The sequence below is a fragment of the Nicotiana tabacum genome, chromosome 5, assembly GCF_000715075.1.
Source record: "Nicotiana tabacum cultivar K326 chromosome 5, ASM71507v2, whole genome shotgun sequence".
Lineage (NCBI taxonomy): Eukaryota > Viridiplantae > Streptophyta > Magnoliopsida > Solanales > Solanaceae > Nicotiana > Nicotiana tabacum.
The window spans coordinates 153,956,472-154,028,560 of record NC_134084.1 but is presented as its reverse complement, the minus strand read 5'-3'; the positions used below and the strand labels follow the sequence as shown (position 1 = coordinate 154,028,560).

Genomic DNA, 72,089 nt, shown 5'->3' with positions numbered 1-72,089 from the left:
GCAAATCTCTCAATATTTAAACACTCATCCTAATGGGGCACTATCAAGGGACACGGTGGTGAACCCAAAGGGTGGAAACAACACGGGACATACCATGGCCATTACTACAAGGAGTGGAAAATGTGGGGATGCACCCACCTTAAGACAAAGGAAACTTGTGGATGATGAGCAAGTGGTACAAGAAGATGAGATCCCGAACAATGTGGTGCAAGCAAATGATAAAGTGCGAATTGATATTAATGAAAATATGGAGGAAGCTCAAGAGGAATTGAACCCGTCTAGGGAACACATTGTTGATATATTAGAACCGGTAGTGCAAAAGGCTAAGGCACCAATACATATGACTCCTCCTCCATATCCTCAAAGGCTTTCCAAGAAAAATGGCGAGAATCTATTCAATAAGTTCATTGACATGATGAAGAGTCTATCCATAATTGTGCCATTGGTTGAACCTTTGGAGAAAATGCCCGGTGCTGCAAAGTTTATGAAGGATTTGGTGACAAAGAAACGGTCGATGAATTACGAAACTATTAAGATGACTCATCAAGTGAGTGCAATTGTGCATTCAATGGCTCCTAAATTGGAAGATCCCGGCGCTTTCACAATTCCTTGTACCATTGGAAGTGCCGAATTTGCTAAAGCTCTTTGTGATCTTGGAGAAAGTATCAATTTGATACCCTATTCGGTTTTTAAGACTTTGGGAATTGGGCAACCAAGACTCATATCTATGAGATTACAAATGACTGATCGTATCATGAAGATACCATTGGGATTGATTGATGACGTGTTGGTTCGTGTTGATAAATTCATTTTTCAGCATATTTTGTTATTCTTGATTGTGAGGTTGACTATGAGGTGCCGATTATTCTTGGGAGACCTTTCCTTGCAACGGGGAAGGCTCTAGTTGATTTTGAAGTTGGAGAACTTACCTTCTAGGTTGGTGATGAAAAAGTGGGTTTCTATGTGTAAGTCTATGAGGCAATCCAATAGCAATGAGGTGTGCTCTTTCGCGTACTTGGTGACCGATGTGATTATGGATGAAACAAGTGCTGTGATGAATGTTGATGATACATTAGACGTCGTCTTGCTCAATTGTGATGATGAAGAAATGGAGGGTTATTTGGAATGTGTGAACTCTTTGCAAGGAATGGGGTCGTACACTTATGCGCCCTGCAAATTGTCCTTGGATCTTGAAAATAGAACCACTCCTCCAAAAAAGCCTTCAATTAAGAAGCCTCTCATGTTGGAGTTGAAGCCATTGCCCTCACATCTTCGATATGAATTTCTTGGCCCTTCTTCTACTTTACCGGTTATTCTTTCCTCTTGTTTGAATAACGTGCAGGTAGATTCTACCTTGGCGGTGCTACAAAAGAGGAAGAAGGCTATTGGATGGACATTGGCGGATATTCAGGAAATAAGCCCTGCACTTTTTATGCACAAGATTAACTTGGAGGAAGGTGCCAAACCATCTATTGAACATCAAAGGCGACTCAATGAAGCCATCAAAGAGGTTTTCCAAAAAGAGATCATAAGTGGCTGGATGCCGGGGTCGTTTACCCCATATCCGATAGTTCGTGGACTTCTCTGGTTCAATGCGTCCCAAAAAGGGGGCATGACGGTGGTCACCAATGATAAGAATGAGTTGATTTATACAAGAACGGTGACCGGGTGGAAAGTATGTATGGACTACCATAAGCTCAATAAAGTCACAAGGAAGGATCATTTCCCACTTCCCTTCCTAGATCAAATGCTTGATAGATTGGCCGGTCGTGCTTTCTATTGTTTCCTTGATGAATATTCCAGCTACAATCAAATTCTTATTGCTCCGGAGGATCAAGAGAAAACTACTTTCACATGTCCTTATGATACTTTTGCCTTTTTGCGGATGTCATTTGGGTTGTGCAATATACCTGCGACTTTTCAAAGGTGTATGATGGCGATCTTCATGGACATGGGGGAGGATTACCTTGAAGTCTTCATGGATGACTTTTCGATGGTCGGGAATTCTTTTGATGATTATCTAGCAAATTTGGATAAAGTGTTGGCAAGATGTGAAGAAACAAAATTGGTGCTCAATTGGGAGAAATGTCATTTCATGGCTGAGGAAGGAATTTTCCTTGGCCACTAGATCTCAAAGAATGGCATTGAAGTCGACAAGGAAAAGATTGAGGTGATTTCTAAACTTCAACCTCCAACTTCAGTGAAAGGCGTATGGAGTTTCTTAGGCCACGTGGGATTTTACCGGCGTTTCATCAAGGATTTCTCTAAAGTGGTAAACCCGTTGTACAAGTTTTTGGAGAAAGATGCTAAATTCTATTTCAATGATGATTTCATGAGAGCCTTTGAATTGCTAAAGCTCAAGTTGACTACTCCTCCGTCATCACCGCTCCAAATTGGCATGTTCCTTTTGAGCTTATGTGTGATGCAAGTGATGTAGCGATAGGGGCTGTTTTAGGGCAACGCATCAACAAAACTTTTCATCTGGTCTATTATGCAAGTAAAACCATGAATAGTGCCCAAGTCAACTACACCATTACAGAGAAATAGCTCCTTGCCATTGTGTTTGTTATTGAGAAGTTCCGCCCGTACTTTATAGGTGCAAAAAGGATGCAAGTAATCTTGTCAAGCATTGTGAAGAATGTCAAAGGGCCGGTGGAATCTCAAAGAAAAATGAAATTCCCCTCACTGCCATTTTGGAGATTGATATTTTCGATGTGTGCACTATTGACTTCATGGTTCCTTTTGTGAGTTCTTGTGGAAACACCTACTTTTTGGTCGTAGTTGATTATATGTCCAAATGGGTTGAGGCCATTGCTTTGCCCACCCAACAAATCAAGAAGTGTGGTGGCATTTTTGAAGAAGAATATTTTTACAAGATTTGGTACTCCAAGGGCTATCATAAGTGATGGGGGTCGCATTTTTGCAACAAAGCTTTCGACATCTTACTCACCAAGTATGGTGTCACTCATAAAGTCACGACTCCCTATTGTCACACCTCATTTTTCCGCCCCCGCGAGGGGTGAAGGAGTTTTTCCAATTAAAGGACAATCGAAACGGGATTTTGTTTATTTATTTCAGAGTCGCTACTTGTGAGATTTAGGGTGTCCCAAGTCACCAATTTAATCCCGAATCGAGGAAAAGAATGACTTTGTATTATAGTCCGCGAACCAGAAATCCGGATAAGGAATTCTGTTAACCTGGGAGAAGGTGTTAGGCATTCCCGAGTTCCGTGGTTCTAGCACGGTCGCTCAACTGTCATATTTGGCTTGTTTATCTGATTTTATACAATTATGAGCTCATGTGCAAATTTTAACTCTTTACCGCTTTTATTGTATTTTTAAAGGAATGTGAACATCGTTTAAAAACATGTCTTTGGACTGCGTCACATGAAATGCACCCGCAATCCGGAACAAATTTTTATTCAATGTTTTGGGATTTATATTTGGGTTGCATGAAATGCACACCCGAGTTTAAGAAGGTAAGATTATTAAAATGCGCGCCTAAAGCGATTAGCGTATTTATTATTTTTTGAGTAAGGTCGTGGAGTTCGCTAAGCGGCCGATCCCAAGTTCTAAGTAATTAACACATACATTTTGTGGGGGCCCCACAATCTGTGAGTTTTATTTGGCGAGGCTCGTCTCATTTTTATTTAAAAGGATAAACCTATAGTGACTACATTTTTTCTATTAAGTTCGTCTCTAAAATAAAAGAAAATCTCTCAATTAATTACATGCTGTAAAAGACGTAACTTATTAGTTATTATTTTACGGCTAATGCATATGGAAAATTGCAATCGAGTTTGTACAAAAAGAGATTGCTTTCGTTCTATATTCTATTATTTAATAACACTAGAACATGAGATTGACATACAATAATATCAAAATAAATTAACTATTCTTTGATTAATTTAAACTAACATTATTAGATGAAGGAGTTATTATACACATGCAACCTCATTACTCATTAATCAATCAACTACATTTTTATACAAAGAAAGAAAAATTCTATTCAAACACAAATCTAAACAGGAGGAATTCAACAGGAGCAAAGTCTGGTCAATATTTCATTTCGCCTCAAGTCAAGAGTGTACAAATGTGTACCTGGAAATGGCAATACAAGAAGAAAAGAAGGAGGACTCAGCAGCAGTAGTAACACAGCAACGCAACAGTAACCCCACGGCAGCAATTCGAACCAGAATCAAAACCCAGGAAGATTTGAAGAAAATCAGGCAAGCTCGATAGAACAAACCCAAAAGTTGGTAAAAGACTTAAACAGCAACGAACCACATCACCACAAACATACTCAAACCCACGTGTATTAAACCCGAAACTAAACTCGTTTCTCACTTTGTTTTTGTTTTCTCTTTTTAAACTCTCTAACACTCTTGAGATTTTCAGAATGTCTTCCTAAAATCTCTCTCCAAAAATATCTCTCTAAGTAAGTCCTTCAAGTTCAAGTCCTCAAGTCTCTCTCTCAAGTCTTCTTAAAAGCTCTCTTTAAAATGTGTCAAATGACTCTATTTATAACAAGACTCTTGTCTTGAATCCCCAACCCGAAATATTCCCCCCAATTGCATGCTTTTCCCCACTACTTAATGTTTTCTTTACTTTAAACCCTTGTCCCCCATGCTTACATAAATAATTACATTATTCCCACCCCACTACATTATGTCTTGTCCCCCATTATATTAAACAATTATATCAACCCCACCCCATTACATCTTGTCCCTCATGCTTAACATAAAGAATTACATTATTCCCCCACTAACTTATGTCTTGTCCCCCATTATATTAAACAATTATTCAAATGTTCAATTCCATAAATACCCCTCCGACCTTACTGAAATTAACATTTTGCCCCCGAACGCACTACAATTTACCAAACAACCCCCATCAGCTATAACCAAATCACCTAATCGATCTCAACCAAAATATGGCAAATATGACCCATTTCTAAACAAATTCAAACAACAAATCACATGAACACAGATTGAACAACATCAAATTAATGTGAATAAGGTAACCATATTGGGAACCAATCCTGGTTAACTTAGACAAAGTGAATGAGCAAAGAGACAACAATATCAACAACAAAAATAAACTTGAAACAACATGAATCACAATGAACGAGAACGAAAATGCAAACTGAAACTCATATGATGAACAACAAAAGCAGGAAACCAAACAATACACAAAACGAAATCATTTGAACCAATACCAGAATAAACACTCATGGGAATAGCCACAGTTTAACCCAAACATTTGAAATTCCTAACTTGAAATATGCAACGATACAAAGAAGGAGAAAAATCAGAATAAACCAAACATTTAATTTTACTCGAAACGAGAATTGAACAAAAATGAACGAAAGCTAACAACAACACAAAAATTGGTCGGAATCCTACCATATTAAAGGGACTGGTTTGAATGGCAACCTCGACGCGCTGCAACTCGACGACCTCGACTGTGTATGAACTGTTTCGACAAACTCTGACCAAAGCTCGAACAAACGAGATGGTGAAGTCTCATTTTGGTTTTGGACTGAAGGCGACGAAAACAAAAGTGAAGCAGCACGATTTGGTTTTAAGTCCAGCTGCTTGACAAAGCAGCAGCATCGCAGCCCAAGAAGCTGTTGAACGGGCTAGGACAGCAACAACGTAGCAGAAATGGCTTGGTTTTGGGAGTAGCAACGATGACACAGTAAGGCGTTTGGTTACAACGAAGTGAAGCAGAAGCAGTCGAGGCAGCTGGAGGTAGCAGCAACGAGCTGGGATGGTTGTTGGCGGAGCTACTATTCGTGTGGAGGAGATGAAACAACGGCCATGAGAGCTCACACTCGAGCTCAAAGAAAATGGTGAAGGGTTCGCCATTGTAGGAGCTTGGATGAGGCAGAAGATGGAGCAGCCGTAGGGTGTGTTTGGATGTAGCAGGAGACGCAGCAACGCAGCAGCCATGGGAGCTTGACGAGCTCGTCAATGGCGGATGTTGTTCGTCGATGAAGACGAAGCTTGGGGCAGCAGCTAGTCGAAGAAGAAGATGCACAGTAATGGGGGGGTCGTTTGGTCTTTAATGGCGGACGAGGGAGGGGCTGTTTGGAGTGAGCTTAAGGGTGAGCAGCCATGGATGGGCTTGGAAGCTTGGAGAAGAAGAGGGAAAGAGAGAGGGGGGCGGATGAGTTTTTTAGGGTTTTTTCTTATTTTGTTTTTGTCAAATGTAAGATAGGGGGTGTTGGGTATTTGGGTTATGGACCAGGTCGATCCGGTTTGAAATGGACCAGGTCGACCCGGTTTGAAATGGACCGGGTCATGGGGAAGGTTGGGTATTTTTTGGGCTTGTAGCTTGAATTTGAAGAAGAGCTCAATTCCGATTTTCTTTATATTTTTGCTCTCTTTTCTTCTTTTATTTTTCTAAAACTAAATTCTAAAAATCCTTAAATTAACATATAGAAATAAATTAATTTATAAAAGCGCAAATTAACTCCCAATAACAATTAACACACAATTAAGTAATAATTTAGCATGAAATTGTACAATTTGACATTAAATGCTAAAAATGCAAAAGATGTCTATTTTTGTAATTTTTATTTTTGTAAAACAAACTTAATTACTAACAATTGTAGAATTAAATCCTAAATGCAAATGCGACATATTTTTGTATTTGTTTATTAATTTAACAAATAAACATGCACAAACAAAATACAAATAATTATCCGAAATGTCACAAAAAAAATTCTCAAAATTGCACACCAAGGAAAATCATTTTATTTTGAATTTTTGGGAGTAATTCTTTCATAGGGCAAAAATCACGTGCTTGCACCTATCATCCACAAGTAAGAGGTCAAGTGGAAGTCTCCAACCGGGAGATAAAGAGTATTTTGTTCAAAATAGTGAATGCTAACCGGACGGATTGGTCCAAGAAAATTGATGATGCTTTATGGGCTTATAGGACGGCTTACAAAACACCAATCGGAATGTCTCCATACCAGTTGGTGTTCGGAAAAGCTTGTCATCTTCCGGTGAAACTTGAGCACAAATCCATGTGGGTATTAAAGAAGTTGAATCTTGAGTGGGATATCTCCGCCAACTTAAGGGTGGCATAATTGAATGAGTTGGATGAGTTCCGGTACCATGCATACACAAGTTCGTCCTTATACAAGGAGAAGATGAAGTACCTCCATGACAAGTACATTCAGAACAAGGAGTTTAAAGAAGGTGATCTTGTGTTGTTATTCAATTCTCGGTTACGGATGTTTCCCCAAAAGTTAAAGTCTAAATTGAATGGCTTGTTTGAGGTTGTGGGTGTGACACCCTTTGGTGCATTGGACTTGAAGAAGAAAAATGATGAGGTATTTAGAGTCAATAATCACCGGGTGAAGCATTATCTAGGAAAAATTGGTGATGGCCACATTGTAGAGGTAATTCATTTCATGTAATGGTAATTTGCGTCGTGTTGTGACGTTAAATCAGGAGCTTCTTGGGTGGCAAACCATGTTTCTTTTTCTTCTTCTTTAGATAGGTTTTATTTTGTGCTAACTAGTTTTGAAGTGTGTTGCAGGAATGGGTGTGCTTTATAGGGACTGTGCTCAGAAAAATTGGCTAAGTATGAAAAAAGTGCGGACTGCACATGTATTATGCGGATCACACAATTGAGAACGCCACAGTAGAAGGGATATGCGCCCGCACAATTGGAAATCCAAAATTGTACACTCTCTGAAGTTTGCCTGTCATAGAAATGGCCAAAGTGCGGCCGCGCAAGGAAATGTGCGGTCCGCACCAAAATCTATGGTCACACACGTAATTCTGCGAATCGCAGATCATTAAAGGGTAAATGTACAAACAGGTAAAAGAGTGCGGACTGCAGAAGGAATTCTGTGGCCGCACTCATCTCTTGAACATTTGGCCATCCCGTTAAGTATAAATAGTAGGTCTCATTCTACTGTTGAAACTTTACAAACTCTGAGAACTTAAACATAAGCTAAAATCTTTCACACTTGATTCACTCATCTACCACTTAATTCAACATCTTTGATCCTTCTTCGACACCACTTCATCACTGGTATGTTCAAATCATCTTTAGAATTTTTCATTTTCTTAATTTAGATAATTTGTTTAGTTATTTTTAGACCAAGTGTCAAATTCATAACCATGTGGGCTGTAATTTGTGTTGGGTAAATTCCTAGTTGCTATATGGGGCATGGGTATTTTGTTGATAATGTTTAGTTGCTACTACCATGTTCAAATTATGCATAAGAATCGAAACCCTAGAATATTTCCTGATGAAATTTTTAATTGTACGGCCGCACAAGGAATTGTGCGATTCGCAGATGTGTAGGCCAGGGCATTTGGTGTAGTTTGATTGTGCGGACCGTACTTGAAATTGTGCGGTCTGCAAAAATTCAACCGCTGCCGCAAAAATTCAACACACGTAACTCTTGAACTACCTAATTGCTACTTGAACTATAACTGACTTCTGTTGTTGTTTATTGCAGAAAATGGTTAGGTCTCATGGTTGTGGTGATATGTTAAAGGGTAAGGGTGAACCCTCCCGATGCCGAGGTAAGAGCACCTTACCACTCACCTTACAAAGAGTTATATCCAAAAAGACAACAATTGGGAGAGCTCCAGAGCATGCTGAATCTAGTTCACATGTCCCTTCTAGGGAAGCATCGGAGGGTGACTCTCTGCAAGAGCAGCCTAATGCTCAATCACAGCCACATCAGGTTCAGGGGAGATATCAGCTCTTAGACGAGCCTTCCACCTTAGAGAGCACTTCCGAGGGTTCAAAAGGTGACAGTAAGGATTTAGGACCCTCATCTTCACATACACCCTATGCACCATTTACTAAAGTTGATGAGTATGATATTCCAGATGATGGCCGAGGGGGTGATACTAGAGTTGCCGGCCTTGAGAGGTTAAAGAAGAAAGAAGTTTGGGAAGATAGGTTCGTTATCCTGACTACATTCAATAGATTCCTAGAGTGGTGGCCGCAGAGATCGCTCACTCTTAAGTGTTAGTTTTAATTGAAAGATTTGGATAGATTCAAACCGGTGGTGTCGAGGAAATTCCAGGAAAGAAAAGGGTGGACATGGTTCACTCAAAGTGTGGTGGATGCCAAAAAGTACTTGGTATGAGAATTTTACGCCAATGTGGTGCATATAAAGAAGGGGACCAAGGTGACGAAAGTGAGGAACTTAAAAGTGAGATTCAATCAGAGCACCCTAAATACATATTTGGGGTTTGAGGATGTGGAGCCAGTGCAATACCTGGAGAAGTTCGCACTGGGTGATGCAGCTCGCCCTAGGCTAGTTGATATTCTGGCAGCTCCGGGACCACCACCACCATGTATCAAAGCAAGGGTTCCTATTCAGCAAAACACCCTCAATTTTGAAGCAAAAGGATGGTAAACATTTGTGTGCAGTTGACTAGACCCATGCCGAAATGAAACCAATCTCCCAATCCCACGGGCAGTTCTAGTTGCTTCTATCATGGCTGGATACCCAATCAATGCGAATGTCGTGATGTTAGCCAACATGTCTCTGGTTGGAAGGCAAAGTGAGAGGTCCTACCCATATCCCAACAATATCAGTGAGTACCTTACGGATGCGGGGGTGGAGTCGAAGAGTTTTGACATGAAGGTTAGGGCGAAGAAGCCCTTCACTTGGTATTCTCTGAAGGACCTGAGAAACCCAAAGAATAAGGGTCAGCTGACTACTATCGTAGGCCAGTCTGATGAGCCTTCAGTGGTAGTTGCAGATTCAGCAGACATACCTTCCATTGCAGCCGGGCCTTCCACCAGTACATCCGTTATGCCTCCACCTCCATCTTCAGGACCATCAGCATCAGTTCCCTCCACTTTTACTTTGAGGTCGGTGCCTATGCCTGCTCATCCACTTTCTTCGTTGTGAGTCTCCCAGACACTGGCGAGCCTCAACAACTGGATGCAAACAACTACTGCAAAGTTATTTGACCTTTCCAGTGCCGTTGCAGCACATATATCTACCCCGACACCCGAGATTCCTCCGATAGTGGAGGAAACTTTGAAGAATATTTTGGAGAACCAGAAGACCATCATGGACACTTTGGTGGCACATGGCGGAGTAATTGAGGAGCTTGGTAATCAGGTAAAGAAGATGAGAAAATTCCAGGCATCCAAGAAATCAGTGGATAGATTGAGGAGAGAGGTCACCAAGATAGCAGCCGTTGGAGACCTTCCATTTAATATGTTGATGGAGACAAATCCAATGGCACAAATAGACCCAGCAGCACCATCAGCATCAGTTGCACCAGCTGACCAGTTTGAGGAGCCGGACATGGCTGCCGACAGTGGTGAAGTGGTGCGATAGATGTTCGCCAACCCAGCAACTCCCAGAGCCGAGGATGATAAGATCCAGTTGGAGGAGCCTGAGGGCGGTAACGCTGCTATGGACACAGAGATGCCCAAGGCCACATAGGGAGTCCTCTTTACTCTTCCCTTACTTATTTTTATTTTGTTAAGCATTAGGGCCAATGCTTATTTTTATTCGGGAGGGGGGAGTTTATTTGATATTTGGATAAATTGACATTGGTTTGTAATAACTGATAAAATTTTCTTTTTTTATTATGTACATATTATTCTCTCTCTCTCTCTCTCTCTCTCTCTCTCTCTCTCTCTATTGATGTATATACTCTCTCCCTTCCTCTCTCATTTTGTATATTTATTTATGCTTTTGGTAGCTTGCTTTGTAGCTTCTTTGTTTTGTTTTCTTAGTAGTTAATATTTAATTTAATAGCTTCTTGTTTACTTTAATATATTCTTTTTAATCTAGTAGTTTCTTTTCATGTTTAAGTGAACAATAAGCCTTTAGTTTTCTTAATGTCATGGTTCTTTCCAAAGGTAGTTTTTGTATGAACCGGGTGACTCTTCCCAATGATGGATGGTGTGACAACCTTCTTAAGGGATTGAGTCTGTTTTTGGTGTTTAGGTAAGAATAGTAGTAATACTGAATAAAAAGACCTAATTGAGTCAGACTTGACGTGTCAAACATGCTTCACTTGGTACCAACACACTTAACTGCGTGTTTATGATTAAAAACAAGTTCTTGGAAAGAAATAGCTCTAGTTAGTGACCTTCTGACTCTTGTGTTGACTTAAGCAATCATCGATTGGTTTAGTCGAAGCATTAGTGATTTTCAATCTTGAATATGGTTGTTGTGGGCCATCGGCTCTATCCTCTTTAACAATCCAGTTGTGTGAGAGGTGAGATGTTTTTGTTGCAAGTCCAAGTACCCTTATGAATGGTGTAGAACTTGTCTCGAATGTGTTTCTAGGTGATATTTTAAGTTTGCTGGGCTTGAAAGTGATTGTAGGCTCTCCTTGACCCGCTTGAAATTTTCCATGTCCCACCAACATTGTTATTCCTAGTCAACCTATTTGAGCCTAAAACCTTTCTCATTTGATAACCATGTTAAAATCCTTTACCCATTTTGTAGTGACCCTTTCTTGGCACCCGAGCTTTCCTTAACACTCTTGAGAAATAATTGGCTAAAACATAAGTTTGGGGGAGAGACAAATAGTTTGAAAAAGGTATCAAGGCACAAAAAGAGAAAAGAAATAAAGAAAAGGACAGGCAAGAAAAAGAAAGAAAGAACAAAAAGAAAAATGCAAAAAAAAAAGTAAATAAGTTGAAGAGTTGAAGGGATAAAAAAAATAACGATGCAAAGCATGGAGAAAACAAAAAAGAAGAAAATGAATATAATGACCAAGAAAGAGTGATGTTAAGTCTCTCTAGTTCCCCTAAGAAAAAAGAAAATGCTTCAAAGAGTCGGCAAAACATGAGCCAAAAAGCGCAGTGGAGTGCTTATGGAAAGATGAACCCATTCTATTCCAACATATCCAACCTTTGTCCAAAAGCCTTCATTACATTCTGAAAAAGCCCTACGTGATTTCAAGTCGAGTGAACTTACATTAGTGGTGATTTACATGAGGGGCGCGAACTTGTGACATTCTTTTGAGAGAGATGCGCGAACTTTTCACAAATCTTTGAATTGAGTACTACATCTTATGTGAGATATGCTAACGGAGAGTAGAGGAGGAGGAGTTTGGGATCCACAATGACCTACATGAAAGAATGAGCTTCCTTGATGAATAAAGTCAACGCTTGATGTTCAAGTGTCACATTAGAACTATTTGTGCTTAAAAATTCAAATCATTGCCTTGTTAATAATTCATAAATATTGTGGGTAATTATTGGTCCCAATTGATGTGTGATTGATGCATCTTATAATAGCTGGAATAACTCTTAACTTGTGGTGGTGGAAATTACCTTATTTGCTTGAAGACTAGCAAAAACTTAAGTTTGGGGGAGTTGATAAGTGGGGATTTTGACTACTTATTAGCGCCTTTTAGCTTTTGTTTTAGTTCAAAAGTGTTTAATTGTGTTCCCAAAAACTGATAAAATATGCTTAATTGCAGGAGTATTGAAAAATGAGCCACTAAGATGAAATTCAACTCAAGGAGTGATCTGAACTCAAGAACAAAAACAGGCACAGAAGCTCAAAGTGCAGACCGCAGAATATCATCTGCGGCCGCAGATTGTGAAGACAACCTCATCAGAGACTAGTGCAAAGTGCAATCCACACATGAAATGTGCGGCCGCAGAAGCTATGCAAGAGTAGAAGTTCAGAGAGTTCTCATTTCAAGCTCAAAGGAAGTGAGGACCGCACAATTATTGTGCGGCCACAGAAGTCAGATACGCGGCCACACTCAAATTTGTGCGGTCCACAGAAAACCCCTATATGGCTGTACCCAGAAATGTGCGGATTGTAGAAAATGAGAGATGCGGTCGCGGTTCAGAATTGTGTAGCTGCAAAGATGTAAAGCCTGTGAAGCTGAAGCAAAGTACGGTCCGCACATGGAATTGTGCGGGCGCAAAACCTCCGAAAGGGAATTTTTGTCCTAAAATTTTAGCTTTGAATAAATAGAATAGTATCACTTTTTAGGTCAATTTTTGAATATTCAAAGTGCTTTAGTCGTCTCTCTTTTCTCCTTTAGGCAACTTTAGCTTATTTTGGTGATTTTACATAGGATATATATATTTTAATCTTTCAATATGAGTTTTATCATCTTTTCTTCTTTATTTTCTGCTACACCCACTATGAGTAGCTAGATTTTTACTAGGGTTGTACCCAACCCTAGTGTGTAAACCTTACGGGTGATTAATTTTATGCTTGTTTATGAATGAGTATTTGTTATTTAGCTAGGTTCATGCTTTAATTGTGGAATTAATGGTTGCAAACATTGATTCATGCCTATTTGACTTAGTTTCTTCTTGATAAAGAGAGACCTAGTATATATTAACTTAGCTAACAAGGAATTGGGTCAATTGAGAGATTGACTAATCCGATTAAAGGGTTCAACCTAGAGATAGTAATAACCCGACTTGAGCTCTTATCAACCGTTTTGGTAGATACCCATTTGGACTTGAGAAAACCAAATTGGGCAAAACCACCCTCTGACCGAGAGGTATTGAGTGGGAAATGTAGTGTTGTGAGCTATAATACACCTCAATCAAAAAAATATAATAAAAGTCTTTATCCCATTAGGCAAACACTTAGGTCATGGTCACAACCCTAGACCTTTTTTATATCTTTGAAAAACACTCAAAAACAATTATCCCTAGTTTTATTCCTTTAGATTTGCAATCCTTAGTTAAATTTAGAAGTAAAAATAATACCTTATTTGTGGAAGTTCAATCTAGATACTTTACGTACTCACTCCAAATATATACTACTAACTCCCATCTCAGCTCCCTATGGATTCAATCCTGACTCCTTGTTAGGTTTTATTCTTGCAAACGACTGTGTCATACCTCGTTAGAAGCGTGCATTTGGACATGATCACCAGCAAAGGGTAGATAGGGAACAGGGTAGGGGCCAACATAAGAGGGCGAGATTCACAGGGTATTATGGTGACTTCAGAGGTAGTATCATGCCCCAATCTTTGAGGAGTTCGGTGCCACATTTAACTAGTGTTCCTCTACATTTTCAAAGGCCTCAGTATGATTGATCTATCTATTCTAGTCCAGGTCATAGTTCGTGAGGATCAAGCTTGCAATATCATAGAGATACTAGTCAGACGAGACTCCCAATACCCTGTTGTGATCAGTGCAGCAAGGACCACTTTGGAATGTGCTGTCAAGGTTCTGATGCGTGTTATTCTTGTAGACAGACTGGCCATATGATGTGGGATTGTCCTAATAGAGAAGGAGGTGGTATGGCTCAGCCGACTGGATCTATGTCTGGTTCTTCCTCATCAGTTTGACCTCTAGCATGGGGTTTTCAACAGTCCATAGGTAATGGTTGATGTAGAGGTTCAGTGTCGAGTTTGAGCGGTACTCAAAATCGAACCTATGCTCTAGTAGGTCGATAGGATCTCAAGTCAACTCCGGATATTGTTATAGGTATATTGTCTATGTTTTCTTATGATGTATATGTGCTTGTTGATCCAGGGTCTAGATTATCATATGTTATACCCTTTGTGGCTAATAAGTTTGGTGTTAAACCTAAATTGATAAGTAAACCATTTGCGGTATCCACTATGATAGGAGATTTTGTGATTGCTAGAAGGGTATATAGAGGTTGCATTGTGATAATTTGTAGTTGTCAAACCTCGATGAACCTATTTGAGTTAGAAATGGTTGATTTCGATGTGATAGTGAGAAAGGAATGGTTGACATCATGTGATACAAACGTTGATTTTCACACGAAGATGGTTAGGTTTCAGTTTCTCGGTGAACCCATTATTGAATGGAAGGGGAACATTGCCATGCTGAAAGGTAGGTTTATTTACTATCTTAAGGCAGGGAAGATGATCTCAAAAGGTTACATTTATCATCTCATTGGTATTAGGGATGCGAAGGCAAAGCCGCCTACTCTACAATCAATCCCTGTGGTCAATGAATTTCCAGACGTTTTCCCAGATGAACTCCTAGGCCTTCCTCCTTAAAGGGATATTGAGTTTAGCATTGATGTGTTACCTGACACTCAATCGATCTCTATCCCTCCATACAGGATGGCCCCGACAGAGTTGCGAGATTTGAAGGAGTTGCTGGATAAGGGCTTCATTAGGCCTAGAACTTCACCTTGGGGTACACTATTCTTGTTCGTGCGGAAGAAAGACGGGTCGTTAAAGATGCGTATCTATTATTGACAGTTGAATAAGCTTACTATAAATAACAAGTATCCATTTCCAAGGATTGACAACCTATTTGACCAACTCCAGGATGCCAAGTATTTCTCCAATATTGACTTACGTTCAGGGCATCATCAGATGAGGGTTAAGGAGAAGGATATTCCGAAATCGACCTTCCGAACAAGATATGGGCACTTTGAGTTCTTGGCGATGTCGTTCGGGCTAGCAAATGCCCCAGCCAGAGGCGGATCTAGGATTTCTATAACATGGGTGCACCATTAAAGAAAAGAGGGAAAAAAGTTATAAGTGAGAATTGATCCTTGCTCCTTTAGATGAATATAACTCAGAATTCAACTAAGTGCACCATTTAACTTTTTTGGAGCATGGGTGTAAGCATATAATATTAGATCAATTTTAGATAATATATACATAAAATATCTAGTTTGTCGGAGAGACCATGGGTTCACGGGCCCCATAAATTAGGCTTAAATCCGCCCCTAGCCCCAGCAGCTTTTATGGATCTCATGATTAGTGTATTCATACCCCATCTTGACGTGTTCTTGATCGTATTAATTGATGACATTCTGGTGTATTCTCGTTTAGAGGTAAAATATGTGGGCCATTTGCGGATAGATTTACAGACCCTTCAAGATCGTAAGTTATATGTAAAGCTCTCCAAATGTGAATTCTAGCTGAACTCGGTAGCATTCCTTGTCCATGTGATATCTGACGAGGCTATTAGTGTCGACACTCAGAAGATCGATATAGTGAAGAATTGGCCGAGACCTACAAACCCGTCAAAAGTCTGCAGCTTCCTAGGGCTAGCAGGACATTATAGGCGGTTTGTAGAAGGGTTTTCCTCTATATCAGCACCATTAACTAAGTTAACACAGAAAGCTACCAAGTTCCAATGGTCTGATGCTTGCGAATGTAGTTTCCAGGAGCTAAAGAATCGATTGATATCTATGCCAGTGCTCACTCTCCCAAAAGGAACAGAAGGTTATGTGGTATATTGTGATGCCTCATGTGTAGGTTTGGGGTGTGTATTGATGCAATGTGGGAAGGTGATTGCTTATGCATCGAGACATTTAAAGAAACATGAAAAGAATTACCCGACTCATGATTTGGAATTGACTACAGTAATATATGCTTTGAAGATATGGCAACACTACTAATATGGCGTCCATGTTGACATCTACACAGATCATAAGAGTTTACAATACATCTTCAAGCAGAAGGAGTTGAATTTGAGGCAGTATAGGTGGCTTGAATTATTGAAAAACTACGATATCGAGATATTGTACCATCCTGGTAAAGCCAATATTGTGGCAGACGGTCTCAGCTGTAAGTCAATGGGAAGCTTAGTACACATTGAGGCAGTTAGACAAGGGTTGATTAAAGAGCTTCATCGGCTGGCCAATATGAGAATCAGATTGTTAGACTCTAATGCCGCAGGTGTTACTATATAGAATACGGTAGAATCATCTTTGGTAGCCGAGGTAAAAGCACGACAATATGAAGACCCTACCTTAGTACGATTGAGAGAGGGAATTCAACAGCATAAGATTACAACTTTCGAGATCGGACAAGATAGAGCATTGATATATCAGGGCCGATTATGTGTGCCTAATGTGGTAGGGATGCGAGAGAAAATTATGATTGAGATTCATTAGTACCGATATTCCATCCATCCCGGCTTGACAAAGATGTATCATGACATTAAGGAGCTATATTGGTGGGACAACATGAAGAAGGCCATTGTAGCATTTGTAGCCAAGTGTCCTAATTGTCAACAAGTAAAGATCGATCATCAGAAACCCAGTGGATTGATTCAGAATATAAAGATTCTAACCTGGAAATGGGAGATGATCAATAAGGACATCATTATTGGATTACCTCTCTTATAATAAGTTTGACTCCATCCGGGTGATAGTTGATCGAATTACAAAATCTGCCCATTTTCTGCCAGTTAAGACAACTTACACGCTGAAGATTATGTGAGGTTGTATATCAAGGAGATTGTTAGGCTTCATGGTGTGCTGGTACCTATTATATTAGACCAACGAGCTCAATTTACGGCTAACTTTTGGAGATATTTTTAGAAGGGTTTTGGCACACAAGTGAATCTCAACATTGTATTCCATCCACAAACTGATGTACAGGCTTAACATACCATTCAGACACTCGAAGATATTCTACAAGCATTTTTTCTAGATTTCAAGGGGAATTGGGATGACCATCTGCCGCTCATAGAATTCACATACAATAATAGCTACCATTCTAGTATTAAAATAGCCTCGTACGAGGCATTGTACGGAAGGAGATGTAGATCACCAGTTGGATGGTTCAAAGTCGGCTAAACAGAATTATATGGGTTCACCAATCCATTGAGAAAGTGAAAGTGATACAAGAACGACTGAAGACGGCGTAAAGCAGGAAAAAGTCTTATATCGATATCCGACGTCATGATCTGGAGTTTGAGGTTGGTGATTGGGTTTTCCTGAGGATCTCACTGATGAAGGGTGCTATGCATTTTGGGAAGAAAGGTAAGTTGAGTCTGCGGTATATCGGGTCGTACAAGATTCTTCGATGAATTGGACAGGTTGCCTATGAGGAGAACTGCCATCCGAATTGGAATTTTTCCACGCGGTATTTCATGTATCTATGTTGAGGAAATATATTGTACACCCTTCTCGGGTCGTACCTATCAAAGATGTACAAGTTACGAAAGATCTATCATATGAAGAAGTGCCACTGGCTATATTAGATCGATAAGTCCGCAAGTTGAGAACAAAGGATGTAGCTTCCGTCAAAGTATTGTGGAGGAACAAGATTATGGAAGAAATGATACGGGAAGCAGAAGAGGAGATGAAGACTAAATACCCTTAACGAGGATGTTGGGGAAACGCAGGACGCAATGGAAGCTGAAACGACTTTATGAGGTAAGCAATAGCTTGAGAATACTCTTCCTTAATACAAAATGGTGACATGTAGATAATATACATATCCATAATGCTTTGTATAGCCTTGTGAGGCCATAAGTTGGGTTTAACTACTTGCAAGTTTGGCTAGTGTACATTTTATAAGGGAAACTTGGGCGGAAATTTCCGTCGGAATCCACGATGAGTTAGACCCTCAATAAACCCTTACATTCGAGGATGAATGTTCCTAGGGGAGAGGGTGTTACAATCCATATTCGCATACATTAGATAATGCCGTAAGTTAGTCGACGTAAATCTGAGAAGAGATTATCTTTGAGATGATAAGAAGTTAATCATATTGGTCTTAAATGATACAAAGGTGTATAATAGTGGTTAACAAGTATTAGAAGTTAAACAAATCAAGGATGTTGTAACCCGTATTTTCGGGTAAAAATAGAGGTTCTTAATATTCTCAAGAGGTTGTGTTTTAAGGTATCTGAATCATATAATATCCGTATTATAAGTCTTGAAGTCAAGCGAGTTATGAAATAAAAGTCGACAAAAGTTGTCGCAACTTACGTTCATAATTTCACTTAAAATTTAGGTTTACTGTTACTAAGATTTTCTCCCAATTTACTTGGAGATATGGGGTTACGTACCAACCAAATTGAATATCCATGATTCTAGTTTCCAATGCATTAAACCATTCATCGATACAATATCGGAGTAGAGAGATATTCACGTTTTTGCGAGACTACGCAAGCAGCTCTCTATGGGACCCACATAGGCAGTTGAGATATATTGATATATATGAGACACTTTAAGCCCATTTTAACTCATTCTTTTCACTCTATCCAGACTCTAAATACCTAAAAACTCTCTCTCAAGGTTCTCTCATGATCCAAGACCCAAATAAAGGGCAAACAACACAAATCAAGTATCGGAAATCCCGTGACGCTAGTAAGTTTCTTGTTCTTCTTGTTATTGCTGATTTTTGTGTGGTTCTAGATCATGTGAGAGGTTGTTTTAAGTGGTGTAAGTTATGTAAAATACTCTCTCAAGTTATTAATATCAACCATAGGTGATTTCAAGTCTTCCAAAGTGATTCTAGTACCGAAAAACTTTTAATTGATTGCTAGTTTCACTTATTGTTCTTGTGGCAGCATTAGAAGGATATTTTGTGGTAAAGTAAGGCCAAATTGGAGTCGTTCTATCTGTTTAAAGGTAAGTAACCTCTTACTCTACATGTATGTAAGATTATCCAAGTTGCGGCTAAACCGTCGAACCTAGAACTTGTGAGATATCTATCAAAAGGCTTGTTAGTAATGTTGTTGGTTGGTAGACTATTTTGGGAGGCTTAAAATGAGTGTTATTGATGTTGTTTGGGATGTTTGGTGATTGTTTTAACTTGTGTGAAGTCATATAAATTGGGGAGGTGTTGTCTGTTTCATCGTAAAATAGGTTGTGGTTGATATATAATTGTTACGACGCTTAAACAATAACAAGGGATATCATTTCTCTTATTGTAGACTAAGGAGTCGTAACATTTGCATGGCTTGAGGTTGGGCAGTATATACAAGGTATGTGAGGATATCCCTTTCCTTCAGTTGCACGACTTCGATTGTACATAATGTAATGAATGAGCATCCAAAGATACTCCACTCTTAGAAGCTAGCAGTACTTACATTGTTTCCCTTCTTATGGAATGATAATGTTGATGTTGCTTCTCTTATTCTTATGCTATAAATGTTGTCGGTACTTCCTGATTCTTATAAGATTCATGATGAAGAGTTAGTCCTAATAACGTGTACGGAGGATACCGGCCTTACGTCACTCCGAAAGGTTAAAAATGTGATTCCAATATATATATATTACTCTACCGAGCCGCGCTATAGTCGGCCGGATATGACACCTATTGTGCAACCACTGATCAGTTGGATTTTACTTAGCTCCAACGTGGCAGGGTACGATTTTATCGAGCGTAATTACCAACTTGTCACGACCCAAGTTCTCCCTCCGTGAACTGTCGTGACGGCACCTAGTCTCTACGACTAGGTAAGCCTAACCATTTGCGGAAAAAAGGAAATAAGGATGCAAAACTAACAATTTACGGATAATATAATAGAACCGTTTAAAATGTCGCTCGGCATATACAATAATAGCACTCCTGAAAAATATTAACATTCCCAAAACCCGGAATCTCATGAAATCACAAGTTGTGGATACTACATAGTGTTCTAGCTCCAGAATGTTTAATCAAAAGAAAGTACATAAGGTCTATAGCTAAAAGAGAGAATAGAGAGGGACTCCTCGGTCTGCGAACGCGGAAGATATACCTCGAAGTCTCTGAAGATTGCCTCGCCTCACTGATAGTATAGCTGAGCCGAAGAACCTGGATCTGCACACGAAAAACATGTGCAGGAAAGGGCATGAGTACACCACAGCGGTACCTAGTAAGTGTCAAGTCTAACCTCGATCGAGTAGTGACGAGGAAGGTTAGGGCCCTACTGGTTATATATATATATATATAAAAATATTATGAAGTGTGACAGTATAATTAAAGACACTAACAATTGATAAAGAGTAAAATCTCAGACAGAATATGCTCAGTACACAGAGATAGCAACAGGAGGTCTCCCAGGATATCGTCCCGTAGTCCCAAACGTAAAGGTACAGAGGATCTCCCGGGATATCATCCCGTAGTTCGAATCATAAATATGCAGGGGAAACTCCCGGGTACCAATCCGTAGTCCCAAAGTAAAGATCCAATATAGGGGAATCTTCCGGGTGTCGTCCCGTAGTCCCAAACGTAAAAGTTCAGGGGGATCTCCCGGAATACTGATCTGTAGTCCCAAATTAAACATGTAGGGGGATCTCCAAGGATATCGTCCCATAGTCCCAAAGTAAACACACAACAACCTCAGAAAGAATATACAATTCTATTCAAGTTCATACCAAGAAAAACAGAGATTTCTATTCTAAACATGCTGCACAGAATTCAAGTAGACAGTTTAAGCAGATAGTACAGTTAAGTCACTTAAGCATGCTATCCTAAGCTAAACACTAGGCTTTAAATACAAGTAGTATTCAACAAAAAGGAAGCACATATATTTACTTAATGAAAACAGAGTTTTTCAACAATTAGCACGTGTACGCACTCGTCACCTCACGTACATGACACTCATATAGCAACAGAACCAAAATCCTAATAGGAGTTCCCTCACACAAGGTTACGCAAGCCACTTACCTCGAACCAGCTCAAATCAACTTGAAATTACGTTATTACCACGAGTATCCAACTCCGGGTGGCCCAAATCTAATCAAATTAATACCAATACGTAAATACAACTACAAACAACTAATTTAGCTAAAGGAATTATCGAAGCTAAGATAATAAAATACGAAAACGCCCAAAAATCTTCTCTGTGCCCACATCTCGAAATCGGGTAAAAGTCACAAATTATGAACACTCATTTCCTCTTCAAAATCCTCCCAAAATCGCCTTACCCCAAGCTCCAAATTTGATTTTCCAAGTTATGAACTCAAACCCTCGAAATTTCATATTTCTGCCTAACGATTTCCACATCTATGGTCATAGGGATGCACCTGCAGTCCCGCACATGTGGAAAAAGGCATTGTAGGTGCGAAATTCACTTAACAGGCTGGGTCCGCATCTGCGGTCACATGGCCGCATCTACGGTTCTGCACTTGCGGTCACCCAGCCGCACCTGCGGTTCCTGGAGCCTTGGCCTATTCCGCTTCTGCGGCGCCGCACCTGTGGCCCCACACACGCGGGTCCAGTTATGACAGGTTCAACAACCTCAGATTTTGCCTAAGTCCAAATTCCAATTCGTTAAGCATCTGAAACTCACCCGAGGCCCCCGGAACCTCAACCAAACATGCCAACTAATCCTAAAGCATCATACGAACTCATTCCAACCCTCAAATCACATCAAACAACGCTAAAACTGCAAATCACCCTCCAATCCAAACCAAAAGAACTTGAAACTTCAAGAAACCTACAACTGATGCGAAAACCAACCAAACCAAGTTCGATTGACCCCAAATTTTGCACATAAGTCACATTCAATACTACGGAGTTGTTCCAATTTTCAAAATTGGATTCCGACCCCGATATCAAAATCTCACTATCGAACCGGAAACTTCAAAAATTTCAACTTTCGGCATTTCAAGCCTAAATAAGCTACGGACCTCCAAAACACAATCCGAACACATCCCTAAGCCCGAAATCACCCAACGGAGCTAACAGAACCAACAGAATTCCATTCTGAGGCCGTCTTCACACTACTCTGACTACGGTCCAAATTCTAAAGCTTAAGCTCTCCTTTAGGGATTAAGTGTCCCAAAACACTCTGAAATTCAAAACGAATCCTCCCGGCAACTCACAATAGCAGAAACAAACATGGGCAAAACAATTAATATGGGATCAGGGCGTAAATTCTTAAAACGACTGGCCGAGGTCGTTATATATATATATATATATTACTCTACCGAGTCGTACTATAGTCAGCCGGGTACGACACCTATTGTGCAACCACTGATCAGTTGGATTTTACCGAGCTCCACATGGTTGGGTACGATTTTATCGAGCTGTATGATGGGCGGGTACATTTTTACCGAACCTATTATGGTCGGGTACGATATGATGATGATAATGCCCACAAAGGCATATATTTTTAAAAGTTTATGTGTGTGTGTATATATATATATATATCAGTAGCCCTCAGAAGTACTCGAATGTTACAGGTTATATATTCTCTATCCCTGTTTATATTAATGTTCTTATTTATGCTTTCCTACCTTACATACTCAGTACTTTATTCGTACTGATGTCTCTTTTATTTGTGGATGTTGTATGTCATGCAGCAGGTCCTGATAGACAAGTAGACGAAGCTCCCCCACCACAGTAGGCTGCCCAGTTCAGCAGTTATTGGCGAGGTCCCTTCTTCGGACTTGCCGTGGTCTTGGTATGCACTTTTGTTATAGATATTATGGGTATGTCGGGGCCTTGTTCCGGCAATATTGTAGCACTTATGTTCCTTTAGAGGCTCATAGACAGGTGTCAATTCATGTATAGTTTGGATAGCCTTGTTGATGGATTTTTGTTGTATAGTCTTTCATGGAATCTTGTCAGCTCTTACCTTATATATAGCTTCATGACAGCCTTGTGGGCCCATGTTATGTATGTTCATGCCATTATTTGTCATTGTTGGTTATTCATGATTCATGTCTACCATTTATGTTGATCTCGTCGGCCCTTATATATAATAAGAAAGATTAGATAAAATGTATGTTGGTGCTCGGCAGGTATGGCCCGGGTGCTAGTCACGACCCTCCAGTTTGGGTCGTGACAATGAACATACTTTTTTCGCTTCAATTTACGTGGTGGTATTATGGGCATGAGCTTAATTTAAAAACAAAAAAAAAAGGACTTTTGGAATTCGTTATATTAATTCTGACATTACATGAGCTTTCTTACTATAAAATCAAGTCATTAAGAATAATACTATATTATAAGCATGAAAACTTTTAGGTAAAGTTATTTTACTAAAATATCCTTTGAAAACTAAGTGACCATTTCACCCTTCTAGAACCCACAATAATTCGTTAATTAATCTATATATTAATAAAAACCTTAAATTTTAAACAGATGCATCTTTTCCTCTTCTTTCTCTCACCTCTTCATGAATTTCCTACGAATAATTATAAGGAAAACTAATCTCATCATATTAATCTACAAACTGATATATATCCTCTTCTTCATCTTCTTTCAGTTTATGATGTTTCATAATTGTCATTTTGTTCATTATCCATGACTATTATTTGTTGGCTCTTGTATTAAGGAAGTGTGTGTATATATATTGGTAAGTGAAACAGAGATTTTGGAGTAGAGATTTTGGAGTGCCGAATCTCACACCTATTGCAGAAGATTAATCATCATATAAAATTACTCTTAAAATATTGTAACTTCATTTTAAAAAAGTTTACTCAACATTTCAGTACTCAATTAAAGGAGAAAACATTTAAGAGAGTGAAAGATGAAAAGACTTCAGTTTCCTAGACTTCTCATTTAGTTTCCTAGACTTCTCATTTATCCATTCAAGTCATCAAGTATCATTATAAATTTAAAACTACTAAATATGAACTCCAGAAAGTTTGATCATCCAACTTGGGTTTCTCTTGAGTTCCCAAACCTAATTTTTTATTTTAGTTACTTTCTCCATCGACGTAGTAATTTGATGGAGGTACATATATTGCCGATTTCGTTCTTCTACTAATAATTTTTTTAGACAGTTTTATATATATATTAGTTTTAATATGACCATTTCTTTTTGTGTGTGTGTATTAGAGTGCACAGTCATGAATGTGTTAATTGTCATGAATGTCTTGATGAATTATTTATTTCAAATTTTATGTTCCTAAGCCGCTTAAATTTACAAAAGTATTTGCGAATAATTTTACGTATTTGTATATCATATTTTATGAACTTAAACTATTCTATATCAGTAGTATGCTAATCAATACAACAATTCAAAAGGCAATAGAGCTCTGAAATAAATAATTTATAGTATTTTTACTATCTTCAGAATTGGTAATATGTATTCTCCGCATATAGCAAATTTTACTTATGCTCATACTATCGGATTAGAAGCCATGATATATCATTTAAGTAAATTATGAATTTGTAGCTACTAAAAAAAGCTAAAGGTCTATAATATCAAAGAAAAATCGATTGCACGTATGGTGCTCCGGCTTATATGACTACAATTTGTGAATATTATGAACTTGCTACATAGTACATGCTAATTTGATATTAATGGATCGGAGTTGAATTTAGGAGCCAGAATTTCGTTTGAGGTGTAAAATATCTATGTAATTTATATAGCTTTTGTAGTTTTTTGTTTGCTCTAGAATGTTACTATTTTCTTAGTTAAAATTCTTATTGGCAGGGGGAAATTTGAAAACGTTGATGTGAAAATAACATCAAATTTTAGCTTTGTATAGTATATTTGTTTGACTTGGATATTTTAAGAGCATAAAATAACTAAAGAACGACAACTTGAATTGTGGTGCATGATAGGGGGGTTTTAAATTTCTTTTACCCTTGTTCTTTGGCAAGTGTCAAATGGATCAACTATGATGACATTCAGTTTGGTCACACATTTTGCTAATTGACCTTGTATTTAAGCTTCAAATTTTTGTTTATACTAATATTTATGTTATTTTAAATAAATTATATTGATTGATATGGGATACACGTGCATTGCACGTGTACAAAAACTAGTTAAAAGAAAAGTGTAAAATTGTCTTTTTAAATACAGAAAGGTGTATGTGTGTGTATAAATAAATATTACGAGAATAGTGTCACATAAATGAAATAGACGGATTAATTTGTTTAAATTTACAAATGAATATGTAAGTTTTAATATACGAGGATCAAATATATTATATTTGTGATTAAATATTAGATGAATTAAAGTCTGACAGTTTTAAAAATTATTTCTTTTATTCCTTTTTTCATAACTTTCCGAAATGATCGGGGAAAAGCCTAGGGAAGTTACCAAAAAAAAAAAAAACTCCTATATGATAAAAGTTGAACTTTTATAAATAAAACATTATTTCATTTGAGATATTCCTCGAACAAACTTTGTAGTTTCAAATTCTTTATTTAAAACTAAAGCTAAAATACTAGATAGAATTGACAAACAAATATAGATTTGCAAATAATGTGTGTCCAAATTATTTGACCAAAAATATATATCTTGGTTCAAATAATTAAATTTATGTAAATAAAAGTTAATCTTAGCTAACAATAATATCCCTATATAGAGTTTTTAAAGAAGCAATAAATGTTGTGTGGATCTGGCAGAATAATGGTGATACCATGCAATAAATACTCTAGAAACCCGATATAATAAAATAATATTCAATGATAAAGAACAACAATAAATGATATTTAAGTAAATAGAATGAATGGATCACCCAAGAAAGGAAGGAATAAGTGAATGTTACTCCTGACAATGATAAATAATAGACAAATCTTTGAATATTCGAGTTATTCTCGAATTTAATGGAAAAGTGTGGATAAGAATCTCAGTGAAAAGGTGATGTTTGTATCTTAGCAAGTGAGAATCGAATCTTTTAGTCAAAGAATGTTCTTTACAAATGAATATCATATGCCCCTATCATTGTCTCTTTTTTTATTTATATGGGACATGTTTCTAAGAAATTCTAATAGTACAAGTGCAAAGAATATCCACTAGAAAATTCTCTTTAATACCCTATCTCGAAAACTAGCTGTTACAGCTCTGTCAACGGTACTCAACCTCGATCTCGACCCTTATTGACACCTCGACTACGGCTGTCGTTGACTCTTTGACCACAGACTTTGCTGCTTCTTGGGCCATCTCGACAAAGACGACTTGAGAACTCTTCCCTTAGTATTATCTTGGCTTAAATATTCTAAAGATAGATTTTGACCCATACACAAATAACTTTATAACTAAAATAAGAAGTCTTAAGTACAAGTTTTAACATAATAATACGAGATAAACGTGTTATTTATCACTTGTAATGAGGAAATATTTTTGCTAAATCTTCTTTAGTTAGATGTTGAAGAACTAGAACAGCAAAGGGAGGATGTAAAGAAAATTTTTATAACTATCAAAATAACAACTGCAATCTGCATTGTGAACACATGCTAATGATAAACTCACTGTGAACAGAACCAAAGATACTCCTACAACCTACAATTATATGTCTCTACTGGGTTCGAGTTGGCAGCCATTCAGATAGGTATTTAAACTAGGGGTGAGTATAATACCGACTGATTCAAAAAGAAACCAATCGAATCGTAAATTTTGGTTTTGATTTTTCGGCTTATTCGATTGATTTGCGGTTTATATTTTTTATAATTTCGGTATTTGATTCGATGCTTGGTTTTGCGACTTCGATTTAATCGAAAAACCGAAATTTTCTAATATGAGTCCTAGCCTCTGGCCCCTCTTAAGTTGTCTAGCCCAACTTATCCACATGTTTAAATTATAAAATTTGAAGCCCAACTCCACCCCCCCTCCCCGAACCCAAATAAAGTCCCACATTCTAAAAATTATCCCTTTTTGTTTGCCAATGCATCTTTTATATAGTTGTTGGCTTGTGTGTTTGCCGATTTTGCTGTGGTATAATGGCATTCATCTTTGTTTGCCATTGTCTCTTTCAGTTTTTAGAAGAAAAAGCTATTGTAGTTTTTAAATAGAAGAAAATAGTACCCAACAATAACAACAACATACTCAGTTTGATCCCAACAGGAGGAGTCTGGGGAGGGTAGTCTGTACGCAGACCTTACCTCTACCTAATGCAGGTAGAGAGGTAGAAGAAAACAGTACCCCTACTATATAATTTATTTTGGCTAATATTTTTTTATGTTTTATGGGAAGTGTGAGATCTAAAGTACAAAACCATTTATATAATAGATAATTATGCTCCTCTAATTTAAACTTGCTTACATTATGCTTGTAGATGATTGTCTACGTCTCTACGAGATAGTTCTATTGTAATTTTTGTTTAAATAAATTTATATTTCCTACATCAACTAAATGATTTGGCTAATCATATTATAAGTATTGCTTTTTTTTAGTTTTAGTTGCACTAAAATATGAAATTAGTCATATTTTATAGTAGGAAAAGTCCAATTTAAAAGCTCAATACGACAAAACAAAACTGATCGAATCGAACAGAAAATCGACCAAACCGAATTAGCAAAAATCTAAGAAACCGAACTAATTTTAGTTCGGTTATTGGTGCACCAAATAGAAATCCAAAAATCGAACAAACCAAATAGAATTTCATGAAAATCGAACCGAACAGACCGACACCCATCCTTAATTTGGATAATATATATTTGAACTTGAGAAAAATAAAATGTTATAGAAGTTAAAGTTGAAAATATTATATTTGAAAGTTGAAATTATAGTTGAAAATAAATTTTATCTTGAAGAAAAGTTGTAATTATGTGAACGAAAACTTTTACCAATATTTCAAATATTGAAGCTCAATATTTACAAAAACCATAATCATACCATTAATTCCAAATAACGAATTTGATTACTACCTTTGTTTCTATTTGTTTGACATTATTTTACAGCACACGAAATTTAACAAAGAATAGCAAATTTTTGAAATTTGTGATCTTAAACATATCATATTATTTTTGTAGTAACAATAATTTTTTTTAAAAATTTATGATTTTAAATATATTATAATATCTATGTGACTTTAAAAAAAATTCATTAAAGAAATATAAAAAAGTATTTGCAAATAATGAAATGGGAGAGTAGTACTATATTATTTACGGCAAATAATGAAATCGTAGTAAAAAGTTGGGGACAATAATGCCATGTATCCAAAAGCAACATCGACAAAAATAGTTTGTGACCATCAGATCTTTACGCTTTGTCATTATTATTATTTTATTTTATTATTTTTTTGCCAATTAGATCTTTACGCTGCGATCTCTACTTCTCGGCTCTACCAATCGGACCTCCGCCGGGACGATTTTCCTTCGACGGCGTCATATAAACCGGCCACCGGAAAACAGCCATTGTCTTATAGATTTGGGACAAACAGACAGTATTGGCAGTTGAGGAAAAGAGAAATAAATCAGGGCGAATTTGCTAAGGTGGAGAAGGCAAACGAGAGAAGGAGGATTTGGAAGAGGAAAAGGAGGAGATGAAGGGTGGAATAGGAGGTTCTCTTCCGGCTAAGAGGCGATGGAAAGGTTTCGTAATTGCGGTTTTGGGCCTCGTTTTGCTTTCATTGCTCGTGCCTCTCGTCTTTCTGCTTGGCCTCCATAACGGTTTCCACTCTTCTGGTAATGCCGAAAGCTTTTGCTCATTGAAAATTGGATCTTTCATTGTTGTTTTACTACCTGTTCTTCATTAATCCAAATCTATAGTGCAATTAGGCCATCCCCATTCTTTGGCCAAATTCTAACAATAGCTTTTTCAGTAATTTTCATTTCGCTCCTTCACGCCCCTGCTGAAAAGAGAACGCTAATATATAAAGAGAAAAGAAGAATAGAGAACAAAAGAGTAACAAACCGAGGCGGATCCTGGATTTGAAGTTTATGGATTCCTACCACGACCAGAAGTTAATATTCAATAATGAGTGGGTTCAGAGTCAAATATTGAGTTTCTTAATAAATATACAGTGTCTAGGCAAAAGCTAATGAGTTCACATGAACACATAGGTTACAAGCTAGATTCTGGTGACAAACCATGACTTTTATCATGTCATTGGGCATATTTGCCCTTCTTAAGATAAAGATAAGGAAGACATATCTTAATGCAGCTTTTCAGTTCTAGCCATTTTGAAGAAGGATTTGCTCTAACTTGATCTGACATTTACTTTTTGCAGGATTTTCAACAGCACAACAAAGTTCATCCGCAGTAAGTACCTGCAGCATTTTAATGATATTGCTATTTAATAACTACTCATTGATCTCTTAAACTTTTTGGGGAACGCCTGATGGAATCAGAGTGGAGTTAGAGTCTACAGTCGACATAGTACTGCTAAGAATGGGAGTCAGTCGGAGGTAATTTCTTCTCCATAAGCAATTTGACAAGCTGTCCTTTATCATTGGTCACTTGGAAACTTTTAGTGAGTAGAAGAAGTGGAAGTATCTTAATTTTCGATGCTAGATCTCTACTAGGCAACATATTTCTGTTCATCATTGCATTCTTGTTTTAAACACAGAGAAAGAGGTGATCATGATATATCTTACAGTTTTTGGTATCTTGTTGCAGGGTGATGAATCAAAACACATGGATGACCTAATGAGAAGATTGGAACCAACTTTTTCCAAGGTTTTTTAAATTATTTTTTTGTTACTTGTTAAAAGTTTAAGTTTTGCGATTTAAATGGACTGTTACTGAGTAGGTGAATAGCTATAATGGGTGCTTTACCTTAAAAGTGGACTTGAGTAAAGCTTACTAGCCGGTCTTTTCTCGAAAGTTTTCCCGGTCTTTTGGTTTTAGCTGTGAATTAGCATAATTTATGATGTTTGTTATTACAAAAAAGTTTTCTTTGAGCGAAAAGTTCATGCTTGGGGGATGCACCTAAGTGCTACTAAAAATAGGTAGTAATCTAATTAAAAAGCATGCAGCTTTTCACGAATAGATATTTGTACGCTATCATTACTGTTAATCAGCAGTTGCTCATGTGGGTCTTCTTACTCAATCTTTTGGTGTAGATGTTTGATCTTGCTTGCCCATTTTGCTTTCTTCTTCTACTTCGTCTTACGAATTCTTCACTTAGAAGCTCTAAGATTCTAATTTGACCGTGCTATCAAATGGGGAAGGAAAAAGAAAGTGAAGCTTTGTGCTTTATCAAAAGAAAAAAGAGAAGAAGAAGAAGAAGAAGAAATAGAACCTTTATGTTGAAAAATGTCTATTATGAAGAAGCTTGAGACATATAGACTGCCGTAGTTGTTCAATGTAAAAACTACCGTTGCTTGTCTCAGTAATTTTAGCTTTCTATCATTTATGGTTATAATCTTGGAACAAATTGCATCTTATAGTTAAATGGGTATATAAAACTTGCTCGAAAGACCTCTAAGTTTCCATGTTCACTTTGTGTATAAGTTATTTGATTCATTTTTCTTCAATATCTTTCTCAGGATATTAGGGAAAATTTTGTTGGGGAAGCGGAGAACAAGACTGCTGGTAGGACATATCCAACTTAATTATCTGAAGAGGAATATATATTTCACTCTACAATGTGTGATTATGTATATGCATGATGCATATACAAATAAGTAAATTTTTTTTTTTGACAATGGTAACATTATACAAACAAGTATTCTTTTTATAGGTATAGACAAATTTTCTATGAATGTGTATATTCATGTAGAGATTGGTGTTTAGCCTTTTCTTTGAATGTGATCTTGCTTCTTTCCTTCTTAGTAGTTGGAGCTTATGTAACCTCTAGCTCTAGATATATTTAGATTTTTAAGCTATTCATCTTTGCAATATTATTCTTTCAGGCTCTCCTTTGTTGGATGGGTTGCCCAAAGAACGCCCCAGAGCAAATGTATGTGGTTCCGCAACCTTATGTTTTTACATGTTCTCATCATAAAAATGAGTCTTTACGTGTTGTTATTCTAATTCTTTTGTCTCCTGATACAATAATAAGTATTAACCTTACGTGTAGCAGAGCACAGGTGCTGCTGCTATGCATGCTGCCACTGAGAATATCAAAGGCATTGACGGCTCTCCTATGTTGGATGGGTTGCCCAAAGAACGCTCAAGAGCAAATGTATGTGGTTCCGCAACCTTATGTTTTTACATGTTCTCATCCTAAAAATGAGTCTTTTAATTCTTATGTCTCCTTCTGAAACAATAGTAAGTATTAACCTTATGTGTAGCAGAGCACAAGTGTTGGTGCTATGCATGCTGCCACTGGGAATATCAAAGGCATTGACGAGGGTGAGAAATTATGTGAGCTAAAATTTGGGAGCTATTGTTTATGGCGTCGCAATCATAAGGAAAAAGTGAATGATTTCACTGTGAGAAAGATGAAAGACTTGTTATATGTGGCCCGGGCTTATTATCCTAGCATTGCGAAGCTTCCGGCTCTTGACAAGCTGTCGCAGGAAATGAAGCAAAACATTCAAGAGTTTGAGCGGGTGCTCAGTGTAACTACGATAGACAAAGATCTTCCCCCTCTGTATGTGAAAATATTTTCCTTGCTACTATGCAACAAAAAATGTTTTAGCTTTCCTTTTTTCTTAATCATCAAGTAATGTCAAAATATTTGATCTTATCTTTTTGTGATTAAGAATGAGAAGGTGTAGCTTGCTTTTTATATGTTTGGAGAACGATCTTGACTTTGTGGTTGGTTAATGCTGTCTAAATCTTACTCCTTCATGAAACTTAGATGTAGCCCCTGCTCAACTCAGATAGATCAGGAGCAAACTGTTTGATACTAGTTGCAGAGTTCACATTCCTCTATCCACTACTCAGGCTTGATTGGCTCCTTTCCCTTCTCCTCCTATCTTTCTCCCTGCCTCTCTCTTTTCTCTTAGTGCTGGTGATTGAAAAATATTATTAGGAATTTGGTCGACTGTCTTGTCAAATAAGAAGTCCTAGCAAATTAAAACTTTTTAAATAACATCCACTCTCTTCCTGAAATCTGATAATGGTAACAGAAGAAGCTTCCAATCATTGACCTGTTGCTATTCCTCTTTGAATCAAATTACTTTTAACCTGGTTTAGCTCAACTCCGTTAGTTGGGCTTTGTCTCTAATCTCCCTTTTAGTCTAATTACTTTTTTGCTTCATTTGTTTGTTCGCTTTTGTCAGGCTTAAAAATATCTCAACTACGTGTTTCTTGTCTTCCACTTATTCTTTTGCTTGTAGGTAGAAGGAATCCTTAAAGTCATTTTTTGAGTATATTCTATGAATAAATTTTATGAAACGTTTTACGGAACTTCATGCTTTTGTTTGTTCACCAGGATTGATCAGAAGTTAACTAAGATGGAAGCTGTAATTGCTCAAGCAAAGGCGTGCCGTGTAGATTGTAGTAACGTAGACAAGAAATTCAGACAGCTAGTTGATCTAACTGAAGATGAAGCTACTTTCCATATGAGACAGAGTGCCTTCCTCTACCAACTAGCAGTTCAAACCATGCCCAAGAGTCATCATTGCTTGTCAATGCGACTAACTGTAGAGTATTTTAGAGACCCTTCACCTGATATCGATCAGTCATTGGCAGAGAGACATTTGAATCCAGATCTTCACCACTTTGTTATATTCTCCAACAATGTGCTGGCATCATCTGCCGTAATTAACTCCACTGTAATGCATGCTAAAGTATGGTTTGTGTATTCTCTCTTCAATTGCAAAAAGTTTCTGTTGTTAACACTTCTATCAGTTTTTCTGATTGTGTTTTCTTTTGTGTGCAGGAAAGTGAGAGTCAAGTATTTCATGTGGTAACAGATAGACAGAATTACTTTGCCATGAAGTTATGGTTCTCGAGGAACAAGTATATGGAGGCCACAGTTGAGGTGTTGAATATTGAAGATGTTAAGCTGGACAACAATAAGGCATCAACGTCAATTCATCTTTCCCTGCCTGATGAATATCGTGTCTCCTTCCACAAGGTTGATAAACCATCTACAACAGAATACTTATCTGTTTTTTCGCATTCCCATTATCTTCTTCCCAAGATATTCCATAGTTTGAAGAAAGTAGTTGTCTTGGATGATGACGTTATTGTGCAAAGAGACTTGTCAGACTTATGGGGCATCGATATGGACGGGAAAGTGAATGGTGCGGTGCAGTCTTGCTCAGTTCGGCTGGTTCAGCTGAGGAAACTTTTTGGTAGCAAGAGAGTGGATGAAACATCTTGTGCTTGGATGTCTGGATTAAATGTTGTTGATCTAGTGAGGTGGAGGGAACGAGATATTTCCGGAAGATACCTAAAGCTGGTAAAGGAGGTTAGTGACCTTTATTTTTCGACTTACATTTGTTGGTTTCACCGACTTTGCCTGCAAGATATAAGGCAAAGTCAAGTTAAATTTTGCTTTCTTTCTTTATTTTCATTTTTTGGAAGCTATATGGCTTGAGAATTTAGCTTTTTATTTTCTATGTATTATTTCTAATGTGAAATAATTCCACAACACGACAAATCAAATTTTTGATAAGTAAAACTGATTTCTATAATACTTGCTCCATAATGATCCAAAAATGGTTACCGTCTAGAGTGCTTCTCCATATTTCAAGTTTTGGTTGATACCCTTACACAATGTGGTCGTACTCTTACTTCTCAATATCATGTGCACCTATTTACAATAAGAATTTCTAATATACCTATACTGGCAAGGGTTTTAACTACTAGAGATAATGCCTCACATTGCTGTCTTTAGTCTAGATGAAAATAGCTTATGCCCTCCTTAGTAGGCTAATCAGTTGGACATCTTTAATATGCATTGCACCCCCTTTAGGTTAGGACAACAAAAGATGAACTCAAGTGCCTTTGAGAAAACCCATATTAATAGAAGCGTTGTAAATAGTTCATTTTGTCTTCTCTAACAACTAAAAAGGATATAGTGAACTATGGGACTAGTTGTAGAGAGAAACTTTATTGTCGCTCTAACTCTGACATAGGCAAGAGTCTAAGGACACAAGACTTTGTGTGACCTCTGCCAAGTGATGGACCAGCAAGATCTTAAAAGGAGGCGGCAGGTTGGTCTAAGTTTACTTGGGTCTTGGGACAAGGCGATACTATTCTCAATTTCCCGGTTAAGTTGTTGGAGTACCTAGGACAAGTTTTAATATGGTTCCAGGTGGTGTCAGGTTTCAAGATCAATCTTAGAAAGTGTGATATTATTGCAGTTGATAAGGTGGTGGACATCGAGTCGCTGGCACATGTGTTAAGTTCTAAAGTCGGAGTCCTTTCCACTTCCTATATTGGTTTGCCTCTAGAAGCTTTAAACAAGGACCAAGCAACATAGAATCCGGTATTCCAAGGGTCGAGAATTGACTTGTAGGGTGTCAGAAAAGATACTTGTCCAAAGGAGGCAAAGAAGTGCTCATTAAGAGCATTTTACCGATCATCCCCACATATTTCATGTCCTTGTTTCATACTCCAGCTAGTGGTTTAGAAAAGTTTGAAATGCTTCAACTAAATTTTTATGTGATTCGTCAAACGGGGTAAGAAAGTTTCACGTGGTGCGATTGAAGATTATGACGAATCATGAGTGCTGGGAGGGCTTGGAATTAAAGACTTTAAGGGTTTTCAAAAAGGCCTTATTAGGGAAATGATTTTGGAGATTTGGGTGCAACGAACATGCTTTTTTGGAGAGAGAGGTGATAGTGGAAAAAATGGGGTTACGGAAGGGAGTGGAGAACTGAGGATATCAATATGCCTTATGGATACTTATTTTAAGGGATTATTATGAAGGGATACAATGTGCCATTTAGGGAAGGGGAAGGGGAAGGGGAAGGGAAAGGGAGGAGGGTAAGTTTCTGGGGGCAGAGGTGGTGCAGTAACAACACTTTGGAAACCTCTTCCCCAAACATTTAAAGAGTCTCATGTCAAATAGAGCTGCCAGTCAAACAAATCCTAAAGGTAGTCGAGGTACAAGATGATGAAGTTTTCTGGAATTTGAGTTTTAGGAGGAATTTCTAAGATGGGAGGGACAAAGCTTCAGAGCTTGTAGATTTACTTCGTAAACAAAGTACTTCACGGAATAGCCACGATGGATAGAGGTGGGGTTGGGGAACAATGGAGTTTTTTTGTCAGGTCTTTTTTTTTTGAACAGGTAAAGTGGGTTTTATTTGTCAAGTCTTTTTATGAGAAGCTTTTGACTAGGAAGGAGGCTTATAGCTCGATTTAGATCCCTAGGATTCTGAGAAAGGTGTGTTCTTTCACGTGGCTAGCAATACCTTGCATGTTGCTTCTGAATTCAGACAAGGCCAGCGTCAAGGCGCGACATGCCACACCCTTGTTGTTGCCATGATATTGCCGATGGCTTTGTTCTGGGGCCTGACAAGAAATGAATGAATTAACTCCGATACGGAAGAATGTTGAACACATTTGTCAATTTGGAAAAAAGAAGAACAAGATATTTGATTTGAAAGAAACTGTCTAAAATCAGATGTGAGTCCGAGTCGATTCTCACAAAGAGCAAGTTATAGATATGATTACTTTTTGTGAGTCAGATTTTTAAACTAAGTCCAATTTAAGTTCAATTCCAATATTTGTTGTATTTTATTTTTTTTTGAATTAACTTTACTTGTGGAATTAAAATCAAACAAGTAGCTAACAAGAATTAATTAAAGTTAGAAAAGACACTAGGGTTGTAGCCCCTAATTAATTTGCTTTAGCTAATGGAAATTTCTTACTTTGTCTAATCGCTTGCCTCATTGATTAAGATTCAATTATGATGAACCTAATAAAATCTCCCAATAATAATGAGTGTATCCCAATTAAATTCTCCCAAACCTATGGAATGCTTTAAGTTCTACTTGATAAACTCCCAAATAAGAATCTAACTATTCTTAGCTCTAGACTCTATTAATTTTGTTATATAATCTTTACAAAACCTGATTTTTACTAATTGATTCTGATCCAATCCTTCTTCCACATTCCCGAGTAAGAACTAAGATAGATTAGGTTTAATCTAGTGATGGCCATCAATAATTCACCAAATTAAGCATGGGATCAATTAAATAATCAAAATCCAAGCAACTATTGACAAGTAACGAATAACCCATTAACTTGCAAATCATTTGAGTGTACAACCCCCACCTGAGAATTTAGCTACTCATGCTAGAAATTGAGGTAAAAGCAATAGAAATTAAAGGTAGATAATGCAAACTGTCTCGAATCCCTCCAGAAACATGATGAAAACCTTTCCGAAGTAGCTTAGTAAAACCCTTGTAAGTTTTCCGGCGGTTAAAGTTACTAAAAAGACCAACCAAAATTCTATTCATAGTGTGTCTAAATTAATACAGAATTCTCTAAAATAACCCTACCAAAGTAACAATCACAGTCCACGGTTCTAAATAGTGGTCCGTGTTTCTCGAAGATCCTGGTGCCCTTTCTGAAGTTCGAGAACTGTGGCCCGCATAATCATTTCACAGCACCACAATTTTAGGCCTTTTCAGCTTCAGAAAACTTCTTTCTTAGTTCATTTTGCGGTTCACGGTTCACCTTTATTTTCACAAGCCAAACTTTGACCGATGAACCAAAGTAATATCATAGTTTAAGCTTCAAGGAAGTATGAAATATACCCAAGATGAAATTATGTTGACATCTAATATGAATGTTATTTAATCTTTTTCTCCTTTAATATGAATGTTATATAAGTTGTCACTGAAGAGGGGTTGAGAACTATGAGGTCTCAGGTTCAAATTCCAATGGAGGCAAAAATACTAGGTGATTTCTTCCTTTTTGTCCAAGTTCGTTGGACAAAGTTACCCATTGCCTATGCTGATGGGAGGTAGTAGGTACCCCGTGAAATTAGTCGAGGTACGTGCAAACTAGCCCGGACAACACAGTTATAAGAAAAAAGGAAACATGGAAACAAGAAAAAGGCAATTTGTATGCTCTTAGACACTAAAACAGAAAATGATGAGAAAATATGAATCACATTCATTTTAGTTCGCTCAATATAAATATTCAAGCTTGTTTTTTGTTGCTCCTCATATATGGCCTGCTACTTGCCTGAATAATGAAGTGTGACACTTTGAGTCTCCATTTCTTTTTGATGTGGACTAAATTTTTGGTGTCCAGGGTTTAACCCTTTCCAGCCCCCACAAACTATGGGAAGCATAAAACGATGGAAAATACAAAACACATTCTTTGTTGTTCTCTCAACATAAATATTCAAGCTTGTTTAGTGTTGTTCTCTCAACATAAATATTCAAGCTTGTTTAGTGTTGTACCTCACAAGTGGACTGCTACCTAACTAAATAAAGAATTTCCATCCTTTGAGCTTTTGTTTCTTTTCATTCTGGAGTTGATTTTGGAGTTCATGGGTTTACACTTTCAAGCCCAACAAACTATGGGTTTTCGAAGTCTCTATAACTGCAAACTAACGAAACTCGTCGAGCATTCGTTCGACACACTCAACATCTATGGTTAAGGGGCGGGGTTAGGGTTTTATTTTTTGGGGGGGTGGGGGTCATGGGTCACTATGATATATTTAACTATCGAGACACGGACAGGATTCTTGGTGTGGAATTTCGTGTTAGATTATGTCTAGGACTAAACCATTCCTGTAGCCATTTATCTATTTGCTATTCTTATATTGACTTACCATACCATTACTTTTTTATTCAATTTGCAGATGAATTCAGAAGAGGCTGTTACATTGCGCGCAAGCTTGCTTACTTTTCAGGGTGAAGTCTATGCTCTTGATGATAAGTGGGTATTATCAGGATTGGGTCATAAATATGGAGTGGATAGTGAAACTGTGAAGAATGCAAGAGTACTGCATTTTAATGGTAAAATGAAACCCTGGCTTGAGTTGGGAATCCATGATTATACAGTTTTCTGGCGGAAGTTTGTAGACCCGGAGAATCAGTTTTTAAGTGATTGCAATATTAACTAGTATGGGCTAGTACCTGCATTTGCTGCTGAAGTTTCATGAAGGTAGGGGTGAAGAAGCTCGCACAAGTTTCCTGTTTGTGCTCCTGATTAGAACCGGGTAGGGGGACCGAGTATAATTTGGTGTGGGTATCTCTATTGATTGGTTAATGAAGGAAAATTTTTTAAACCTCAAGGCAATGCTAAAGTGATGCAGAATACTTGTCAATGACGGATTGATAGTAAAGGCATGGCGATTCTTCTTTGAAGCTGTTAAGGATATAGTGTACGAGGAGGTTGCCCGAAATCATCTTTGAAGAGCTGGATATGAACTTTGCCTCCTATGAATCTTGTTAATGCGCATACCTTGGGTTAAATATTAGTTATACTGAAACTGGGTGAGAAGTACTTGGACCCTTGCTTCACCTGTGACGAGCATCTTGGATTCTTCTGCGATATGTGGTGTTGCCATTGAGACATTCTTCTCTGAATTCTATCCTATTCATCCTTGTAGAATTGGGTCTGTTTGAGTACATTCTTTATTAGCATTGATTAGGCATCTGAACGTTTTGAGCTTTGTACTAGCGGCTATTCTGCTAAAATATATTTAGTGTTGTTTAGATAACATTGTTTGCCTTCTAATTTTCCTTTTGAAAAGCAGCTGGACGTTTGTTCCTTGCGATTAATAGTCTAAGTTCTATGCATTGAGGGTGTAAAGGACATAAGCACTCAATCAGGTTACTTAATTACCGGCAATGTGTTAGAACGTACGGGACGAGGAGTAAGTCCCATGCTATTTAAATTTTTTAATTTATAAATTAATAAATTAATAAAATTGCACAATAACACAATAAATATAGAAAATATATTAACAAATAATATTATCAAACTACATGTTTTTTTTTCCCTAAAAGTAAATAATCAATAAGCATCATTACTATAATTGAAAACATTACTCTATAAAAAAAATTCGTCTTCTCCATGCTCTCAGCTCACGTTAGCTAAACGTGTGCCGAGTGCGTTTGCCATGGCTAGGGGGCGAGGTAGAGGAAGAGGAAGGCCAAAAAAAGTTCCTAAGACACCAATCTCAACACCTGGAAGCTCAATTAGTAACAAATCTAAAGCTGGAAAGACAACTCAAGACATACAAACATAAGAACAACAAGAAGGAATAGAAACTGGGAAGGATAAGATTATTCCTTCGACTTCGGAGGTTAGCAGGAAATTGATACTAGGTATACTAGCTCAAATTGAACAAAGCAAAGTGAGTATTACTCCTATGATTGATGGAAATTCCAATGGAACAGTAACATAGCTGACTGTTAAGGACATGCAAAAGGATCTAGTCAAAGAGGCTACGACAGATCAACTTGAAGCTACTATTGGACCTAGTGTACAGCTGAATCTGGACCCTAAAGTGGTGAATCCTGTAGATCGAAGACCAGAAGCAAAATCATGGTTTAAATTGTTTCAGCAGAATCGAGTAGCAACTCATGGAATGGCTCTTAGGTATGTTCCTCCTCAGATTATAGAAGGTCAAACTGTGGTGAAACTTGAGATGCAGGATGTGAAAGAAGCAGAAGAGAGTTGGAGTGCTGCGATGATAGCTTATATTGTGGGGGATAATCTGGGATATAATGCTATGAGGAAGTATATTGCTCAACATTGGCTTGATGTTGCTGAACCAGATCTATTTCTTCATGAGGATGGGTATTATGTGATAAAATTCCAAAACCTAACTGATATGCATCGAATTTTTTATGTTGGGCCTCACACTATCAGAAATAGGCCAATAATCCTCAAGCCATGGACTCCAGATTTTGATCTAAGTAAAGAGTTCTTAACTGATATCCCAATGTGGGTGATTTTTCCTAAATTGCCAATGAGTTGCTGGAGAATGATGCTCTGAGTAAAATTGTCAGTGCCATTGGGAAACCTTTATTTGCTGATGAATGTATTACCAAGCAAACACAAATTTCGTATGCAAGGATGCTGATTGAAGTAAATGTGACAAAAGCAATACCTACTGAGATTATGGTGATGAATCCTAGAGGAAGGATGTTTCAACAGGATTTGATATATGAGTGGAAGCCAGTGTACTGTGACAAATGCCAGACTATTGGTCATGTATTTCCTACTCATCAAGGGCCAAAAGAACAAAAGGAGGAGCAACCAAAGAGAAGAAGAGCCAAAGAAAGTAACCCTATGAGCGGAGAACTAAAAGACCTATCATTAATGCAGCAAGTAATACAGAAAATGTGCAGAAAGAAACAAATGGTGTGTAGACCTCTAAGGTAGATGGAGCAACTGATAGACAAAATGGGATTGGCAAGGAAGTACCTCAACACTGTTTACCAGTGCAGACAAAGCAGACAAGTCATAATCAAATGGATGGAGGTACAGAGGGCAATGAAGCAGCTGCAATAGATAAATGCAAGAAGCAAGTAGTAGACTTCAGCCTTGAAAATTTCCCTATGCTAACTCCTTTATCTAGCAAATATGGCTCAAAAAGTGGAATAACAAGTATAAGTGGAAGCTCTACCCTGCCTCATGATAGAGGTGGGGGGTACTAAACTCAATCAATGAGGTGACTAATATGGAATGTCAGGGGTATTAATAAGTGGTATAAAAGGAAGGAGCTGAAAAATTATTTAAAGACTAGGAACATCAAATTTACAGAAATCATTGAAACAAGAGTAAAGGAGCATAAAGCTAAAGGAGTCAGTCAACACATTGCCCCTGGCTGGGAGATACTTCACAATTATAATATTGCAGTTAATGGTAGAGCATGGGTGATATGGGATACTAGTTACTACTCAGTAAGGCTAATTAAAGCAGAAGCACATGTTATTCACTGTCTTGTTAAAAATATCAGAAAGGATCAACAATATGCAGTATATATAGTCTATGGATATAACACAGTTGAAAAAAGGAAGCAGTTATGGGAAAACCTGAAAGAGATGGACCAAATGACATCCATTCCATGGGTAATTGGAGGGGATTTTAATATTGTTCTACAGTTACAGGATAGGATACAAGGAAATCCAGTTACTATGGCTGAAACTCAAGTTTTCAGCAAGTGTATCCAAGAATTAAAGCTTAATGAGTTGACTTGGAAAGGTGAATATTATACTTGGTCTAATAAACAAGATGGTTATGACAAGATATGGAGCAGAATTGATAGGATCTTTGGTAATTATTAATGGATGATGCAATGGGGGCATCTCTCAACTATATATGAGTTGCCATTCATTTCTGATCATGCACCTATGAGCTTAACTTTCAATGACCACCAAGGAAGTAGGAAAATTCCATTCAAATTCTTCAATGCCTGGGCAGATCATAAGAGAGTCTTATATGAAGTGCAACAAATTTGGCAACAAAGATTTCACATACAGAAGATCCAAGATGTATGGATGAAACTCAAAGCATTGAGACCAGCACTGAGGAAACTCAACGTTGAGGAGTTTAAGTTCATTAGACAGAAGATGGAGATAGCCAGAATTGAACTTGAAAAGGTACAAAAAAGCATTGATGCAAGCTGTTCTGATGAATTGCTGCTGAAAGAAAAGGAGTTGATTCAAAATTTGGATAAGTGGGATATGATGGAAGAAGGAACTTTGAAACAAAAGGCTAGAGCAAAGTGGATACAGCTAGGTGATTCTAATACTAAGTATTTCTCAACTGTAATGAAAGAAAGGATCCAATGAAAGCAAATAGTGGAGCTGCAATCTATCACTGGCAGTAGAATAACTGATTCAGAAATTATTAAAAAAGAGATAGTAGAGTTCTATAAATCACTGATGGGCACTGCTGCCTGTCACACCTCCTTTTTCCGCCCTCGCGGGGGTACAGGAGTTTTTTCCAATTAAAGGACAGTCGAAACGGGATTTATTTCTTTATTTCAGAGTCGCCACTTGGGAGATTTAGGGTGTCCCAAGTCACCTATTTTAATCCCGAATCGAGGAAAAGAATGACTTTGTATTACAGTCTGCGCACCAGAAATCCGGATAAGGAATTCTGTTAACCCGGGAGAAGGTGTTAGGCATTCCCGAGTTCCGTGGTTCTAGCACGGTCGCTTAACTGTTATATTCGGCTTGATTATCTAATATAATAAGTATTATAAACTTATGTGCAAATTTTATCCCTTAGCCGCTTTTATTATTCTTTTTATTTATTGTTATTATTTTACGAAAAATTGCAACATTGTGAAAACGTATTTCAAATCACGTCGCAATCAATGCACCCGTGGTTATCGACACATTTCGACTCCGTTGAGATTTAGATTTGGGTTACATAAATGCACACCCGTATTTAAGGAAATAACATTATTAAATACGCGCCTAGAGCGACTAGCGTGTCATTATTTTGGGTAGGGCCGTGAAATTTGCTAAAACGGCTCCTCCCTAATTCTAAGCAATTAACTGTACATTTATTGAGGGCCCCGAAATCTATACATTTCATTAAGCGAGGCTCATCTCATTTATTTTAAATGGACAAATCTTAAAGCGACTACATTTTTTCTATAAAAATTAGTCTCTAAAATAAAGAAAGAAAAATCCTAATTAATTACTAGCTTTTATTATTTTAAGAAAACATGACATGCTAATTTCTTGATTAATACAAATATTGATGAAAAAAAGAATTTTACTCTTAATTTCGAAATTATAAATAAAATAAAAATTCAACAACTAATATTCAAAATAAACAAATATAGCTAGATTAAAACTCAGCATTGTTATTTTTTTTAAAAAAATAATATTATTGAGATTAATTATTCACAATCATTTGAAACTAGATTTAACCATAATTACTAAAACTTATTAGAAAGTTTATTAGACTTAAACGTTCTTCTAATCTTGCTTAAGCTCAAGTCATGCCTTAATGCCTAATTTACGATGTTTAATTTAAATTCGTGTTTTAGCTAAATTTAGCTACTTGTTCATGATCAACCTATAATCTTGAAGCCTTCATAACTAGTGAATTAACCTGTTTTGCCGAACTGATTTATTACAGACTAACTTATGATATTATTTTCTTATTCCAGCTATTATTTAGTAATTCATGAAATAGCTTAAATACAATCAACAAAAGGAACAAAGAAAAAAAACGAAATTAAAACTTCAAATTTTCATTCTTCATATGTATTCATGCTTCATATTTCGGATTACAATAACCAGCTTTTCAGTTGTGTACCTGATATTGGAAGCAAAAGAAAATGAATATGAGAATCAGCAGCAGCAGTAAAATCAGTACAACACAACAACAATAGCCCAGCAACAGTAACAACCCAGTAATAGACCGGTGGAGTAGTAATCCCAAAAAAAACAAAAGCTTCCAGCTTTGATGAAACAACAATTAATTCTGATTTCAAACAACAAAAGAAAGCAAAATATTTTTTTAGTTTTTTTTTATTTTGAAAGTTTAAATATTTTTCGGAATTTTCTCTCTCTTAAATGTTCAGCCCTTTTCTCTCTCTTATTTTTTCTTTCAGATTCGTTTCTCTTATCTGTGTATTTTTTCTCTGTTTCTGTGTCTGTTTTTCTGTCTATCTCTTTTTTTTTCCTTCCTCAATCTAATTTCAAGACTTCATATATATAATCTCATCCCATAAATCTTTCAATTAATTAAAATCAATACTTTTTCTCTACCCAACCCATTATCTTCCCACTCATCCCTATTACATTAAATAAACATATCACACCACCCCATTTCATTTTGTCCCCCATGCCTAACATAAAATAATGCAAGATTCCCCCTTTAAATTAAATCTTGTCCCCCATTTATATTAAATAACCATGTCACAACCCACCCCATTTTATTTTGTCCCCCATGCTTCATATAAACAATTACAAAATGTACAATTCCTAAACTACCCCTCTGACCCTATTGCAAATTACTATTTTACCCCCAAAAGTACTATAAATTACCAAACTACCCATCAGCTATAACACATCAATTAATCAAACTTAACCAAAATATAGACAATATGATCAATTTCTAACAATGTTCAAACAATAATATGAACACGGATGAACATCATAACAACAATATCACATGAACACGATTTTAACAACATTTCAACAACAAATCACATGAACACAAATTGAACAACAAAGAACAACTAAAATTTGATTGAACAATATTTTAGCAACAAACAATCCTATTTTCGGATTCAACAACTACAACAAACAAGTATATTTAGATTTCTAACTTCAATCATATTGAACTTAAAATCAATTCTAACAACATTACAACCAACAATTCCTATATTAAACTTTATGAGACAAATTCAAGAAATAATCACAAATGGTAAACAAGAAATCAAGCTATACAAATTTCGGATTCAAGAACAATCAAACAAAGTATGAACATGAATTAAATCTATTTTAAACAACAAACATGATGGATTTAAACGATTAAACCAACATATTTCTCTAACACAACTAAATTCTTTAAACAAATAACAAGATCGACGAAGAAACAATTATGAACTTAAACTTGAACTTAACAATATTAACAATTTCTAACAATACATAAACACATGAAACAAATTGAAGAAATATTTAATTAAATTTCAATTTGTATCTAACAAACATCAAACTAACAAATATTAACTTAAACAATAATACAAACATGACATGAATATGAAAACAACTAATTAAACTTCTATTTTGAAATCTGAAAATTAATTTAACAAACAACATGAACACACTAGAAAATTATTTCAATGATGAACAACGAACAAAACAAGGATTAAATCATTTAATGATTTTGGATCCGGAAAATATCAAACAAAAATATGGACAAAAATAAAACTCAAAAACTACTAACCGGATCGAAACGACGAACAACGACCAAACAAACAACGAACTTGACGATGAACTCACGACGTACAGGATCTTGACTCGACGAAAAACCCTCGACCTTTGACAAACCGAAGAAGACGAAGGGAAGATGAAGCATTGTCCGGCAGCCCAATGGCGAAGAACAATGCAGCAGCTGTTTGGGGCGACGAAGAAGAAAGCAGAAGCAGCTGAAACGCAGTGGGGAAGCAGCCATAGTCGAGCAAACTCGAGCTTCAATGGCGGATAGGGCTGGACGACGAAGGCAGCGACGGGGAGCTTGGTGTTGAAGATGATGAGCGTGATGCAGCAGCTCGGAGACAGAAACAGTCGCGGAAATCTCAACTGTGGGCTTTCATGGTGGAGCTCGACGGACTAGTTGTTGGTTGTCGAATACGAAGCAACGACGGGGTTGGAGAAGGTAGTTGGTTCGGTCGCGTTCGGAGGTCGTTTGGTTGAGCCGGGGTCGTGAGGGTGACGTGCGTGTGTGTGTGTGAGTGTGACGTTGGGCAGCCATGGTTGAGCTTTGAGGGGGAAGCCATGGATGACCTTGGAGAAACTTGAGGAAGAAGAAGAAGATAGGAGGGGGGCGGATGACTTCTTAGTCTTTTTAGGGTTTTTTTCTTCTTTTTTCTTTTGTTTTGTGTTGTAAAATGTAAGACAAAGGGGTTTGGGTCTTTTGGATTATGGACTGGGTCGACCCAGCTCGAAATGGACTGGGTCGTAGACCCAGTTCGAAATGGACTGGGTCGTAGGGAAGATTGGGCCATTTTTTGGGCCTATAGCTTGAAATTGAAGAAGAGACCCAATTCCGACTTTCTTTATATTTTCGCTCTCTTTTCTTCTTTTATTTTTCTAAAACTAAATTATAAAAATACTTAAACTATTATTAAGAACTAAATTAAGTTATAAAAGCGCAAATTAACTCCCAATAACAATTAACGCACAATTAAGTATTAATTAAGCATAAAATCGTATATTTGGACATTAAATGATAGAAATGCAAACGATGCCTATTTTGTAATTTTTAATTTTTGTAAAACAAATTTAATTACTAACAATTGTAGAATTAAATCCTACATGCAAAATACGACATATTTTTGTATTTTTTATTAATTTAGCAAATAAACACGCACAGACAAATGCCAATAATTATTCAAAATATAACAAAATATCACAAAATTGCACACCAAAGAAAAATCATTTTATTTTTGAATTTTTTGGGAGTAATTCTCATATAGGGCAAAAATCACGTGCTTACAGCTGCCCCTCTTTGCCCGAAGACACGAAGGGTTTTCATGCAAAGATAAAGCGAGCGATTTTTGCCCATCCGAGTACTCCGTTGAAGCATTTTTTGAAAAAGATTTGATCAAACCTTTGCTTCAAAGGTTTCCTACATATCCTGGGCTAAACAGGAATCAGGTCAATGTAGTTCGGGAAATTTTGGTAGCTGGGACTACCGTGGGACTGCATTGTTACTGTTGTTGCATGCTATTACCACTGCTTACCGATCTCCTTGTTACACCATGCTTAAAAGAAAACAAGAAGCTAGGCTAGAGTACAATTTGTTTTTGTTGCCTTGCTTCCTTGTCTGCTTGCATTTCTTCCGTTGCTTTTCTTCCTTTGACACATGTACTTGAGTTTGTACTGTGACCTCTTGTTGCAACCTTCTATTTCCCAGTGTCGGGGAATTTTATTGTCTCCTGCTGGGGATTCCTATTGTAACCCTCTGTTTTATTGTCCTCTGACTTGATCTTGAAATGTATGCCTCTTGTTTTATGGGCGGGCTCCCAACTTCAATACTTGAAATTAAAGACTGAATGTATGCCTCTGTTATCTGGGCGGGCTCCCAACTTCAACTCTTGAAATGTAAAGACTGAAATGTATGCCTCTGTTCTATGGGCGGGCTCCCAACTTCAACACTTGAAATGAAAAGACTGAAATGTATGCCTCTGTTCTATGGGCGGGCTCCCAACTTCAACAACTGAAATGTAAAGACTAAAATGTATGCCTCTGTTATCTGGGCGGGCTCCCAACTTCAACACTTGAAATGAAAAGACTGAAATGTATGCCTCTATTCTATGGGCGGGCTCCCAACTTCAACAACTGAAATGTAAAGACTAAAATGTATGCCTCTGTTATCTGGGCGGGCTCCCAACTTCAATGCTTGAAATATAAAGACTGAAATGTATGCCTCTGTTATCTGGGCGGGCTCCCAACTTCAACGCTTGAAATATAAAGACTGAAATGTATGCCTCTGTTATCTGGACGGGCTCCCAACTTCAACGCTTGAAATATAAAGACTGAAATGTATGCCTCTGTTCTATGGGCGGGCTCCCAACTCCAACAACAACTTTAAAAATAAACGTCATTCCTCTCTTCAGGCGGGCTCCTGACTTCGACCAATAAATCGTCATTATGTTATTCATGGGGGGCTCCTGACTTCAACCAATACTTGAACTATGTGTCTCCATTCTTCAGTCGGACTCCTGATTTCTAAATTTAAAATTAAATGTCTCTATTCTCCAGGCGGACTCCTGACTTTTGAAATTTAAACTGTATGTCTCTGTTCTTCAGGCGGACTCCTGACATCAAACTTGAAAAGTATGTCTCTGTTCTCCAGGCGGACTCCTGATTGCTAAATTTGAAATTGAATGTCTCTATTCTCCAGGCGGACTCCTGATTTTTGAAATTTAAACTGTATGTCTCCATTCTTCAGGCGGACTCCTGACGTCAAACTTGAAAAGTATGTCTCTGTTCTCCAGGCGGACTCCTGATTGCTAAATTTGAAATGAATGTCTCTATTCTCCAGGCGGACTCTTGATAACTTGCATTTTATCCTGATTAGTGCTTGTTTTTCCCTCCTGGAGAATTCCTCTTCAACAATTAACTTTTCTCCTCCTGCTCAATCAAAGAAAATTTTGTCAGTTTAAAACGGTGATTAGTTGATGGCATTCTTGCTGAAAAATCCTTCCACTGCCTTACTTTGTGTTGACTAATTTCCACGCACTGACCCTGAACCGCTTGACTTTCTGACCAACTTTTAAATTTCCCAACCTCTGGCGACCTAAATGTTTTACACTCCTACTGTTATTTCACTTTTCTGACCTTTTTGTTTGAGCTTTCGCCTTTCCCACGACATTCCCCAATCATTTCACCGATGAAACTTCCGTTAATTCCCTGTATTCCACTTGACATCAAGTTATTTTTTGACATGCTCTGACCACGTTGTGCTTTACAATTCTAGAAGCTGGTAGTTAACTTTGAAGTCCTTTCTGCTTGCATTAAACAAAACTGGTACTGAAACATCTCAGCTAGATAAAACCCTCAAAAGAAAATGAAATGCCATGATTCTTGAGTTAAGGATAAGAAGAATCCAAAACCAGATGACTGTTTGAAAGGAGAAGGAAAAGAAACTTATCTGAGCGAGACAAACTAGTACCAATGGTCATGACATGCATTTTGGATTAATCAGCCCAATCTGTCCAACCAAACAAACTCTCAATCGTCGTACCTCATTGCCCAGAACTTCCATCACTTGTTTGATTTATCCAGACCTTAACCTTGTTTCCCTGCGGTACCGCGAAATGGTTTCTATCAACAGACCTTTCTCAGTTTTCCATTTCTTATCTCACCTTCGCCTTGAGGTGCCCGTAAAGGTTTTCACCAACAAGACTCTCATTTATTTTTCTCTCAGCTCCCGTCGCCTTACGGTGCCCGTGAGGGTTTTCACCCATAAGACTCTCTCATTTATTTTTGTTCTTCTTGCTCGAACCAGAGTGTTGCCCCTGTCGTGGGTTATTCCTACCTGTTCATCTTGGCATTTCTCAAAACTGATCATAAGGTCTTTCTTTGGACCGTAATGTAGGCTTTTGGATTGAGTTAGAAAGAAAGGTATAAAAGGCTCAAAACAATTCCAATGGGTTCAAATTACAACTTTCGGAATCCAACTTTCATAACAATCACCACTTCTGCCCCAGTTTCTTGCTTGGGGATTTTTGGATTTCTATTTGGTATGACTGAACCTTGGAGTAAGGCCGCCTACATACCCTTTCGGGATCAAGTCAAACGTAGTTCATTTCATAGAGACTACGTTGTTATGTTTCTCTTCTTTCCCTTTTTTTTCTTCACTTTTCTTTCCTTTCTTTTTCTTCTTTTCTTTTTCTTTTTCTTTTCTTCTTTTTTTTTCTTTCCTTCTTTTCTTTATGTTCGGCACTTGTGTTCTCTAATAGTGCCGCTGATTCCGAAAGAGGTGTATGAAAAATAAGTAAGGCTCGAAGGGGATAACAAGGGATATGAGTGTTTGAATAGCAGAACAAAATGTCTTCATCATTTCAATATTTAAGATATGCCAAATACGAACAGATACATTCAGAAAATAAAGAAATCATACATAATATCTCTTGACCGCATCGGAATTGATGGTCATTTCTACATATTTTCCTTCCACATCTGTCAAATACAATGCTCCATTAGACAACACTCTAGTTACTACAAATGGTCCTTTCCAGTTTGGGGCAAATTTTCCTTTTGCCCCAGCCCAATGAGGCAAGATCCGCCTCAGTACTAATTGCCCGACCTCAAATTTCCTTGGACGTACTTTTTTGTTGTATGCTCTTGCCATTCTTCGTTGGTACAGTTGGCCATGACACACTGATGCCAATCTTTTCTCATCGATCAAACTCAACTGCTCAAGACGGCTTTTCACCCATTCATCATCATTGATTTCAGCCTCTGCAATGATTCGCAGAGATGGGATTTCCACTTCTGCGGGTATTACCGCCTCGGTACCGTATACCAATGAGTAAGGAGTCGCCCCTACCGAGGTACGCACGGTGGTGCGATATCCTAACAATGCAAAAGGCAATTTCTCGTGCCATCGTCTAGATCCTTCAACCATCTTCCGGAGTATTTTCTTTATGTTCTTATTGGCCGCTTCAACCGCACCATTTGCCTTGGGACGGTACGGAGTAGAGTGCCTGTGAGCAATCTTAAACTGCTCACATGTCTCCTTCATCAAATGGCTATTAAGATTAGCCCCATTATCTGTGATGATTACCTTTGGGATCCCAAACCGACAGATGATATTTGCATGCACGAAGTCAACTACAGCCTTCTTGGTCACAGACTTGAATGTCTTCGCTTCCACCCATTTGGTAAAATAATCTATAGCTACCAAGATAAACCTGTGCCCGTTTGATGCTGCTGGATCAATTGGCCCAATAACATCCATGCCCCATGCAACAAAAGGCCATGGCGCGAACATCGTATGTAATTCTGATGGTGGAGCATGAATCAAATCTCCATGTATTTGACATTGATGACACTTACGCACAAAACTGATACAATCTCGCTCCATCGTGAGCCAATAATAACCTGATCGGAGAATCTTCTTTGCTAAAACATACCCACTCATATGCGGTCCGCAAACTCCGGAATGCACCTCAGTGATGATAGTTGTGGCCTGCCGTGCATCTATACATCTCAACAAACCGAGCTCTGGCGTTCTTTTGTACAGTACTCCTCCACTAAGGAAAAACCCACTTGCCAACCGTCGAATTGTTCTTTTCTGATCACCGGTGGCTTGCGTTGGATATACTCCCGCTTTGATGTACTCTTTGATATCATGGAACCACGGCTCTCCATCGATTTCCTCTTCTATCACATTACAGTAAGCATGCTGATCACAGACTTGAATCTGCAATGGAGCGACATAGGCCTTATCTGGATGGTGCAACATTGACGCCAAAGTAGCCAAAGTGTCAGCAACCTCATTATGAATCCTTGGAATGTGTCTGAATTCTATGGCCTGAAAATGCTGGCAAAGCTCATGCAGACACTGCCGATACGGTATAAGCTTCAAGTCCCGTGTTTCCCATTCCCCTTGAATTTGGTGTACCAGTAAGTCCGAGTCACCCATGACCAAGACTTCCCGTATACCCATATCCACAGCTAATCTCAATCCCAATATACACGCCTCATATTCTGCCATGTTGTTTGTACAGTAGAAACGAAGCCGAGCTGTAACGGGGTAATGCTGACCTGTTTTCGAAATAAGTACTGCTCCTATTCCCACACCCTTCATATTTGCAGCCCCATCAAAGAAAAGTTTCCATCCCGACTTCTCAGTTTGTTCTAATTCATCAATGTGCATTACCTCTTCATCAGGGAAATAAGTTTTCAAAGGCTCATAATCTTCATCAACGGGGTTCTCAGCCAAGTGATCGGCTAATGCCTGTGCTTTCATGGCAGTCCGTGTCACATAGACAATGTCGAACTCTGTAAGTAAGATCTGCCACTTTGCAAGCCTTCCTGTGGGCATGGGTTTTTGAAAAATATACTTCAACGGGTCCAAGCGAGATATAAGGTAAGTGGTGTAAGATGACAAGTAATGTTTCAATTTCTGTGCCACCCAAGTTAGGGCACAACATGTCCTTTCCAGATGAGTATATTTGACCTCGTAAGATGTGAACTTCTTACTGAGATAGTAGATAGCCTGCTCCTTTCTGCCCGTAACATCATGCTGCCCCAGTACACAGCTGAATGAACTGTCCACAACTGTCAGATATAGAATCAAAGGCCTCCCTGGTTCTGGTGGGACCAGCACGGGTGGGTTTGACAAATACCCCTTTATCTTATCAAAAGCCTCCTGGCATTCATTAGTCCATTTGACCGCGGCATCTTTCTTTAACAATTTGAAAATTGGTTCACACGTTGCCGTGAGCTGAGCAATGAACCTGCTGATAGTTCAGTCTTCCCAACAAACTCATCACCTCGGTTTTGTTTCTTGGAGGTGGCAACTCCTGAATAGCTTTGATCTTTGACGGGTCTAATTCAATACCCCTCCGGCTAACTATAAATCCCAACAACTTCCCAGATGGCACCCCGAAAGCACATTTCGCAGGATTGAGCTTAAGATTGTATCTGCGAAGCCTTTGAAAGAATTTTCTCAAATCTCTGACATGGTCAGATTGCTGTCTAGACTTAACGATCACATCATCCACGTATACCTCAGTTTCTTTATGTATCATATCATGGAAGATAGTTGTCATGGCCCTCATATAAGTTGCCCCAGCATTTTTCAAACCAAACGGCATGACCCGATAACAATACGTTCCCCACTGCGTGATGAATGCCGTCTTTTCTGCATCTTCCTTATCCATTAGAATCTGATGATAACCCGCATAACAATCCACAAAAGAGCCAATATCATGTTTGGCACAATTGTCGATCAGTATATGGATGTTGGGCAGTGGGAAATTATCTTTTGGGCTTGCTTTGTTAAGGTCTCGATAATCGACGCACACCCTGGTCTTGCCATCTTTCTTTGGCACAGGCACGACATTGGCTAACCAAGTGGGGTACCGTGTAACCTGAATGACCCTTGCCTCAAACTGCTTGGAGATCTCTTCTTTGATCTTCACACTTATGTCTGTTTTGAACTTTCTCAACTTCTGCTTGATAGGGAGGAGTGCTGGATCAGTGGGCAATTTATGAACCACCAAATCGGTGCTTAGACCCGGCATATCATCATATGACCATGCAAAAACGTCTTTGTACTCATGCAATACTTTAATTATCTCCTCCTTGAGTTGTGGATCCAAATGAACACTTATTTTAGTTTCCCGTAAATTATCTTGGTCCCCTAGATTAACTGCTTCTGTGTCATTTAGGTTAGGTTTGGGTTTTTCTTCAAAGTGACTTAATTCTTTACTAATTTCCTCATAAGCTTCATCATTATTACAATCCATCCCATCATCACACTCGATCTCTTGTATTATTACTTCTGAACTAGATTGGCTTTTAAAACTGGGCCGAAGATTCCTCATGCATGTCATGTCATTGATATCAGCATAAAAAGAACTGTACAAAGAAAAGAAAAGAAAATGGAAAGAGAATTAGGGACGAAGAAAATTGCATTTCATTAAACGTAAAGACAACAAGGTTTTAACTCATCCAAACGGACGGAACATAACAACTGGATTACAAACCCTGGAATAATCCAGGGGACAAAAAGGAAAACAAAACCCACTACCACGACTCCCTCCGAACTGGAAGAGGAGTAGCTTCCCAATTGCTGATGTTAGCACGTGGTCCGATGTACTGTATGTCTGCTCTGCTTGACCCTTCCCCGGCCTCAACCATGTTTACTTCAGCAAATACTTTCTCAAACACCTTATCCAAATTCCCATCCGCCTCAACTAACGAACCCGATATCTTTGCCAATGACTGTTTCTTGATATTCGGCCTGACGAAGGACCTGGACAATCGAGGAATTGGTTTAGGGAGCACCCAAGCTTTCTTCTTCAATTTACGGGCCTTTCTGACATCTTCCGCTGTTGGTTTGAACCCTAACCCGAAGGTGTCCAGATTTTTGGGCAAAGACACAGGTTGAGTAATGCTCTGCAGTTCAACCCCCAAACCCTTCCCGGGCACGAACCCATTATTCAACATTTCTGACACTACCATGACGGTCGCAGCTGACACCCTGGGACATGGCATGCTTTTACCCTCAGGCACCCTGCTCACCGGAACCGTGTCGAGGATCTGATACACCCATGGCCCCTTATCATCTTCGGTCTCTATAAAGGGTACAATGGCATCATTCATGGCGCATGTGGGATCTTCCCCATGTAACACAATTTCTTGTCTGTCCCACTCGAATTTGATCATTTGGTGTAGTGTGGAGGGCACGGCTTTTGCCGCATGAATCCACGGTCGACCCAACAAAAGATTATAGGATACTGCAGCATCCAACACCTGAAATTCCATCGTGAACTCGACTGGGCCAATAGTCAATTCGAGTACAATATCCCCTACTGTGTTTGTTCCCCCTCCATCGAACCCTCGAACACAAATGCTATTTTTGCGGATTCTATCCTCATCAATCTTTAACTTGTTCAATGTGGCTAACGTGCAAATATTAGCGCTCGACCCGTTATCGATTAGTGCCCGAGTAACCATTGAACCTTCACATTTGACCATCAAATAGAGAGCCTTGTTGTGTTCTGTGCCTTCCATAGGCAATTAATCATCAGAAAATGCTATCATGTTCACTTCAAAGATCTTGTTGGCAATTGTCTCTAAATGGTTTACTGAGATTTTGTCAGGCACATGAGCCTCATTCAATATCTTCATTAAAGCTCGGCAATGCTCATCAGAGTGAATTAATAATGACAACAACGAGATTTGGGCCGGTGTTTTTCTCAGTTGCTCAACAATGGAATAATCTTGTCCTTTCATCTTTTTCAGAAACTCTTTTGCCTCTTTTTCCGTTACAGCTTTTTTAACTGGCACTGGATTGTCTTTTGCGCCCTTAGCTTTTCTCAACTCTTCGGAGGCGAAACAACGTCCTGACCGGGTCAGTCCCTGTGCTTCACATCTTTCTTCCTCAATTTCCTTTCCTTTGTATGTCACCACTACTTTGTCATATTTCCAGGGTACGGCTTTGCTATCAACCATGGGTAACTGGACTACCGGTTTTATGACAACCGGTTCTACATAGACTCCCTTCACAACTACCACGGGCGTGCATACTGACCTTGGTACCACTATCTTGACTGGCTCCTGCTTTTTCTCGGCCACAAACGGTCCCTTTCCCATTACTAGCACTGGCTTGTCTTCTACTGCTTTTAACTGAACCACTGGCCTTGCACTCACTATCTTTTCTTTGGTTTCTGTAGAACGAATCACCATAACCACATGCGAAGGTTTCTTAGGCTCTGCCCCCTTATGTATCAGTTCGATCATGTTGGCCTCATAATGCACTGGTAACGGATTTTGATTGATGTTCGGGGCCTCTGGAGCCTGTACCTCAATACGGCGATTATCAATGAGCTCTTGGATTGCGTTTTTCAACTTCCAACATTTTTCAGTATCGTGCCCCGGCATCCCTGAGCAATACTCGCAGCTAACAGAGTGGTCCAGGTTTCTGGGAAGAGGATTTGGTGCTTTGGATTCAACTGGGGTCAGCATCCCCAACTGTTTCAATCTGTGGAAAAGAGAAGTGTAAGATTCTCCCAGCGGAGTAAATGTTTTTTTGTTTGGGGCCTTCTCATTTCTAAAAGCTTGGTTTGGGCGGAAGCTGGTTCCTGGTCTGTTAGCCCTGGGAGGTGGATAGGTGTTTTGTGGGTGTGGCTGTGTATTTTGGGGACTTGGTGTACGCTATTGCGAGTGCACTGGGGGTTGAGTGTAGGTCTGGGCGTGGTGAATAGAAAATTGTGGTTCTGATGGTGGATAATAGTGTTGCGGTGGACCATATGGGGTATATTGATAGTTTGGGTGATGGGGTCTGGGTTGGTTGTAGTAGAGTGGACGGTTATTGTGCCTGGACCAAACATTAGCTTCAACTGCAGCAACTTCTTCTTTCTTCTTCTTCCCCAGCACACCACCAGTACCGCTTTGGATGGCCTGGGTGGTTGCTTTCAACGCTGAGTAGCTCAAGATCTTGTTAGATTTCAATCCTTCTTCAATCATGGCTCCCATCTTTACCACTTCATTAAACGACTTCCCGACATATGTCACTAGATGACCAAAATAGGTAGGTTCCAATGTTTGCAAGAAGTAATCTACCATCTCACTCTCCCGCATGGGAGGATCAACCCTTGCCAGCTTGTTCCCTCCAGCGGAGACCAAACTCTCTAAAACTTTCCCCAGGCTTCTTTTCTAGTTTCAAAAATGACAGACAATCAGGGACTATTTCGAGGTTATATTGAAAATGGCCGATGAATGCCTGGGCCAAATCATCCCATGTATACCATCGGCCGGGGTCTTGCCTCGTGTACCATTCTAGCGCTGACCCGCTCAGGCTTTGCCCGAAATATGCTATCAACAACTCATCTTTTCCCCCAGCCCCTCTCATTTTGCTACAGAAACCACGCAGATGGGCTACTGGGTCACCGTGCCCCTCATATAAGTCAAACTTCGGCATTTTAAACCCCGCAGGCAACTGTACATCAGGAAAAGGGCACAAATCTTTGTATGCGACACTAACTTGGTTTCCTAAACCATGCATGTTCCTGAAGGATTGCTCCAGGCTTTTGACTTTACGAATCACCTCCTCTTGTTCTGCATTCTTAACCGGTTTCTCAACTTCTCCCGGGATTTCAAAATGGGGAGAGGAGGTATATGGCTCAGGCGCTTTGAAAGTGGGTTCGGGAGGGTAATATTGGGTGTCGTGAGCTTGGAATAGCGGCTCACTGGATGATCTATGTAGTGGAGCTGGGGGAGGTGCCACAAAGACGGGAACATTTGGTGGAGGAGGGTTTTGAGTGGGTGGTGGAGCTTGGGAATCATAAGCCTCTCTTCCTTGATAATAGTGATGGCTTGGGAAACTTGTTGAAGGACTGGGAGAGGGGTATTCCGGCGTGTGTACTGGTTGGAGGGTAGGAGTAACGGGTAGTTCTTGCCCCTTCTGGGCTCTAGCTAAGGCTATCTGCATTTCATTCATTTCTAGCCTCATTTTTTCCATTTTCTCCAGGGCTTCCTTCAGCATCTGATTGGCCGTTTTTTCTGACTCAACGCTGTTGTCTGACCCAGTCATGCTTTCTGGTATAGGACCTTTTGATCTTGTTTGATAATGGTACGGTTCCAGTACGCTCTAACAACTAACTGATATTGATTGGAAAAACAACAAACTTGTCAGTGTTAGAGTCTTAACAGATATTGTAATTGCACGTTAGGGGGATGCAATGCTCCTAGGCAGTTAATCATTTCTAACATGCTTTTGCTCTGACCGCATTCATCATCCCGGCTTATTTTTGCTCTGACAAATATATATTCTTCTTCTTTTCTTTTTTTAATTACGGTCGAATCCTATAGAGATTGCCTACGTATCGTGACCCCGCACGAATCAGACCAAGCGTAGTTCGTGCAGATAAATGTAAAAATAAGGGTGGAAATAAAATGCTCAACTTTCATTAATAAACAGACTCTTACAAACTCGACATCTTTTGTTTTGGAAAGAAACTAACAAACGCAATCTGAAAGCAAACAAAAACTCTAAGCTGCAAACATACTCAATCCAGAAAGATAACGGACGTACAAAAGACTGACTCGAAATGGTAGACACTCAAAGACACGGACTATGCATATTCTAGTGCTTCAAACTTAGGTATCCGCGGGGCGTCGTTCGACCTCGCCGCGGGTCTAGGATCCAAATCCCTTTCAAGATGCTCTAACTTATTCATGGTTCACTTCACATAGATCATCACTGCTGAGATAAAAGTAGTACGGGTCATGTCTTCACAAACCCGGCATCTCCTGACAATAGCATGAGCAATGGCTCTAATCCTGTCTTTTGTTTGCTTCTTTTCTATGAGCAAGCGTCTTATCTGATCGCTGCACGTCTTTAAAGCTCGGGAGTCTTGCAAGTGCTGGTCTTGCAGCTGTTGCACTTCTGCCTCCATTTGGGCTAACAAGTTGTAACAATGTCCGCTCTCAATTTCGAAGTCTCTAGCCTGCCTAACCGCTCTACCTTCAAGGGCAACTACTTTTCTCTTTAAATTGGCAACAATTTTCTCATGGTCCCTTTTCAACTGATTCAAGTATTGGCGATGCTCTTCGGTTCTTGTCGCCCATTGTGCTTTAAGTTCTGCCATGACATTTTCAGTTTTTCCTAGCTCATCCCGCCATTCTCTGACTTCGCTTTCCAATCTTTTTACCAATTGTTCATCGGATCGGCTCCTCGGTTGCTTATCGATGGTTATCTTCAACTGTCGGACTTGGGCTTTAAGAGCGTCATTTTCTCTGGCTAGTCTATTCTTTTCACCTTGATCCTCGGCAACCTGTACACTGCTCTCGAATTTCAGACTCTCGACTTGTTGCTTTAATTTACCAATCTCAACTCGATAGCTTTCTTCCTTTGCTAACCAATCCCACTGCTCTTGGGACGACTTGGCGAAATCTTCGAGATGAGGTCTTTTAGCCGGTCTTCCATATGCCACGTCACCTCTGAACCATTCGTGATACCATGGAGCAATTTCCCCTCTGACCCTATCAGACACACAAGTGTTTGCCATCAGATATTGACACTCACTCCAAATTTGACGAACCTCTTCCTCGGGGAATCGACCGTCAGGACTAATTTCGATCACTTGGGTACTTAAATCTTCATCTCTCGGTATTACTTGATATCTACCGAGTTGCCTCAGAACCCGATATGGTGCATAAGGTTGTATGCTTTTGAGTCCCATTAACAAAAAATGCGGTCGGGCTGCTGGCATATATATGACTTCCTCGACAGACAACCATCCAAGCACCCACTGTATCTGGCTAGCCTCGAGGTTCCGAAATAATAATGCCCAAGCTGTGACTCCTTCAAGTAGACCAACCCCTTTGATTCTCGTACAAAATTCCCCTATACAAGTTTTCTCAGCCGAGCCATAACTCAATAACTGAGAGCGCGGGCACAAATGCTCAATCATCCACATTTGTAACAATAAGTGACATCCCTCAAAAAATTTGCCCCCAGCTTTGCACGCAGTGAGTGCTCTGAAGATATCAGCCACAATCATAGGTGCTAAAGTGCTTTTCCCCATGGTTTGCAAAGTACTGACGACGCCTGCTATTTTCAAATCAATATTACCATCTTTCCTTGGGAATATTACGAGACCCAAAAAAGCTACCATAAATGCCACTCGCCTGTGTTTCTCCCATTTTTGTCGGCTATTTCTGCTGCAAAGCTTAAAGTCTGGATTATTGAACCCGCCCACATGTCCATATCTATCATACACGAAGCGGAAACTGCAGAAACCCTTTGCAAAATCTGGGTGATGAACTGTCCGGGGTACTTTCAAGGAATCCAGGAATCGATGTATGGTAATGGCTCTAGGAGCAATCAAGTATTTGAATCTCAATGGAGCTTGGTCACTTCCAATGTACCCCGCTATTTCTTCTATTGTTGGGGTGAGTTCAAAGTCTGAAAAATGAAACACATTATGTGTCGAATCCCAATGGGCGACCAATGCCCTGATGATATTCCCCCGAGGCTGAATGTCTAATAAATCTGGAAGGTCTTTCAAATATTTTCTCACTTCGTCTTGCCCTTCTTTTCCCAAATCATTCCACCACAATTGCAGCTCAAAAGGGATTTTGGTCATTATTGAAAAAGGCTCATTTATTGTTGTGCTCATCCTGCACATTTATTAAAGCGTTTAAGCAAAAGAAAACTTTCATTTAACTCCAAAACTACTATCTATATTATCGACTCAAAATTAACCCTATATTTTAAATGAAGAACTTAATTCTTAATTCTAATATTTTTAGATAAAAGACCCGATATTGCGACACGGCCTTCCTGCGCCTCAGGGGCAAAAATTTTAAGGCTGTGAGGGTCAAAAATCAAAATACGATCAAAGGTGGTTGTTTATGCAAAGTCAGCCCTCCGGTGCCCCGTTTGGGAATATTTGGCTATATATGACATAACAACATCACCTGACTTATTTATGACTCTTTTTTTTTATCGTTTTTCAAATTAGGAAACTCAATATTGCAAACACGGCCTTTCAACGTCTCGGGGACGAAGATTTTTAAGGTTGTGTGGGTCAACTGGACCAAATATTAAATATGACCCAAATGTGGCTGTTTATGCAAAGTCAGCCTTCCGGCGTCCCCTTTGGGAACATTCGGCTATGTCTTCATAAAACAGCGTCACCCGACTTCTTAGAAATTTGACATATATATTTTGCTATTATTATTATTTTTTTTAAAAAAAGGGAAGTTGGACATCACCCGACTTATTTATGACAAAATTAAAAATCTTGACATGTTTTTTTTATTTGTTTTTGGCTTTTTTAGCAAAAGGGGGTTGGACCCGATGAGGGTTGCCTACGTATCTCACATCCGGTGAGAATCAAACCCGCGTAGTTCGGGCAAATTAACCGAACTATTTTAAAACATGACTCTTTTTCATTTTTATTTTTTCCTGGCAAGACAATCTATTTTCCTTTTCTATTTTTGAAAAAGACAAAATAACGAATTTTTTTTTCATTTTCAACAAACAATAAAACAATTTATTTTTCCGAAAAAAAAATAATAATAAAAGACTCTTTTTTTCTATATTTTTTTTAGTAAAACAAAATAAAATATTTTCCTCTTTTTTTTTTCAAAATTTCGGCAGAGTTTCGTCAGTAATTGGTCATTGATTTTTTTTCTAAAATAATCAATTAACTCCCTAACTGATATATTCTTTTTTCCTCTTTTTTTTTCTTCAATTTTCCAACATTCCCGAGATTCAGAAACCGGTCAACATGCAAGTTCGAAACAAATATATGTACAGAGCAAGTAGGATGCATCAGAATGGTCTTTTCATTTCAGGTTGCTAGTCCTAGACGGACCCAACCCCTGTGTTGAGTCCCCTAAGTCAAATGCAACGTGATGCAAATAAGCGTTCCTACTAGGGATCCGGCATGAAGTCACGTTATTCTATATTCAAAACCTGGGTCAGTGTACTAGACTGTGTACCCGAGCGGACAACTCGAGTCGAGGAGGGGGCAACTTACCAGGAACCAAAAGGTCATCCGGCTTCGTAACTTGTTCGACCTCTTTCTTATTTTAGGGTATAACACTAACAGAATAGGGAATCTCAACCAGTAAGCACATCCCCGGAGGTGAAGAGAGAAGGGTTCGGCACAGTTTATATATATAGTCAAATAATATCAAAGCGGTAAAAGCAGCATTTAGCACATTAGGCTCAAACATGTAAAAATCAGATAAAGCCAAATATAACAATTTATCTAAGCTCGAATTTCTAACCATGAACCAGTGGTTCTGGGTTTAAAGCACTTTTATTCCCTAGCAGAGTCGCCAGAGCTGTCACACCTCCTTTTTCCGCCCTCGCGGGGGTACAGGAGTTTTTTCCAATTAAAGGACAGTCGAAACGGGATTTATTTCTTTATTTCAGAGTCGCCACTTGGGAGATTTAGGGTGTCCCAAGTCACCTATTTTAATCCCGAATCGAGGAAAAGAATGACTTTGTATTACAGTCTGCGCACCAGAAATCCGGATAAGGAATTCTGTTAACCCGGGAGAAGGTGCTAGGCATTCCCGAGTTCCGTGGTTCTAGCACGGTCGCTTAACTGTTATATTCGGCTTGATTATCTAATATAATACGTATTATAAACTTATGTGCAAATTTTATCCCTTAGCCGCTTTTATTATTCTTTTTATTTATTGTTATTATTTTACGAAAAATTGCAACATTGTGAAAACGTATTTCAAATCACGTCGCAATCAATGCACCCGTGGTTATCGACACATTTCGACTCCGTTGAGATTTAGATTTGGGTTACATAAATGCACACCCGTATTTAAGGAAATAACATTATTAAATACGCGCCTAGAGCGACTAGCGTGTCATTATTTTGGGTAGGGCCGTGAAATTTGCTAAAACGGCTCCTCCCTAATTCTAAGCAATTAACTGTACATTTATTGAGGGCCCCGAAATCTATACATTTCATTAAGCGAGGCTCATCTCATTTATTTTAAATGGACAAATCTTAAAACGACTACATTTTTTCTATAAAAATTAGTCTCTAAAATAAAGAAAGAAAAATCCTAATTAATTACTAGCTTTTATTATTTTAAGAAAACATGACATGCTAATTGCTTGATTAATACAAATATTGATGAAAAAAAGAATTTTACTCTTAATTTCGAAATTATAAATAAAATAAAAATTCAACAACTAATATTCAAAATAAACAAATATAGCTAGATTAAAACTCAGCATTGTTATTTTTTTTAAAAAAAATAATATTATTGAGATTAATTATTCACAATCATTTGAAACTAGATTTAACCATAATTACTAAAACTTATTAGAAAGTTTATTAGACTTAAACGTTCTTCTAATCTTGCTTAAGCTCAAGTCATGCCTTAATGCCTAATTTACGATGTTTAATTTAAATTCGTGTTTTAGCTAAATTTAGCTACTTGTTCATGATCAACCTATAATCTTGAAGCCTTCATAACTAGTGAATTAACCTGTTTTGCCGAACTGATTTATTACAGACTAACTTATGATATTATTTTCTTATTCCAGCTATTATTTAGTAATTCATGAAATAGCTTAAATACAATCAACAAAAGGAACAAAGAAAAAAAACGAAATTAAAACTTCAAATTTTCATTCTTCATATGTATTCATGCTTCATATTTCGGATTACAATAACCAGCTTTTCAGTTGTGTACCTGATATTGGAAGCAAAAGAAAATGAATATGAGAATCAGCAGCAGCAGTAAAATCAGTACAACACAGCAACAATAGCCCAGCAACAGTAACAACCCAGTAATAGACCGGTGGAGTAGTAATCCCAAAAAAAAAACAAAAGCTTCCAGCTTTGATGAAACAACAATTAATTCTGATTTCAAACAACAAAAGAAAGCAAAATATTTTTTTAGTTTTTTTTTATTTTGAAAGTTTAAATATTTTTCGGAATTTTCTCTCTCTTAAATGTTCAGCCCTTTTCTCTCTCTTATTTTTTCTTTCAGATTCGTTTCTCTTATCTGTGTATTTTTTCTCTGTTTCTGTGTGTGTTTTTCTGTCTATCTCTTTTTTTTCCTTCCTCAATCTGATTTCAAGACTTCATATATATAATCTCATCCCATAAATCTTTCAATTAATTAAAATCAATATTTTTTCTCTACCCAACCCATTATCTTCCCACTCATCCCTATTACATTAAATAAACATATCACACCACCCCATTTCATTTTGTCCCCCATGCCTAACATAAAATAATGCAAGATTCCCCCTTTAAATTAAATCTTGTCCCCCATTTATATTAAATAACCATATCACAACCCACCCCATTTTATTTTGTCCCCCATGCTTCATATAAACAATTACAAAATGTACAATTCCTAAACTACCCCTCTGACCCTATTGCAAATTACTATTTTACCCCCGAAAGTACTATAAATTACCAAACTACCCATCATCTATAACACATCAATTAATCAAACTTAACCAAAATATAGACAATATGATCAATTTCTAACAATGTTCAAACAACAATATGAACACGGATGAACATCATAACAACAATATCACATGAACACGATTTTAACAACATTTCAACAACAAATCACATGAACACAAATTGAACAACAAAGAACAACTAAAATTTGATTGAACAATATTTTAGCAACATACAATCCTATTTTCGGATTCAACAACTACAACAAACAAGTATATTTAGATTTCTAACTTCAATCATATTGAACTTAAAATCAATTCTAACAACATTACAACCAACAATTCCTATATTAAACTTTATGAGACAAATTCAAGAAATAATCACAAATGGTAAACAAGAAATCAAGCTATACAAATTTCGGATTCAAGAACAATCAAACAAAGTATGAACATGAATTAAATCTATTTTAAACAACAAACATGATGGATTTAAACGATTAAACCAACATATTTCTCTAACACAACTAAATTCTTTAAACAAATAACAAGATCGACGAAGAAACAATTATGAACTTAAACTTGAACTTAACAATATTAACAATTTCTAACAATACATAAACACATGAAACAAATTGAAGAAATATTTAATTAAATTTCAATTTGTATCTAACAAACATCAAACTAACAAATATTCACTTAAACAATAATACAAACATGACATGAATATGAAAACAACTAACTAAACTTCTATTTTGAAATCTGAAAATTAATTTAACAAACAACATGAACACACTAGAAAATTATTTCAATGATGAACAACGAACAAAACAAGGATTAAATCATTTAATGATTTTGGATCCGGAAAATATCAAACAAAAATATGGACAAAAATAAAACTCAAAAACTACTAACCGGATCGAAACGACGAACAACGACCAAACAAACAACGAACTTGACGATGAACTCACGACGTACAGGATCTTGACTCGACGAAAAACCCTCGACCTTTGACAAACCGAAGAAGACGAAGGGAAGATGAAGCATTGTCCGGCAGCCCAATGGCGAAGAACAACGCAGCAGCTGTTTGGGACGACGAAGAAGAAAGCAGAAGCAGCTGAAATGCAGCGGGGAAGCAGCCATAGTCGAGCAAACTCGAGCTTCAATGGCGGATAGGGCTGGCCGACGAAGGCAGCGACGGGGAGCTTGGTGTTGAAGATGATGAGCGTGATGCAGCAGCTCGGAGACAGAAACAGTCGCGGAAATCTCAACTGTGGGCTTTCATGGTGGAGCTCGACGGACTAGTTGTTGGTTGTCGAAGATGAAGCAACGACGGGGTTGGAGAAGGTAGTTGGTTCGGTCGCGTTCGGAGGTCGTTTGGTTGAGCCGGGGTCGTGAGGGTGACGTGCGTGTGTGAGTGTGACGTTGGGCAGCCATGGTTGAGCTTTGAGGGGGAAGCCATGAATGACCTTGGAGAAACTTGAGGAAGAAGAAGAAGATAGGAGGGGGGCGGATGACTTCTTAGTCTTTTTAGGGTTTTTTCTTCTTCTTTTTTTCTTTTGTTTTGTGTTGTAAAATGTAAGACAAAGGGGTTTGGGTCTTTTGGGTTATGGACTGGGTCGACCCAGTTCGAAATGGACTGGGTCGTAGGGAATATTGGGTCATTTTTTGGGCCTGTGGCTTGAAATTGAAGAAGAGGCCCAATTCCGACTTTCTTTATATTTTCGCTCTCTTTTCTTCTTTTATTTTTCTAAAACTAAATTATAAAAATACTTAAACTATTATTAAGAACTAAATTAAGTTATAAAAGCGCAAATTAACTCCCAATAACAATTAACGCACAATTAAGTATTAATTAAGCATAAAATCGTATATTTGGACATTAAATGCTAGAAATGCAAACGATGCCTATTTTGTAATTTTTAATTTTTGTAAAACAAATTTAATTACTAAAAATTGTAGAATTAAATCCTACATGCAAAATGCGACATATTTTTGTATTTTTTATTAATTTAGCAAATAAACACGCACAGACAAATGCCAATTATTATTCAAAATATAACAAAATATTACAAAATTGCACACCAAAGAAAAATCATTTTATTTTTGAATTTTTTGGGAGTAATTCTCATATAGGGCAAAAACACGTGCTTACACTGCCAATCAATTCCTGCTATAGACAAACTGGTTCTGCACAAGGGAGCTAAACTCAATCAACAACAAAGGATTGAATTGTGCAAAGATGTGACTCCAGCAGAGGTTTATGAAGGTCTGTGTTCTATTGGCAATGATAAGGCACCTGAGTTGATGGTTACAATGCATGCTTCTTCAAGAAAGCATGGCCTATTGTTAAGGATGAAGTCACTGGAGCTGTTATGGAGTTTTTTACCACTGGGAAACTGTATAGAGCCATAAACTGCACAGCCATAACCTTGGTTCCCAAGGTTCCTAAACCTAAAACTATAAAAGAGTTCAGAACTATTGCATGTTGCACTATACTATACAAAATGATATCCAAGATTCTGGAAGCAAGGATACAAGGCATTATTAGTACAATCATCAATGAATCTCAAGCAGGGTTTATACCTGGGAGAAAGATTGCAGATAATATTCTATTGGCGCATGAATTGGTGAAGGCTTATACTAGGAAAAACATATCTCCTAGATGTATGATAAAGATAGATCTTCATAAAGTCCATGACTCTGTTGAATGGCCATATATGAAACAAGTTATGGAAGAGTTAAGATTTCCTCAGCTATTCACATCTTGGGTTATGGAATGTATACAGACAGTTGATTACTCTATTGTAGTTAATGCTGAGCCAACTAAACCTTTCAATGCTGCGAAGGATTGAGACAAGGTGATCCTATGTCACCTTTTCTGTTTGCCATAGAAATGGAGTACTTGAGTAGGAACTTGGCTAGTCTGAAGATGGAGAATGAGTTTAAGTATCACCCTAGGTGTGCAAAGCTAGGAATCACTCACCTAAACTTTGCTGATGATTTATTACTGTTTGTCATAGGTGATATGAAGGCAGTTCAAGTAATGCAATAGAAATTTCATCAATTCACTCAGGTATCAGGGCTACAAGCAAACCTTAGCAAAAGTGAAGCATATTTTGGAGGAGTTCCTATGGAAGATAGACAACAAATTTTGCAACTTTTGGGGCTTTCTAATGGTGAACTACCTTTCAAATACCTAGGTGTGCCTCTATCTACTAAAAACTAAGTATATTGCAATGGCAGCCCTTATTGATAAAATGACTACAAGGATCACTTCATGGACTGCCAAGACCTTGTCATATGCGGGAAGAGTACAGTTAGTCCAAAGTGTTCTATTTAGTATTCAGGCTTTTTGGCAAAGCTATTTATCCTCCCAACAAAAGTGATCAAGATTGTAGAGGGACTATGTAGATCTTATGTATGGTATGGTGCAAATGAAATCACAAAGAAGGCCCTACTGGCATGGGATAGAGTGTGTTTACCTAAGGCTAGAGGTGGACTTAATGTTGTTAATTTGAAGTTATGGAACAAAGCAACTATTGCTAAAAACTGTTGGAACTTAGCTCATAAGCAAGATAAGCTGTGGATCCGATGGATTCATACATATTACATTAAGAATCAACAGTTGAGCACAATGCTAATACCTCAGCAAACTTGTTGGATGGTAAGGAAAGTGATAGTGGCAAATGAGCTACTGGAAACTAGACAATATGTCAAACTCATAACAGAAGCTTGATCAGACAAATATACTTGTACTTGCTTGGTGATTACAATAGGGTGGAATGGAAAACTTTGATGTTTAACAATGTAGCAAGACCAAAGGCAAAATTCATAATGTGGCTTATGATGCATGGGAGATTGATGACTTGTGATAGAATAAGTAGCTGGAAGATTACTGTAGATACATAACGTGTAATGTGTAGAAAGGTAGTGGAAACCAAAGATCATTTATTTGGGCAGTGTGAATATGCTAAGCAAATCTGGAGTAAAATGTGCAGCTGGATTAAAAAGCAATATGTGGGATTTATTGATAGGCAGCAGTTCCTTCAATGGTCAGTATTATGTGCCAAAGGGAAAACTCAGCATGCTCAGGTCTTTAGAGTGGTCTACGCAGAGGTTGCTTATCACATTTTGATGGAGAGAAACAAACGTATTTTTGAAAAAAATGTAGAGTATGGGAGCAGATTGCAAAAGAAATAGCTTATGTTGTTAGTGTTAGAGTTACTCCTAGAAATAAGTCTTTTGTATATAGTCTATATTTCTAGGTAGTAGAGTATGAAATGTATATGGAAGTATAGCAAGCTGTGCTAGCTAAGCTATAGTTTTGTAATTTCTACTTGGTAATTAATAAAATAAGTTAGTTGCCCAAAAAAAAATTACTCTATAAATAAATACAAAATCGCTTTCAAATAACAAAATAATAAAAGTATGATAATTTTGAGGGTCAGAATTAAATGCCTTGAAGACCAATAGCAAGTCAAGATATAGAATTCGACTATCTAGTTTTAAAAAAAATATTCAAATGATATTTATCCTCACAATATTCTCAATTAATAAATATGTAATATTATAACTCATTGTTTGAGTTACTCTCTATCTTGATATTTTTATTAGATGAATAGAACTTTTACTATTTATTTGTTAAAGAATTTGTGAGTTAACAATGCTAATTAGGAAATTTGACACATGATTTATGTACAAACTATTAGGCGAGCCCCGAGATTGAGTGTGTGACGACCCGGCCAGCCGTCTCATGAGTTACCACTCCGTTTTCCCTATTTTTGCTTCTTTTTGCTTTCTTTATCCATGTTATGTGGTATCGGGTTGGTCGGATCGAATTCGAAATGATTTTGGTAAGGTTTGAGACACTTAGTCTCTTTTGAGGAAGCTTAAGTTAGAAAAGTCAACCGGATATTGAGTTAGGTGTTAGAGGGCTCGGATGTGAGTTCTGATAGTTTGGATAGCTTCGGGAGCTGATTTGGGACTTAGGAGCACGATCGGAATGAGTTTTGGAGGTTCGGAGTAGATTTAGGTTTGAATTGGCGAAGTTGATATTTTGGCGATTTTCGGTTGGTAGGCGAGATTTTGGTATAAGAGTCGGAATAGAATTTCGAGAGTTTCAATAGTTCCGTTGTGTCATTTGGGATGTGTGTGCAAAATTTCAAGTCATTCGGGCGCAGTTAGGTTGGGTTTTTGATCAAAAGCGGAATTTGGAAGATTTTGGAAACTTAGGCTTGAACCCGATGTGTTTTGGTTGATTTGATGTTGTTTGAGGTATTTTGAAGATTTGTACAAGTTTGAATAAGTTTTTCGGATATGTTGGTGCCTTTGGTTGATGTCCCGAGGGCCTCAAAGGAGTTTCGGGTGGTCAATCGGATCATTTCTTGTTATTTGGAATTGCAGAAAACTGTTGAATTGTTGCAGAGAATGTGACCTTCGCGTTCGCGAAGGGTTAGTTGAGAAGGTAGATGATTTTAGCCTTCATGTTCACGAGGAAGGCTCCGCGTTCACGAAGGGCTGGATGTTCGTGCATCGCGTTCGCGAGAAAGGAAGCGCGTTTGCATAGAGGAAATTGGTCAGCTGGGTTTGAGGTCAAGTTGTTCATCGCGTTCGCGAGAGAGAGAGAGAGTGTGTGTTCGCGAAGAGTAAGTATGAGGAACCATCGCGTTCATGATGGGCATGTCGCGTTCGTGTAAGAGGATTTTTGGTCAAAGTCATTTTTGTGCTTCACGAACGCGAGGCGTTGACCGCGTTCGCGAAGAAGGAATTAAGGCCTAGGCAGAATGTTTAAATACTCGTCTTGTCTGCGATTTTGGGGTTTATTTCCTCCATTGTTGGTCGTTTTTGGAGCTTTTTGAAGGGGATTGAAGAGGGATTTAAGGGGAATCACTTGGAGGTAAGATTCTTGGACTTAAAACTCGATTCTAATGTGAATTCCACCTAAATAATCATGGAAATTAAGCAAAAAATTGAAGAACTAGGGCTTGGAAACTTAGACCTTTACTGAGGATTTGAAGGACCATTTGAGGTCGGATTTCAGAACTTTTGATATTTATGAACTCGTGGGGAGATAAGAAACCTATTGATGTAAAAACTATTGAATTCAGAGATGTGGGCCTGGGGGTCGGGTTTTGGTAATTTTGGGATTTATATTGTAAATTGATTATTTTCGCTTGGGCTTCGTTCCCTTAGCAAATTTTGACGTCCTCGTTCTGATTTTGGATAGATTCGACGCGAGTGAAGGCCGATTTGAGGGGCAAAGGCGTCGCGAGCTAGAGATTTGACCAGTTCGAGGTGAGTAATGATTGTAAATAAAGTTTTGAGGGTATGAAACCTCGGACTTGCACATCGTTGTGCTATATTGAGGTGACACACACGCTTGATAAAGAGCGTGGGGTCGTGCACTGTTGGGGATTGTGACTTAGTCCATCTCGAATGACTATTTTACCGCGTATTTGACGGAAATCTATTTGCTATCATCATGATTTGGGTTGAATACCATATTTGGGCCTTGTGCCAACTATTTGAACCCTTTGGGGATTTTTACTGGTATTTCCTCACTGTTTTGATTTTATACTTGAACTCAGTCATGTTAAATTTCACTGTTTTCGTACTCAGCCATGTTTACTATGTTTTAACACTTACATGATCTTTTAAATGATATTTTTGGGCTGAGAATCATGTTTTACTATTGACCGAGTGGCTTGTGAGGATTTTGACTGAGTAAGGCCGATGGCCTATGTTGTGAGGAAATATTTGATACTGATTATAATGCGGAGGGCCTAGTGATGATGCCACGAGGTGGCTTGATATTGCGCTTGGGCCGTAAGGGGCCTCTCCAGGAGTCTGTACACCCCCAGTGAGCGCGAGTACCCATTGTGATCTGAGATTGAGCCCGAGGGGCTGGTACTGTTCTGAGATTGAGCCGAAGGGCGGAATTATTGATATTGTACCCGAGGGGCGAACCTTTATGAGTTTATCTTTTTCTTAATTGCCTGTCAATTACCATGCTTAATTGTTGAAAAAGGCTTTTCATGAAGTTAAATTTGAGTTAAAAGATTTTTACCTATCTTTCACTGCTTTACTGTTTTAATGGTTTTTCTGCTTCATTATAGCATGCTTTTGTGCCTTACGTGATTTCCTGCTTTCAGTCTTTATTTATGATTATTACTCACTGAGTTGGAGTACTCACTTTACTCCCTGCACCCTGTGTGCAGATTTGGGTGTATCTGGTCCCGCTCCCGAGTGCTGATCATTTCCGGCTCAGGCAGATCCGAGGAGTCTCTAGGTAGCTGTTGGCATTCGTAGCCCGGAGCTCTTCCCTATCTTACTTCTTCATGTTCTTGGTTTTTCTGTATTAAACTCTGTAATTTGATTTGGAGTATTCCGTTTTGTTAGATGCTCATGACTAGTGACACCCCGGTATCGGGCTGTGTTGGGTTATTTTTCGCGAATTATGCTATTATCTGTTAACTTTGGATTATCTTATCATGCTTTAGATTTATTTCTTATGGTTTAACTGTTAATAATTGGATATGGGAAGTGTCTGCTGGCATTGTCTTCACGAGAGGCGTCATCACGATCGAGTCCGGGTATAGGGCCGCGACAGAGTGCTAGCATATTTAGGGCGCACTATCGGATACTTAGGGTGTAAGCCTTGCAAAGAAAAACCTTACACCAGAGTGTCAAGGCGTTTAGAAACTTCCTTGCTCAGGAACAAAGCCAACCGAGTCTAAAACAAGCCTTTTAAATCACTAATATAGATAGAGCATAGAAATTTTACGCGGCAAGCTTCAAAACACATTAGTTGCTCTATGGAATTTTTCAAGAACCACTAAATAGTTGTGTATGATCGCCAATACGTGTGGTGGGATGGTTGGAATCTATTCACCTTTATGATTGGATGGTTGGAACTTATTCACCTTAAACCAGCGTGTCGGATTCAAATGATCGAGATTAATCGGGTAATGTACTTCAGTCTATATCGAATATCTGAAGCCTAAAAGTGTATTTTTGTATGATCCACTGAAAAAACTTAGGATTTGCAAATTTGACGACTGAACCACTATATTGAACAATGTATTTGGTATATGTTATGCGAGGAAGTTTTGGATTAGCTATTACCTGATCATAACACCGTAAAAATTGATGACAACTTTTCCCTACGTCCCTATGTTTAGCCTATAGAGGGGAAAAGATTCAATTTCAACTGTGGAAATAATTACATTGACCCAAAGTTTGATAGTTCAAAAGGTGGAAAAATGGTTAAATGAAAACAATTATCCACTCATATTATCCATTAAAAAGAGGATTTTTTTCATTCCTATACACTATTGGAAACTTTATTACCCTAAATGTTCATGTTTAGTAAATTATCCTACCTACACAAGTTTTGTTTATAAAAATATATACATTCCACCTTAAAAGGCTTCCAATCCATTATTAGTGCCTTCAATTAAGGGATTTAGTTACACACATTTCCTTTTGTTCTCTCAACTCTCCCCTCTTCTCTCCAGATTGAACTTATATTTAGGGATTTAGATAATCTAATCCCTTAGATCTTTGAGTATCATCACTGTAGAGCTGGATCTTTAATTCAGAAAAAGGGAATGGATATGGATTTGCGTTTGGATATGATGCCGAATAAAAGTGAAAACCTCTCTACTTTCTGATAAATAGACATTTCAAATGCTTTCGTCTTTTTCCGTGAGTATTTTTCTCCAATCTCAAACTGATTTTTTGGATCACATAAAGGTAAATAGCAAAATTAGCAAACTGAAAAAGGAACATATAAGAGAGGTGAATTAAGCCAATAATTTCAAATGTTGAATTTTTTCCCCCAAAAAATGTGTATGTCATACAGCAGAATTTGGGACGAATTTTAACAAAATCTAAAGGAGAACTTCTACTGAATCTAAACTTCATTGTATATTTATATTCAAACTAAACATATAAAATCTCTATCTCTAAGAAAAATATATGGTATATCAACATACAAATTTAAAACTTATCTACAACTTTCATACATTATTTCTATCCAGTTATATACAACTATAATATCATACCACTTAAATACAATTTTATACAAATTTTATAAAATATGTCTTTTGTATATTTTGTATCTGA

General features: G+C 38.1%; 2 protein-coding genes across 3 annotated transcripts; both read left to right on the top strand.

Moving 5' to 3' along the window:
• The first annotated feature begins 28,521 nt into the window (after positions 1-28,521).
• LOC107765771 (putative galacturonosyltransferase 7) lies at positions 28,522-38,826 on the top strand. Of its 2 annotated transcripts, none has more exons than XM_016584458.2 (11): positions 28,522-28,978; positions 29,524-29,555; positions 29,645-29,701; positions 29,913-29,972; positions 30,785-30,830; positions 31,151-31,197; positions 31,321-31,422; positions 31,535-31,833; positions 32,620-32,977; positions 33,070-33,603; positions 37,963-38,826. In XM_016584458.2, exons 1-11 carry the CDS (start codon positions 28,837-28,839, stop codon positions 38,224-38,226), a joined length of 1,941 nt encoding a protein of 646 aa, XP_016439944.1. In that variant the 5' UTR covers positions 28,522-28,836; the 3' UTR covers positions 38,227-38,826. The 2 variants fall into 2 exon arrangements, with proteins under 2 accessions (XP_016439944.1, XP_075110316.1); XM_075254215.1 differs by having other exon boundaries at positions 28,525-28,978; positions 31,318-31,422.
• Positions 38,827-41,410: 2,584 nt separating this feature from the next.
• Positions 41,411-65,815, top strand: LOC107803253 (uncharacterized). Its single transcript, XM_075253156.1, has 3 exons — positions 41,411-41,887; positions 65,097-65,219; positions 65,294-65,815. The coding sequence occupies exons 1-3, from the start codon at positions 41,411-41,413 to the stop codon at positions 65,813-65,815; spliced, it is 1,122 nt and encodes a 373-aa protein (XP_075109257.1).
• Positions 65,816-72,089: the final 6,274 nt, after the last annotated feature.

What these genes read in the sequence shown, in the direction of transcription:
- LOC107765771 (XM_075254215.1), top strand. Translation starts at nt 28,837, where the DNA reads ATGAAGGGTGGAATAGGAGGTTCTCTTCCGGCTAAGAGGCGATGGAAA. An exon ending in AGAATGGGAGTCAGTCGGAG is followed by an intron (nt 29,702 to 29,912) that starts GTAATTTCTTCT and finishes ATCTTGTTGCAG; the next exon opens with GGTGATGAATCAAAACACAT. An exon ending in TGGAACCAACTTTTTCCAAG is followed by an intron (nt 29,973 to 30,784) that starts GTTTTTTAAATT and finishes TATCTTTCTCAG; the next exon opens with GATATTAGGGAAAATTTTGT.
- LOC107803253 (XM_075253156.1), top strand. Translation starts at nt 41,411, where the DNA reads ATGCAATGGGGGCATCTCTCAACTATATATGAGTTGCCATTCATTTCT. An exon ending in ATACTAAGTATTTCTCAACT is followed by an intron (nt 41,888 to 65,096) that starts GTAATGAAAGAA and finishes ATTCTCATATAG; the next exon opens with GGCAAAAACACGTGCTTACA. An exon ending in AAGATGTGACTCCAGCAGAG is followed by an intron (nt 65,220 to 65,293) that starts GTTTATGAAGGT and finishes TGCTTCTTCAAG; the next exon opens with AAAGCATGGCCTATTGTTAA.